Source organism: Sphaeramia orbicularis, chromosome 17, assembly GCF_902148855.1.
Source record: "Sphaeramia orbicularis chromosome 17, fSphaOr1.1, whole genome shotgun sequence".
Taxonomy (NCBI): domain Eukaryota; kingdom Metazoa; phylum Chordata; class Actinopteri; order Kurtiformes; family Apogonidae; genus Sphaeramia; species Sphaeramia orbicularis.
The window spans coordinates 35,022,199-35,073,370 of NC_043973.1; the positions used below are offsets into that span (position 1 = coordinate 35,022,199).

The following is a 51,172-nucleotide window of genomic DNA, read 5'->3' on the forward strand; positions in this document are numbered from 1 at the left end:
ATTCTTTATACCACGAAATGTTGATGCAGCGTCACAATAAATATCACACTTTTACGTCATTTGTTGCATTATTTTTCTTAAATATTATGTATTGATGATGGAGAGTCAGACCATGGTGTAAAGTTTTCACCAGTACATCTGAAAGTTTCTCAGTGGGGTTCCGGTCCGGACAGTTCATGTGTGAAAAATAAGTCTCATGTTACCTGAATCTGATGATCCTGGTAAAAAAAAAAAAAAAAAAAAAAAAAAATCCACTGACGTTCAATTCTGGTCATTCAATATCCTCCTGAGACCCGGGAAAGTAAAAATTTGGGCTTTTTTTTTATATTAAATAATTATCTTGATTGGAAATAGCATAATGCAACAGTTACATTTTTTAATGGAATGTCCTGACAGCATGTTTTTAAAGTAAAGCGGTGAAGCCCTCGTCCCCTACAGAGGACAAAAATGCATAGCTGGGTCTGGTCCGCTGACCTCATTTTATGGACACACAATGTTGTTGAACCTTGACCTGCTGAACTGAATCAACCCCAAATCATAACACTGCCCCCACAGTAGGGTGGTCCAACAATCCTGGTAAAAAATACAGTTTCAGATAACCTCCATTAGAACCCTGCATTAGGTTTTGACATTCAAAAGATGATTTAGGAAAAAAAATCTGGAAGAAAAAGGAGATGTTTTAGAGGTTGCAAAAGTTGCTGGAAGTTTCCTGGAAATGGACTAATTGTTCATTTTCAGCATAGACGAGCTGACCTGTAAGAGAAGAGCAGTACTATCAAAACCAAGGTTTGAGGGATTCAGCGAGAAATATATGGATGAAGTGAGACCGCCCACATCTGTGGTACTGGAGTGAAGAACTGGTTGTGGACCATTCTGTGACTCCAGTATGACACCAGAGCAGAAGGAGCTGATGGTTGACAACATGATGTTAAATTTAGGTTCTTTGGGTTCCACTAAAGCGTTGGGATGTCCTTAATCCATCAGATTGTGAAGGGAAGCAGATCAGGGCTTTTGTCCCCACCAGCACCATGCGTTTGTTTGAAACTTTGGATCTGCCACAAACATTCTGAACAGTTCCTCCAGTAGACTGGGCTGATGATGCAGACTTTCAGAAGGAGGAGAAAACTGGGCATTCCACTAAAGTTGTCAATGATGTCACTGACAGAGGGGCGGAGTTTATTCCAGACTTCAACTGTAGCCGAACAACAAATGCAGATCACAAACAGTACTGGCAACAAGTTGTCAAAGAACACAGGAACATTTTTGGCCATTTCAATAAACCAGCAGTGGTTGCTGGACTTTCTAAGGAACATTTTTATGTGAGTTGCAGTTTGATTTTGAGAATAAAATTACAAATTACAGTCTACTCTCGTTATACCGCCAACTTCCGCTCACGGCCAAATTGGCGGTATAGCGAAAATGGCGTTACAATGGGTTGCGTCCATAATGTGCATGTCTTTACTATATGATGTCTATGCTGCCTCCGTTAACCCGTTCTAATTGCGTTTCTAAATAAATCTTGATTCTGTTATGTTGTAAGGGATCATTTAAAGTGGGGAAACATTTTAAGCATTATTATACCGTGTTCTGCGATAAATGAACGGTGGCTGTTCCGTAGACCTACTCGTAGCTTGTCGCGATCAGCGTCTGGCGCGTTTGTTTCAGTGCATTGTTAAAATTTATGTGTACTCGATGGCAATCACGCTGGCGGTATAACGGTCGGGAAATCAATGGTATAAGTGTTGTTTGTGCATGGAACTGGGCTGGCGGATGGCGATAGGTGGAAATGGCGGTAGCTAATGGAATAATGCATTGGGGATTTTTGTGCAATGGTTTTGGTCGGTGGTGAGCGAAAATGGCGGTATAACGGCGGGCAGTTTAACAAGAGTAGACTGTATTCTAATCTGCCTTATTCATTTGGCTAGTTCTGTTAGAGTATATAGAGCCATCTGCGCCTGTCTGTGCAACCTCTAAATATTAATTAATTTGCATAAAATTTGGACCGAAGTAATTTGGCCAGATATGGAACCAAAGGCAGGGTTCGAATCCAGAGAATCTGAAAAAAAAATGTTTTGGACTACCCGACCCCACAGGCTTGTACTGAAGGTACTAGGCATGATGGGTAATCACTTCCTCCATCAGTCCAACAGGGTCAGTCTGGACTCATCATATTTTTTCCACTGAAACAGTCCAGTCTTTATGCTCTCTATCAAAACTGATGGTTGTTTAAGAAATGAGAAGATACTCTGCATCAATTAAAGGGTTAAAAAACTGAAACAGTTGCGGAAAAAAATATTACACCATCAAAAGTCATCAAAAATAATGGTTCTGCAATCCAGTCCTAACTCCTGTGTGTGTCATGTGGCTAAAACAGACAGAAAAGAAAACATTGAATGAATAAAAGCACTGTTTTTGTCAGTACAATGACACAGATACTGATGGAAGAACTGAAGGGATTCTGGTTATTATCAAGAAAACTATAGAAAATGGTTAGATATCAGCTCTGAAATTAAACTCTTTAGAGCTATTTTTGTTATCATTTTATTTGTCCAAACAAATGTACCTCTAGTTGGACCAGGCATTAAAATGAACAAGAAATTGAAGAAAACAAGGGGTGATCTGATGATTTTTTCCGCACCTGTATTAATCACAGCAGAAATAATCCAATGGAGGCTCTTATCTACTAGTTGAGTTAAATCTAGGTATATGAAAACAAATACATAAATACTGCTGCATGTACTGACACTAATGACATTTACTCCCTAAAGCGGAAACTTTTTTGATACTTGACAGGAAGCAATTTAATCAGAGTAGTTGGCACCTAGCGCAGGAAATGGAAGGAAAGAGCAAACACGTTGATATTATCAAAATAGATTTTATTCTAGACCTTAAGATCTGAGTGATATTACAACAGTCAGATCAGGAGGCTGCAGACTGCAACCATGTGAGTGAGAGAGAAAGAGTACAACATAGGTGAGGGCAAAGACAACACAAAAAAATCTGCAAATTGGTATTTACATGTTCTGTTAGAATACATCAACAATTAAATCCAGATTTCATAATTTTTTTTGTTCATTTTGAGTACATAGCTACAAATAAACCAGAATTACAAAAGTTTTGAGAAGTACAAAACCTTTAAGGGCTCTCCAACATAGCAAAGATAGAATTAACGTTAGTACTTTCGGTAGGAACAAAAGATAGCAAACACACTTGAATGCAGTGTAAAAAGCTTATCGTCTAAAAACAAACCATTATAAAATACCATTCCACTGTCATAGACATCATCTGAAATAGTGTCTTTGTGGTACAGTCCAATCACTGTATTAAAGCAAACGTCAAATAGTCTTTAGCATCAGTAAAAAAAAAAAAAAAAGTTTTAAAAACAAGTAACATTCTGAGCAAAACCTCTGAAACCTCGTGTATCACGCCTGGAGATGTTATCTGTGGCTGCGGCATGAGACCTGGAATGCCATGAAGTAGGCTCGGTTGGACCTCGACGGACCCCGAGGAGTCAGACAAGACACTGCTGCACTCTTTTCTGTCTCAATTCTGATTCATCTTAAGAGCATTTTAACATTAGATGCGTCTATGATGGCTTGAATAAACACACCTCCCTGTTTCTCCATTTTTAAAGTGCAGAAAAAAACCCTTCTGAGGGCGGCTCTTTTTATTCGCTATGACCGTTTAATGGTATTTTATAAAAAAAAAACAAAAAACAAAAAAACAAAACAGAAAAAAACAAAAAAAAAAAAACAAAAACATTCCTTGTGGTCGCGACCCCTGGTGATGCACAAGAACATCGCATTCTGAATTTCAAGCGTCTTCAAAAAGTTACAAAGAACTTTAAAGTCCACCCTTAGCATACGAGTGGCATACAGAAGAATCCCCTGTGATAGCACAGATATATTTTATATATATATTTATATATATTATATGCAGATAACCATGTTACATCAAGTCATACGCCGCAAGTCAGCATTTTCACCCTGCCTAACAACAAGCACAGACTTGCCTTAAAAACACCAACTCCAAAAACTACAAACAAAAGCGCTGTCTATCCGTGCATAGGCCTAAACAAAGCCTGTCTCCATAGAGTGTGTTAACGCTGGACAACAACTGCAAACCAAAGCAGGGGCTGTAGTGTGGAGCTGGAGGTGAATAGGAAGGCCACACACACACACGCACGCACGCACACACACACACACACGCACACACACACACACAACACGTGGACGATAGAAGCCCACTGAATGTTTTCAACATTGTGTTGTGATGCGAGCCGGCGTTACTGTCTGAGTGTTGTTCAGCTCTTAGACTGAACACACGAGGGGGGGGGGGGGGCTGGAAAGTTCATAGTCTGACTAAGAAGGAGTTCTTCCACAGTAATGAAACTGTGCATATGTTAAATTCAGCCTTTCCTGATACTAACTGTATGGTTTCCTTCCAGATAAACCCATAGTGGATATAAATAATGTAGGACTGTGAACAGTAGGACTACAGACATTTGGTGAACCATCCATGGCACCGTGGTCTGATCTAATGTGTGCACAAAAAGGGCTGAGCCCCCCCCCCAGGACATTCATGCTGACATGGATGCTATAGGTCACAGGTGTCAAACATATGTCCCGGGGGCCAAATCCGGTCCACCAAAAGGGTTCAGTCCGGCCCTGGAGATGAATTTGTGAAATGCAAAAATTACACTAAAATATGACCAATCCTTTTAGTTCAGGTTCCACATTCAGACCAATTCAATCTGCAGTGGGCAGGACCAGTCAAATACTATCAGAATAACAGAGAAATAATGACAACTGCAAATGTTTCTCTTTGTAAATGTAAATATTTTCATGTATTTACACTAAAACAAAGTATAATTTTGCACAAAAAAAAAAAAGTGAAAAACCTGAACAAATATGAACAACCTGAAATGTCTTAAGAGAAGTCAGTACAATTTTAACAAGATTCTGTTATTAAATGTGTGTGTTTGTAGATCCACTGTGATCTGTCATTTATAATGTACATGTGGAAATGATAAACTGAGGCAGAATATTGTTCAAATTACACTGATTTTTTCAGTTTGTTCATGTTATTTACATGTTTTGAAAGCATAGTTTGTAAAGCTTTTCATAATGTAAATTTACTTTTTTCGCTCTAAAACATACAGAAAAGTTTGGAGTTGACATTATTTATATATTATTCTGTTCTTATTTGACTGGTTGGGCCCACTGCAGATCAGATTGAGCTGAATGTGGAACTGAACTAACATGAGTTTGACACCTGTGCGATAGGGGCTGATGCTCCAGTTTTATCAACTGTGCAAAACTGGGAAGAGGAATTCAAGAGGGGGAGGGAGAATGAGGGAGGGGTGAAAAGCAAGCATTTTTATGACATGTCTGTAGTCCTACTGTTCACAGTCCTACATTATTTCTCCACTGTGGGTTTATCTGGAAGGAAACCATGCAGTTAGTGTCAGGAGAGGCTGAATTTAACGTATGCCCAGTTTCATTGCTGTGGAAGAACTCCTACTTAGTCAGGCTATGAACGTTTCAGCCCCCCCCCCCCCCATAAAGATGGACACTGTGACAGCTCCCTAAAGTCAAAATAAAAGGCCTCCGTCTCCCCCTAGTGGCTGGCTGTGGTACACATCATTAATCCCACTAATGCTGACTATTAATAAACTCAAGTCAAACAAAAAGATTGTTTTTTCTTCCGTTTTTGAAACAGAATTCCTCGTCATCTTTCTATTTAGTTATTTAATGATATAAAAATAGTTGACTGACAGCCGTAAAGACCAATTGCTGTCAAATATATGTTAGACATATAGGAAAAAAACAAAGAGGTGACAGATGAAGCGTCACAGTGTCCATCTTTATACAGTCTACGGCTCAGCTTTAACAGACAACTCCAGAAATTCTGTTCATATAGAAATAAACTGCAAATTCACTTGTGTTTGTTTATAAAAGTAATATCGCCCGCATTACATTTACCTGCTATTTTCATTCAGGAGGCGGTGTTTGGGGTAGTGGCAGTGTTGTTTGGTTAGGGTTTGGCTTCAGTTTTATTAAATAAATTGTCCTTTTGTCTTTTCATTCCATCTCCTACTTTGGGTATTAAAATAATCCTTAGTATTTTTCCCAACTCTAAACCAAACCATAAATAATAAATGTAATAACCTTTGCCTTTGCTTTGGTATGGATTAATTCTAGTCATAGCATTTTACAAATTATTCAAATCATTTAATCAACATTTTTGACATTTATTCCATGTAATAAGTCTAATTATGTGCAGTGATTCATTACTGTAAAATAAACTCTGGCAGGAACTGGATGTAAAGCCACAGATTATCCTTTAAATATTTTCTTGATATAAAATGTAATGCAGGTGGCATTAGAATTATAATAAAACACATTTATAGCTGCAATTTACTCCCATATGAACATACTTTCTAAAACACAAGTCTTAACAGCTGATGGTGTGTTTAGGATGGCAGACCCTGTGTCTGCACAGAAACTAATTATTTGTGATGTTTAATGACCAAGCAAGGAAACAGGACACAATTAGAGCAGCTTAGTCTGATTATCATTCAGCATTGGTTAACAACCAGCCATTAATTGAGGAAATAAACAAAATTATGACTATTAATGTTTATGTCAAATAGATGCAAGCAGTTATGGGCCTGTTTCCAATATGGCGCCTACTGACGCCCATTTGCTCTTTGACTGCAGATCCCGAAGATGCACCGATGCCGAAAAGCAAGCAACGTCTCCGCCGCGAAAAACCTCGGTAATGACAAAAGCATAGTCGTCTATTTGAGTTTGAGACGAAGGTCCAGACGAGCTGACGAGCAGGGGCGGGAACCTGAAGCTTACTGCACATTAGCGTCGCTGTCTTTCTGCCTCTTCTGAACCCTGAGCCCAGCACACCACCTGGTCAGAACAGGAGACTGACACGGTGTTTAACAGCTACAGAGATTACCTCTCAGTCTAAAGGTTTTGAATTCTTTAGAGCTCTATGTTAACCTGATGAGTTGTGAACACCTGAAAACCATTTGAGGTTGGAGAAGATAAAAAGTTGCACAGATAGGACAAGTTTAACCTTTGATTAACTGCTTTATACTTTGTTAAAAAATGGCAAAAATGGAGAGAACCAACTGGATAAAAATAGATTTGTCAAAATTAAAAACCATTTCATCCTCTGAGCTATTCTGTACATCTGCATTTTTTTTTATTCCTTTAAGGACGTGAATGTATGGATCTCCCAATGAACAGCCAATGGAAAAGACAGACATCTCTCACCCCCTCCCCTCTGCTCTTCTCTCCCAGCCCACATGTAAATATAAAACCTACAGAGATCAGAAAAATCCAAATTTAAAACAACAATGTCCACAGGACACCAAATGCTGACATATGCAATATGCACACAGCAACAGAGAACAAAAATCATTATAATTCTGGTACAAAGGATAAAAAGAGGAGAGCGAGATGAATCCTGGGGTTTTGGTTTGAATGTGGTGGGTCCGATGGGTACGAGGAAATGCTTTCTTCTTCTTGCAGGTCTGTGACAGAAAACGTAAAGTCTGGACAGACCTGTTTTTCTGACGCATGTGCATTCCAAGTGTGGGTGGAGGTGGTCCTTTCTTTAGTGTACACAAGGGGGGAGCGCTCCATTTGGCTAAAATGGCAGGCCATGGCATCTGATGGGACTACAGCAGTGTGGCGGACAGGCAGGGGCAGTCAGTCATTTTGGCTATGTACACATTCGTAGTCGGTCCATGGCTCCCCCAGACGAGTGTCATTTCCTCAGGTCTAATACACAAACCTGCAAAACAAGAAGAGGCAGGGGGGTTTTAGGAGGCACAGGTAGGAAAGAGAATTTATTTTCATCAGGATTTGAAGATTTTAGTTTGTTTCACCACAGAAACAGATTGGAATGCATGTGGACTCCTTAAATATACAGTTCAACTCATACTCACATATTGTGTTTTTTATCTGCAATTTGTACATCAACAACATTAGAGTGCATCATGAAGGCAGTAGAGTCATGCAGCCAAAACATGTCAATGTACAGGTGATTAACAGACTAACCCTATTCAAACACCTAACCTAGAATCACTGTTTGTGTGAGAGGAAGTAGCCTCGCAGGTGAAGCTGAAATTACTTCCTATATGTTATGAATGTAATGTGGTTTGTAAAATGTATTATGGAAGAATGGGAGAAAAACTACCTTTTTGTTTTGTTAAACCACAGTCTACAGTTTTCATTATGGACTGAAGTCTTCCCTCAGAAATACAAGCTAACAATTACAACAACATTAATTTTGTGACAAATATTAGGCTAATTAGGTTTCAGTTCATGTATTTTGGTATTAAAGTTTAACCTCAGTGTCTGCTGTGAAGATTTCTGTCCCATCTTGAACAAATCCACTGTAGTTTTAACTCATGTAATGAACTAATGGCCTCATCTAGTGTTGGCTACAGGCACTGCAGGAGCAGCTGTTCCACTAAGTCCCTGTTTAGGATTCCACAGTGACTGCAGCTCCTATGAGAACATAGGTTACTGTAGACCACTGAACTGTTTTTAGAGCCAAGTCGTACAAAATTTAGAAACTGAAACCTTTGATGAGCTGTTCACAATGATGAGTGACTATCCTGATCATGTGATCCAGACCTTCGACTGGCTCGAGGAAAGTACGCCAGGACTTTGAATAAAAATATAACTGAAGGAAATAATTGTCTTTTTTTTAATTTTGTTTTTATTGGAAAAGGAACAAGATATCTCAGCACTGACATTCATACATATGATATCTATTAGAGTCCTTTTTGTATTTCTTACTTTATACATACAACAGTGTCAAACAAAACAAAACAAAAAACATATGAACTGAGTGCGCACAGTTTTGGTATTTCTCACTTAAAAAAAGACAATCACAGCTTTCAATACCTCTGGGTTCTTTAAACATTCCACCTGTTTCTGCAAAAGTAAAACATTCACAAAGAATAAAGACAGGGAGATTAGAAAGAAGAAATTCTTAGAGGAGTGAGACCAATTCTGGGTGGCTAGAGGATACAAACTTAAACCATTTGTCCCAAATATGGTAAAAGTTATCCCTCTGGATTCTGATAGAGTAAGTCCATTTTTCCATTCTGAACATTTGCAGATGGTCTGGTACCAGTCTGCTAATGTTGGTGGAGTTGGCTTTAGCCACCTTCTTGTGATAGATTTCTTGCTGGCAGCTAAATGGGTTAGGGTTAACCCTGTAATAATTTTGTATCCTCCCTCCGTTCTAGTACTGAGACATCACCAAGATATAGATTTACAAAGTTATAAGTAACATGAACCATGAAGACCGATATTAAAGTCCCATGAATATCCCTCCAATATTGGTGCATGTTGGTTCAGTCCCAGAACACATGCTAATGACTGGCCTCCTGTGATCCACACTGTCTCCAACACTCAGAACAACCATCTCTGTATTTACCCTGATGGGCTGTCTTCTAAAATCTAACCACATTTTTCCGGCAATGAAGAAAATAATTATCATGTCAAAGGGGGATGATACTAACTACTGTATATACTTTGTTATATGAGAAAAGTGTATCTAGCAAAAGTTAGACAAACCTGTTTGCAGGTTTCCAGATACTTTTTAGATAGACTGCATCATATATTGGAGGTCTTGGCAAAACTATAATCAGTATAGTGAACCATTCTGTTATCCTCCTACAAGACACTATAAAAGCCCATAGCGGTAAAGTCATATTTCTTTTTAGTCAACAGAAGTAGTTGGCAGCCCTTTCCCTGTGAACTGTGATGATTACAATACAGCTCCACCACTTCAGTTACAAATCATAGAATTCATAAGTGCAGCAACGGTTAGAAAATTGTATGTTGAAGAGTTTTGTCAGGAGCTGGAGGAGGCAGCCTGCCAAGTCAGGGCAACCGGAAAAACCCTGTTGCAGTGAAAAGGTTGGTAAACTAAACTTATTGTTTCTGGATTAGCTGGTTCACACAAACATCCCTGGTTTTAGGCTTGTGTGTGAGCGCTGACAGAGGCTTCAGGGCATGTGAGGAGGAACCTACGCTCAGCAGTGTATAGGAAGAGTGCGACGGAGAGGAAAACTCACAGATCCGTCTGACGCACTGGCTCCTACTTTGTCCCCCGTGGCGTTCCAGCACACCTCAAAGATCCCTCCTGTCCCCCGGTAGCTGTGGACTAAAGCCCCCGTCTAAAACACAATAAAAAACAAGAGGGTCCATTAGTGATTGCATTCATAATAGAGAGGGCGCTTAATATCAAATACCACATTAGCCCTGATTTTCTGATGCAACAAGATGTTCTAAACACTCCTGTGTAATTTTTTTGAAATTTTCGTCCAAAACCACCCCCCTAACCGAAAATTACTTTTTTAACTCTGAAAATCACAACTTTCCCAGCTTCTCCACTCTTTTGTCCAGTGCAATGTATAAATATGTTCATGATGGGCCATTTAATGATCTTGTAAGTACAGATATTGTATTGTAAGAGTACTTTGTACTATGAAAAGTCTAATGTCAAGGTCATGATGTTACACCACTGTGTCGCCCGCAACAGGACATATTCATGTAAATGTCAAAGTCATGTGAAACTACCATTTGTTCTTTTTGACACGTCTATATGGAGAATACATTGTGTAAATAGTTGTGTTTAATGTGTTTTATTGAATGGAAGTTGTTTGTGGTCAATAGATGTGTTATGAGGAGTGAACCTGAGCCCAACATTTGAAAGAACCCACATGAACAGCTGAATTCCATAAAATATGCATTTGGACCATTTGGGTGACCTTTGACCGAGAATTGGACCTTGACACAACACCTTTCGTAGTGCAAAGCACTCTGAAGACACGACATGTCTCACACAAAAACAGTTAAGGGCCCGGCATGAGCAGATTGACACACTGTACTTTATCAAAAGTGAAGAAGGTTTGAAAGTTGCCAAAACCCCCACATTTTCAGGGTTGAAAAAGTAATTTTTGGGGTGGGGGCGTTGAGCTTGATTTGAAATTTTTTCACATTTTTGTATTCCCAAGACATGGGAGCATTAGAAAATCTGGGCTAAAGTTGAATCTGAAAATTTTCCTGAAATAAGCCCCCCCCCAATTCATAACACTTCTTTCATTTTAGCCACATAAGTGTTTAGTTGCATTTAAATTGCTTGTTCTTACTGTTGCATCTGATTACTGATCATTGTAAACCCTTTTTAATTAGGTTCATCATAATGCCAGACCTGAGTGTTCCAGATGTGGACACACTTGTCGAAGGAGCCGCTGGCCAGGTGTCTGCCGTCAGGGCTGAAGGCCACGCTGTAGACTGGCTCCTGGTGGCGGGTCAGCGTGTGAATGCAAACCCCTCGCTCCACATCCCACAGACGTACTGTAGAGTCAAATGATGCACTGCAGAGTGGGATGAGAAAAGGGGCCACGAGTGAGTTAAATCAGCACAAGTATATTAGAAGTCAGACCTGCTCGGGTGGTAAACCTGGTCTCTGTTAACGCGGACGGTTTTGGATGTACATCTCAAATTACTCAGGATGGTCATGAGGGGACTCATAAACAGTGAGTATAAGTTAATAATTACAGCAGTTTTCATATCTACTGGGGAAACTGTTGGCTTTGGTCCAAATTAGTTTAGAACATTTTCACTTTGGCTCAGTTTTTAATGCATTGTTGCCAACTTGCCTCAACTTCAGGACCAGCACACTGCGTTTCCACAACAGGTATGGTGTACTCTAAGTCATCATCATATCAAGAGTTCACTATTTTGATCTGATCGTCAGTGCAATTGCAGGTATGAGTGAGGCAAGAATGGAGGAAAAAACATAAAACTGTAAATTATAATCTACAAATAAAACATTATAACATTTTTTCAGGTAAGAATACAGTTCTTAAAGCCTACGTGAAAATCTGCTCTGACTTTCTAATAGATTCTCCTCTAACTTCACTTAGTGTCCCATATTGCGATATGATGTCACACATACATATTGATGTAGTGACAATTCCAAATAATTCTACGCCATGTTTAGTATCACTTTGACTCGCCTGGAACCTTGATAAAGATGGTACTAGAAATAGTACCTGACAGCAACTGGTAATACCTGCTCTCACTCAGTGAAAAAGTGGCATAAAAACATAAATGAATGAATGAATAAAGGAAGGAAAGACTAGTGCAAATCTCTACAAAATAATAAATTCACATGAAATGCCAAGCTGCTGCTAATAAGCTACAGACTACATGTGGTAGTTGGGTTGTATTAAGGTCAGCTCACACTCTCACCACAAATGAAACACTCTGGTTTGGGAAAGAAATTGACTAAAAAGTTTTTAAGGCCAAAGTGTCAGTGTGCTGGTTTGTACCCAAGTCTGTTAACAGTGTTCACACCTGCCTAAATGAATCACATTAAGTGGGAAAATAAACCATAATCTGAATTAAGAAGAGTAAAGACTAAAAAAAGCTCCACAGCTTCAGAATTAGGTTTATTTATTACGCTGTGGCAAATAAATGTGAAGTGGTTTAAATCAGTGCAAGAAAGACAAGGCATGTAAGGATAAATAGAATTATTTTCTAAAAGCACAAATCTTTATTCAGTGAAGAGGTCATTACAGTACAGAATAAGAGTACAATCAATGTAGTAACAGAAGACTGGTAAACACAGGCCATGGGCTGCTTTAAGGTGTCTGTACTGAGTTGCCCAACAGCGCAAGAAGTAAAATGACAGAATGGGACACAAAGATGATTTTACTGTGGTCTTACCTGGCCAGCATGAGGTTGGCGCTGGGGTTGTTGGTCCCGGAGCCTGTGGGGCTCCACTTGATTGTGTAGATTTCTTTACTGTGGGCTTGGAGATCATGGACGCACGAATCCTGCTTCATATTCCAGATCTAGGTCAAAAAAACAAAAGCTGTCAGTTTTGATACAGATGTGATGGAGATTAATGGTTGTGACTGTTATGTTTACTGACCTTCAGTGTCATGTCGTCCGAGCAGGACGCCAGTAGGCTGCCAGTGGGGTCCCACTTGATGGCATTCACCTCATTCTATAGAGGGTTAAAAACAAGAGAAAAATGTGACCAATAGGAGAAATGTGTACACATGAGTAAAGACACCAATAAATTTGAAGTTGTTAGGAGCCTTAAATCACACCCAAAACAAGGTTATATTAGTTGTTAGAGTGGGATAACTGTAGCACATATTTTCTAAAAAAGATAATTTCATTCTATTCTTGTCCACAGGACCTTCACTTTAAAAAAATATTTCTAGTGTACTTACTAGAACCCATTGGAACTATAAAGCAGTAAAAATGCTCAGGCATACCATTGTCAGCTGATGAGGGCGCTTCAGTCTGTCATGAAGTTGAGCATTACTGACAAGTTAAGCTACAAACTGCAGAAGTGTAGGTTTGTGTTGCTGAAGTGTATTTTTTATATTATCTAGCTCTCTCCACAACAGCGGTACATATGTCCAGGCTGATCATCACTGCTGGAAATACATTGACTAATGCACCTATATGACCTTTATTTAATGTCTGAGGTGCAGATTAACTACACAAAGCAGCAACAGGCATGTGTGAACTGGGGTGTGACACCACTCTTCTCTAAACTCTTTATTTTCCACACAGATACACACGAACTGGAGTAGATCTAAGTAACACAGATAGACATCTGTAAGGTATTTTCTAAAATCAATTTAGCTTTTAAAAAACACACAAGACATTTTTAACCGTCTTTGGAAAGTCTCATTTCTATTATTTCAGTTGATGAAATGATTTGTTGCCCCCTAGTGTGCATTACTGACAATAACCTTGGCCAACAGTGCAGCGGTGTCAGCTTACATATGAACCATCCTAAATGCTTTCAGCACAGTGGCCCATTTGGCTGAGGTATGACTCCTCAGGACTCTGCTGGACTCGTGTCTTACCGTATGTCCCTGGAAGGTCTTGACAGGTCTGTCCTGACCCAGTTTACACACGTGGATGCACATGTCTGTGCTACAGGAGGCAAACGTGTTGTTGCTCTGCCAGTCGACGTCCAGGGCAGGTGCTGTGAAGAAACACATGGGACAGACACAGAATTTAGAGCTGCTGGAGCAGAAAAAAAACAGAAACTGAAGCCATCTACATTTGCTACATCACATTTGACTTGTGTCTTCAAATGCAACTGATATGCATAATGTTACAACTATTATAACTGACAGTGTTAGATAGGAGTTACTCTTCTGTGCAAGTGGCAGATGTGAGTCATTCTATGTAAAGATGGTCTATAACAATACAGCATTAGGATTCCCTTCATCTTCCATTTTAAATGTCTTCTACACCCTCTCTGAAAACCCAGCCATATCAAAATCAGAGCTATTGTGTCAAACACAAAGAGATATGCGAGGCTCAATGTGGTAGAAAGACATCAGCCAAAAAGCAAAAAAAGAACTTGATGACAGAAAAAGTGGGCATTTGTTATCACTATGGTGTCATGGTCTCACTGCTGTTCAGCTGTAGGAAACATCTGTCTAAAAACAGAAAGACTCTTGTATGAAACGTCATGTGGAACAATGCAGCTGACTTCTGTCACTCACCTGAGTGGAAGGGAAACTGCTGCTTTGCCTCTCCCGTGTGTGCGTCCCAAATAATTGTTGTCTGTTGAAATAGAAAATTATTATTATTTATATGTGGAAACAAACACTTACATGAGGTCATCAAAACATCAAATACAAAATAGAGAACATTTTTTTTCATCTAAAATATTACACTCGGCTGACCTGAATAGTGTCCATGCACATGTGTGGAGAGACACATAAGGAAACTAACATATCAACATAGACATAAAAGGCTCTTTTTATACACCTGAGGCATTAATATTTATAAAGATTATCGCACTGCACATGTAATTCTACTTCTGTACACTAGATGGCAATAGTGAACAATGTCTGTTAAAGTATTACTATTATGAATTGAGAGGAAGTGAACTTATCTGGCTGATGTGGGATGAAGATGTACCTATCTTCCTTGTTTTTCCATGACATGTGTATCCACTGACATGTATGTACACACTAAGGCCAGTTTGTAATCTCTGCACAAACATGTCTAACTGCAGGCCCATGTATTACTAATCGTGTTTTTAGGTGAACTCAAATATTATCAAATAAGTCATAGACAAAAGCCTTTTAATGCACATTAGCACATACTTATATAATCACCATGAGGTCCTCTGGAGTATAGCCTAACATCAATAAGTAAGAACTTTTATGATGAACAGACAATCTATTGTTGTAAACTGATAAGAGTGATCATGTACTGCTGAAGTGGCTATCTGAAAAAATAGAACATAGTTATATTTTCAACAAACCAAACTTCTATAAATCCATTCAATTCTAAACTCTAATCTCAAATCATAGGCCACTGGGTTACAGCACAGCCTTTTTGGTACAATTAAAAATCAAACTGGTAATTAATTGCAATATATTCTACGTTATCTAACAGCAATAACAGATGAGCAGTAATTCATGACTCAATTTATCAGCCTGGCACCACTGCTGCAAAGATGTTTGACATTCAATTCACTTGGCAAGTCACTTCTAATAATTTGGCAAGTCCACTTCCACCCTGAGCACAGTGTATCGTGTGTGGCTGTGACGCGGCTGTCTCAATTCACTTGATGTGACCCATCATGTGGCCGTGTGTAAATTTGCCTGGGACAGAAGTGGATAACTCTGAGGTCGCTGATCAAACTGCACACCGCCCTATTCTAGTCGCTAGACAATCAATGGATGCATCTGTGGAAAATAAAGCTAAAATCAGACGGGCTTTACCTTGTCTACACCAGCACTGAGAATGAAGTTTCCTTTCTTATTCCACTTGAGTGCAAATATAGGTCCTTTGTGCTGCCCTAAAGTACTGGCCAGGTTTCCTGAAAACAAAAAAACAAAACAGTTTACAAAGAGAGAAAACTCTTATCAGCATCTATTCAACTCTGCAAAGCCATGATATAGCACAAGAGAAGAGGCTTACCGTCTTTTGTCCATATTCTAGCAAAGCCATCATATGAGCCTGTTGCTAGTAACGTGCCCTCGCTCTGAAAAATAAAGAAAACACTCATCAGATTATAAGGAATTTTGCACTTTCTTAATTAAGCTTGACAGTGGATTCTGAATGGATTCTTCATGTCTGAAAAAAATGTGTCGAATTGCTGTTGTGAATCCATTCATACAACATTAAAAGATAGCTTTCAGCTGAGCAGCATTAAAGGCTCCCCCTCGGGAGAGACTCTGCCCCTTGTATCTGGTTAGAAGGAATGCCTTCAGCAGACGCAGACTTAGCAGGCATGCACACATACACACATTGCTAGATTAGATTACTAAAAACTGCACTCAGTGGAACAGACGCACAACATTACACTATTTAAGTACACGCAGACTCACATTCCAGTCTAGTGAGGTGACGTCTTTGTTGCTGGGTACGTCCTGGCCCCCTTCCCGTATGCAGTGCCTCAGAACCAGCTGAGTGGACCCGCCTGTGCTGTTCTCACTCAGGTTCCAGATCCGTGCTGTCGAATCCCCAGACCTGCCAGAGTCAGCACACACACACATACACACATACTATCTCAAACTGAGCAGAACATCATTGTTGACTCATAGAACGAGTACTGAATACAGTGTGAAAATGGCTGCTGGTAGCATTAAATAACTTCTCATTAGTCACTCAGGCGTAAATAAAATTTTAAAAAATGAAATGGATTGAAACAGAACTATGATTAATATGTACTAATAACAACTCAATGAGGAGGCCTAACACTGAAAGCACAAAACGGAATAACTTATAATAAGTGCAAGAAATTCAGTGATTTCAGTGTAAGAGAATACTATAGTCCCAGGCATCTGGTGGTGTTTAATCCAACTTAAAGTAAGCTTTCAGAGAAGGCTGGTGCAATCACATGCATTCTGAGTTATGCTGACAAACATGCTAAGACGTATGACTGGAGGCGTAAACATACTGCACCAACTGAGGGGGAGAGCTGACTCAGTGACCTGATTTGTTGGACATGGGGAATAACAAAGTTGTGTATTTAGGTTATTTTATCCCGAAAATTCTAAGAGAGTAATAATAATACTAATATTAATAGCACTAACCCTATTCTAGAGGCCATTTATGTGGTTCACTAAAGCCAAAACAGACAGTTCTTAAAGATCAAGAAAATAGATCCACAAAAGAATCTGATGTGAAATCATCAAACTAACATAAAAGATTTATTTTAAACTGCAGTGAACAGCAGCCATCGCCTCATGCTGCCCTGATGAAGGCAACTGACCCACATGAACAGGGTTAACTCTATCTGTTCTGTTCTAGTCTACTATGCAATACGGCATTAGTCACGAGTTGTTACTGGAAAAATCAACCACATCTCTGGCTCCACATTAGTAATATGAAGAAAGCTTTTTTCTTTAGTATACACCGACTACACTGCACAAAGAAAAATGAAGACTGTGACAAAGATTTAATAACTGTCATTTAGAAACAGGATTTTTCCATGTTGTTAAAAGACTTAAGAGCATAGTTTGTCTGTTTCTATAGCTGGGCGCTGCACAAAAATGCTTATGATATTTATCTAACTCTGTGGAGGGAAGAGATACCAGAGTAAACTGATTTAAGGAAGTGTTTTTGTTCCTAGAAACAGGTTTATGATTCGCAAAATAGGGACTGGGTCACATTTTACAAATATGAATTCTGATTAGGCAGAGCACCAAAATAGATATTTAATTCTACAGATAGCACTGCATCATGGGTCGGCTGTTTACTGACGTCACTGTGTACAGTTAAGAAAATGTAAACAATCCTTTCAGGACATAGTGTTTACTTCTTCAGGGAGCGCATTTGCTGTTTTATTTCTATCCAGCATCGAAGTACTGCAATGATAACAGTCAAAAACTACCCTGCACATAAGCCCTACAAACTTACTCGTGTCACATTCCAAAATTGTACAAAACAAGACCAATTTATATCTTAAAAGAGAAATATTCAATTAATGTCCCAGGTGACCAATTGTAAACAAAGATCTGGTGTTCCATAAGCAACGAAAGTCACTTTATCCTGAACAACTCATGGCCAACGACAAAGCCGGGGAGACTTAAAATAAATCCTGCTATGTCATGAAAACTGTGGGAACAAATAAGCAGTGAAGATACTGACCCGGAGGCGAGTAGGTCGTTCACTGGGTTCCAGGCACAGATGAAAACTTCTGATTCGTGGCCCCGCAGGACCATGGCTTTACTCTGGGGAATCTCTACATCTCTGTCCACCTCCATCATCTCTGAGTGGTGATCTGCAGGAGGAAGCAAAAAGCAGAATTTATGAAGCCCTGTCCCACTGTTTCTGAGGATTAGGAGGCACAGGTTTTGGCCACAAGGAACAATAAAGTAGTTTTTCTACTTTTAATCTACAGATTCTTTTAAACATTTTTTCACTTGGACGGATCTGCAAAGCCAAGCCGAGCACAATGAAAAACCATTTCGACAACTGAGAGGTGCTATGAAATCCTATCTGCTATTTTTTTTTAGAGAAGTGTGATAAAAGCACGAATTCAAAACACTGTTACCTCTGGATTCATTCAGCAGTGGTGCATGGCCGCAGGAAGGAAATTACCACTGCTGCAAACATGTTATCACTGGAATTCAGTTTTAATGCTTTAATTTCTAACTAAACTAAGGTTAGTTCAGATGATTTAGAATAGAAAGCATAAGTTAAGAACATTTATTAACATATGAACATAAAATCTTCATTAAACATTAAGCAGATATGAGACAAAACTAGAATTACTGCCTAAAGCACCACAGCTGTATTTAAATTACAGAGGAAACACCACTAAATACCAGTTTACTACAAGAAAAAAAAAAAAAAAAAACAAGAATAACATCCTGCAAAAGACCTTTAAACATTTCCACATGTTGCCAACCTTTTTTCTACATGTAAACACAGCTGGTTGTAAAGGAGCGGACTCCAATGTTGTGCTTGAACGTTGTAACCACTGGTGTGCTTACTGGCTAAGGTGTGTGATCCATTCTCTTCACCGTTGGCGGTGCCCTCTCCGTTCTTGGTGCCGCCCTGGGGCCCGGTGCCACTGCCACTGCCTGCTGCCGCCTGCTGCTGTTGGGCCAGCTTGTCCCTGTAAGCTTGCTGCCTGGTCTGGACAACATCTGGCATCACAGCATCAATCAGAGACAACGACTCGATGGGCCGCCCGTCAAACAAGGTCCCGTCCTGCACACAGACAATGCAGAACAGAAAGTTGCTTCAGTAAATGGAAACTACATATTGTTAATAATAACTGCTGTTATTGTATTGTTGGATTGATGCTCAACACTGGAGTAAGCACTAACTTTTTGGAATTGTTGTGCTATAATTACAAAGAAACTTTCAGCGTATTGTAATGGTCTGAAACTAGACCCCCACATTTCATCTCTGTTTGTTTTCAGGTTTTAGAAAATCTAGCCCCGAACAGAAGACTTCACACAGACACATGCCTTTTCAATCAGCAGTGATCCACACATAACATTAAGAACAACGTTTTAGGCCCTGTCCATACGAAGACGGTTTCAGTCGTATCTGCAAAAGTTCTGCATCAGATAGGCCTTTCATCAACATGAAACCACCATTTTCAGTCACTGAAACCACAACTTTTTGAAACCGGGTCCCAAGGTGGACACATTTGAAAATGCTGGTTTTGTGTATTCGTCTGTGCGACCAAACCACAACTTTTCTGAAACGATAATGTCATGGCCCCATCTCTCTCACCTTTTACCCTGGAAGCAAGACGCCACTTCACAACAACAACAACAATGGTGGACTACAGAGTAGTGCTCGTGCTAAAACAGCTATTGAGCTTATTGGAAATACTGAACCAAAATCTTCAGCTATTCTTTCATTACAATGAGCAACAAACAACCATAGATAACGATATTCACTACATGCTCTTGGATCTACCACAGAGTGGGGCAACCAGGAGGAAGTACTGGATCAGACTCGACAGAACCAAGCAAGCTCTAAACGTGCCCTCCACGTCTTCTCCATTTTTTTGTGAGAGCATTACAACACCACATACGGGCCTGGCATTTGTACTACATCGTTTTCAGTGGTTTCGTGTGGACACAGACATTTCCTGAAACTACTCTGAGTATACGGAGCACTTTTATGAAAACGACAAAGAAGAAGATCGGATAGGACAAGATGTGATTTCATGTGGACATGACGTTAATCACTATCATTATTTGATCTCTTCTGAATTTTGACATGCAGTGTAGAAAGCATACAGAGTAGAAACAACTCACAGATTCCCCTGTTAAAGATGTTACTAGATCCAATACAGATAATTTCATATTAAAATAATGATTAATCCCTGACTTAACTGATAAGACTGATAAAGTATGTGGTAAAAACTCTAGTGCTCTATGACAAAAGGACATCTAAGAACGGCACCCTAGTGTATAAGTTTTACATTCTTGATTAAATACTCTAGAGGGAAGTGACTCTGGGCGTTATTTGTCCAATTAGCAGAGAAAGTCATCATGTGAGATTTCAAAAACATAGTAATAAGACAACACAAAATGACAGAATCCCCACAATTCACCAAAATGAAAGATCATAGGATGGGGTTAGAGGTTATTGCCAATGTTAAGCTCAATAATAGACACTGCTTATTTTGCCTTTTCCGGATTTCTGCTTAGGACAGCTTTAAATAGCAGCCAAATTCATTATGACACATGAGCCGGAGTAAACAAAATACAAAGCTGACATTGCACCTCTATTCCCTGGTACATTGTAAAGGTTATACTTATTAGTAAGTGACGCTGTAGAGGTGACTGACCTCGTTGATGCTGACTTCAGCCTCGACATACTGCAGGCCCTTCTGGATGATGGAGATGAGGGCAGCAGGGGGCACCAGGGCTCCATTGATGTTGGACTGGCTGATGTGGCTCTCTATGCCAAAGGTGAATGCTGAGTGGGAGAAGCCTGGAGCAGGTATGGGTAATGTGGAGCATAAAATCATGGTTACATTACAGACAGACAAATTAACTTACAGTAAAAGGACTAACAATCATATTTAAAGGCAATAAAGACCAACGTAATGATAACAAGTAGCTTAGAAAATTAGATTCTTTGTTGAACTTACCTGACTCTTGCAGGTATCTGTAAACCAGGAAATTAACCTCATCACTGCTTATGCTCATTTTTAGTCCTGGCGATTAAACCATTGGGTCAGCACAGGATAGGAGCCTGTAAAAGAAAGTCCGAGTCTCAGAGCTGCTGATATTACATACCGTGCTGAACCAGTCGTATGAAAATGGCATGTCATACTCACGCATTAACATTCCATAGTAACATAAATAGATAGTAAAAAGAAAGATGACATGGGAAGGCGTGAAGCCAGGTGTAAACAAGAGCTCACAGCGAGGATAACGTTACACTACGAGCTAACTACACAGCTCACTACCAAACTGGCACACAAGAGGAAACCAGAGAAGAGGAAGAGGTTAAAAAAAAAAAAAGTCACCACACCACACTTGACCTAAATCTAGCAACTTCAAAAAAGTGAAGAGGGCAATCACAAGCTGCAATCTGCCATTTGGTGAACTACGTTTTGTTTCCACCTACATTTACTGGCTGCAGGAGTCTACTGGTTCTAGACAGGGCACTGGTTTCCATTCATTAACCTACAACTGGAAATAATTACCAGCCATCTTCAGGCTGGGTGTTTTGGACTAAAGCGTCTGGAATAGAGGGCTTTAAACCCCAGCAATAACAGAGTCAACAGTGCTTGCATTTGCCCTGTGTATTTATTCATGCAGAACCCGTACTGTTTAAATGGGACTGTGGAAATAAACAAGAGGTCTGGACAAGGCACAGGGCTTCTGTTTCCATCATGCCAGCCCTCTGAAAAAGTCAACATGACTCCTGCCGCATCCCAGAGGCTGAGATCCAAGACCAACTTAACCAAGAGGCCTGGAATCTAGTATAAGCCCTCCAGCAATCCCTAACAAGGCGGTCAGAGCTGTCCCCATGGATAGTGTTCCCTGTATTGAAGCTTGGTCACTACAGCTCAGTAAATGGCTTGAAAACATCAGATATGGTCCAACACACAGCATGAATTCAGCAAAACATACTTGCATTCTCCAATGCACAAGTGCACCATTCTGTGCAGGCGGTTAAATTATGGCTGGACAATAAAACAATGCTGACAGTTATTGTGCAATAAATTTATGTCATGTTGCGATTCCATTTTACGCGCAAATTTTCCTTGAGATTATTCAGATTAAATAAAAAGTAAAGAACGTCAAAGACATAATCATCAATCACAAAACTAGACTGCAGGTGGTTTCTTGTTTTGTTACATCTTGTTAACTTCTTACATCTTCTGTTCACAACATTTTGTCTTTTTTTATTTTCCCCTTTTGAGTAATTGTCTTACATCATCTACTCCATGTTTTTATCTCGATGTCTTTCTATGTAATTTCTGTTGTGTCTTTTACATAATTTTTTTTTCTGTCTTTCAGTTGTTTACATTTCATCTAATTGCATCTTTAAGGTCATTTTCATTTTGTTATGTCCCATAATTTAAAACCAAAAATCACCTTTACGTTTCTTCAAGTTTCATTCAGCACCAAAAAAATCACCTTCAAAACATAATACTGACATTTAATTATTGATATTGACTGGTGTGGTGTGGTTTTTATTTTGATAATACGGCAGATGATATTGCCCAGATTTATGTTGAACTGAACTGTAGCATTAAGGTGCAGAAGCAGCGTGTTGATAAACCACTAGTGCAAATTTGACACTAACCTAGTTTCAACTTTGCTGAAAAATTTCATCACTGACTAAACAAGTCAAGTCAGTGAACTGGGTCAGAGTTCAGCTGCAAGAATGTGCTGACTAATTTATCATCAAATATTTGGCTGTTTTATATGACAGATCACTAAGTACATTATAAGCACCAGCATCTACAGTTTTGATCATTTAAAAAAGACAAAGAAGTAGCTTTTCCTTATGAAAATCATCACCACATTATCATGTCTGCAAAGCTACTGCAGTCTCTCACTGATGACTAAATGAGGAGGACATTTGGTACGATCTGGTTTTAACAGCAAAGTGGTTTATTTTTTTTTTTCATTTTGATTTAACAATGATGAGAAAATGTACTTACATCAGTGAAATTAAAGGTCAAGCGCACTTATTCACCACTTGTGATGACAAGCATTAAATGCATTAAATTTGTGTTTAAAAGAGAATCAAGGGCATGTTTTGAAACTCAGTGTGGTTTTGACTTCATCTAATAAGGATGTGAACGAGTTCTCTAATTAAAAAGTTTATAAGAATAAACATTTCACAGCAGAAGTCAGAGGTTTCACTGATAAATGCATAAATAGTAGATATCAATACATCAGCCAAAGACATACAGTTCAGTGCTGTATACAAGCTGTCTTTGGACCACTGATTTGGTAATAAATATGTACTTTCTTGTGTATAACTCACAACCACAGTTTTTGACAGTTAAATATTGTAAGCAAAAGAAAAAACACCTAAAATGTAATGAATTAGCATCACAGTCTGCTGAATCCTGCACAAACCCACATGTGCAAGTGTTCAATCAAACCACAAACCAAATTAACACAGACATGGAAATTGTGTGTCCATATTCAGAGGATCAGTCAGACAGATTAAGACCAAAGAAGCCCTTTTTAGTCAAAAATCATATAGTTAAAACAGGAAAAATTATAATGTCCCTTTACTGAAACCACTGTAAATATTCCTACACCATTACAACAAGACCAGCGAGGTCAACACTTACATGCATGGCAACATGATGAAAACAACATCCTAGATTATTAGTATGTGAATGATAATACCTGCCATACATTTTGGTTAACTGGTAAACCTTGCCGAATTCTTGCTCAAAGTTATTAGAGCCAAATAAGATCTATTATCTTTTCCTCTATACAAGTCCTGACACCTCTTTCAGACTGCAATAGTGAGAAGCACAAAAATACATCTGAGGGGAAAAAAGAAAGGTGTGATATTACACAGGAGACAAGGTAAGATACACTACCCATGTGATCAAGATGTTTTCAAACGCCTATCATAGCTCCGGTGTCCTCAGCAAGAACTCTCGGCCCCTGAGAGAGAAGGAAAAAGGGAATAACTGCATTTCTTCAAGTGCAAGGAAGTGCAAAAATAATGTGTATTTCTACTCTAACTTTACCTGAATTGTACTGGCTCTGACTACTTATGTTAGATAAAGTTGTGGTGAATTTTTAAACAAGAAAATAACACTCTCAGTGAAAGAACTGTGTCCTCCACAATGCAAGTGCTGCAGCATGTATTTAAGGAGGTTAGTGTTTATCTAGCAGTCCTACAACAAAAATGACCTTAATTACACTAAACATTTAGCAGCAGTGTGTCAGAGAGTAGGTGTAAAACCAGCTGGAAGAAAGTGTCATGTACAATAAGGGTGTGTCCCCTTTGAATGAAAGAAACTGGGTCAGCAATATAAAAGCCAAAATAGCCCTTGGATAACAGTGGAATGCACAGTATAGATAATAATTAAAAGTCTAAATACGACATATATTAGAAATAAAACAGAAAGCACAGATTTGCTACTGGTAACTTACTTTAATGGAAACTTATTTTAGGTGGAATATTAAACGGTCACTGGTCAGTTTCTAGTTGAGTCACCCAAACTCTTTCAGTCTCTTCTTACAGTCATGTATCTTTACTGTTGTACAACACAGGGTTGCATAATATGATGACAGAGAAAATGACCGCCTTCAACTATCCTTTCCTATCATGTGGCAAACTGTATTCTTTTGCTCTTCACGCAATTTTTGTCATTTCAGTGCCTATTATTCTTGCGAGGCAGCACTGATACAGGCCAGAAATGTGTATGAAGGCAATGCAAATAAACATGAATTGAACGAGTACGACACAGACGTAGGGTGATTCAGAACGAGAGGAGGACTTCGACCAGCCGAGACAAAACGAGGACGTCAGACTTAAAAGAGGTATTACTGTCAAATTGAAACCAAATGACAAGGGTATGAAAAGTCTGGAACGAACAACAAAACAGTACTTTTGTGAAGGGGCCTATATTTACATATTTATTTGCAACTAGAGCAGCACAATTAATGAATACTGATTGAAATTCAATCATTTAATTACAAAAAGTTGTAGTTTAAAGGTTCAGTGTCCGTACGTTGATACTTTGGATTCAATGATACTGAGCAGAGAGGTTATTTTTTTAAACATTTCTTTTAGTTTATATTAATTGTTGGACAAAACATATATTTCAAAAGTGCCCGCAAACTTTCATTTTTCATGATAACCAAACAAATATGGTCCAGTTACAATCCCAGTGTAGATCAAAATAATAGCATTATATTGTCTATATAATTTTGCTGTACATACCATTTAGTCTGCGTTTGATATATTTTCATATTTTATTCATTTCTATGTACATTTATTCACCTTATTTTTACTTACCTCCTCTATTTCATTTTGTATATTACTGCCATGGAGGATGCCAAACTGTGTTTCACTGTTTTAGTTCTGTTTTTTCAACAATGTTTTTATAGTGACAATAAAGACCTACTCTACTCTACTTTATATGACTTTGTCAGCAAGTCATGCAGCCCAAACCAGATAGCTGTAATTGCAAGTGCTTTCTATTTAGCTATTAATGTTTTATAATAAAAATGATTTGCTTAATAAGAGGACAAATTAATCAGAGATGTGTATTTACCTTTTTTGGTAAGTGTATTTATTCAGTAGGTAATTTTAAACAAAATAATAGATAAGCCTTTCCGCATGGTGTTTTTTTTTAAACATTGAATTTACAGAGAAAGTGCTAGATTTTAAAGTTTACATAGCTTAGTATGAAGTTATCTTTACAGGGTCATGAGATGTCTTCCTGACAAGATGAACATAAATGATATGGAAGACACTGAAATACCACAGATAATTTGATTTAGTGGACACATATTCAGTTGTCTCACAATGGTAAATTAGCCAGCAGCTGATCTCACCCAAACAATCTATTTTATCTGTACACTCAACTGCGTCATGTAATATTTTATTGCTTCACCATTTAGGGCAAACCTATCATTATCTAACAGCATAAGAGTCTCGCCTGTTTGAGTAACCTCCTCCAGGACAGACCGATTTCGTGCAAATTAAATGCTGGCAAATTATGTCATCATGCTAATCTGCCGGTAGCTAAATTAGCAAACTAGCATCGCATGCTACTCGCGGAAATACAATGCCCATCCCCCATAAACGGCGGCGAGTGAATGGGCTGAATAAACTACAGTGTGTACGTTAGACTGTGGTTCGAGGCAGCGCCAATGAATGACTGCAGTCCAGACCATGGAGTATGTTAATAATAAAGTGAATGGTTAGCATATACCGATAGCAAGCTAACAACTTATTTAAACGTGCAACAACTGTATAACTCTCAACTATTGTAACTTAAAGGTGGCATGACAATTGTCCACATGTCACCTGTCACTAAGTGGATATGTGCAATTTCTAATTTAGGACAAGGCTTTATCTGAGCTGGGAGGATGAGGTGAACACGCAGCACCAGTGCCTCGTTAAATACTTTGGTAAATTGTTGTAATTACCTATTTATTACTTGCCAAAAAAGCACGGTCTTCAGTCCACAATGCTGTGAGCTAGCTGCACAATGTTAGCTTGCTGACTAGCATGCAAGTTAACAGTTTACCGTGGCGGTGGCCGTACCCTTCACCTCACATGCTAGTTGGGCATGGCCGTCTAAAATGTGGTTATTTTCTGCAACTCAGTAGCAGTTAACTACCATACGAATGAAGCTCCTAGTTGTTGAGAGATTGCTGATTTCCACTGGTACAACTTTTGAGCTACCGTTAATCTATTTAAGAAAACATTACACAGTAAAATCGCGGCTCGGTATGAATCTAAACCTGCTAACAAGCTAGGGAGCTAGCTAATACTAGCATGCTATGCTATGCTAATGACAGTGTTGTTACATTCTCCTACCTACTTGGATAGATCCGCTAAAGAGACGATATCTTCCGTTTCTCCGGTGTTCAGATCATACCATGTTATCGCTATAATCGACTGCCTTATCTTTTTCACACTTATATTAAGTATCGGCAGGTTATAAAATTAATGCTAAAGCCAGGCGGTAAGAAGCCAGCAACGGCTTCAGACATTCGACACACTGAAGTGACCCGCCATGCATAAAAGAGCTGCCTTTAACTACTGTTATTTCAAACAGACACTTTCTAGAGCTCAATTAAACACTAAACTCGTGGTTATTACAACACATAAAGCGATCGCAGTCTTTTAGTTGCAATATTTACACAAGTATACCGGTGAACACATCTTTGTTTCTTAAATTACACATAGAAAGCGTATATGAGTAGATGTGTCGGCTACTAACCTATATTCCAAACAGTCTCTGTTTTGTGAAAGATGGAAAACGTCCTTCAGTGGTGGTTAAACGATAGATCCAGGTCCGTTTGAGATAATTTTAGTAAAATGGGGGAGCATTTCCTTTGCTGTACATGACAAATGAGACGGAGAAGAAAAAAATACCGAGACCTGTGAAAGTTTGTCCCGCAGCCAAAGCAGCACTAGTCATAACAAACAGCGTCCTGCCCATCCCCCACTACTACTCATTTCTGCTTGGAGGGTCATCACTAACTATGGCTTAATGACGCCCCGCCCCCTCTCCTCTGCTCAGTCATTCAGACTGGGAAAGTCAACAACAAGCTTACATCATCATTGCAATCTGTGTTTTACATAGATAATTTTTTTTATCTGTAAACATGATCTACAATCTCACTATTTGTATCGGTGTTCCATACACATATTTCATGCCAAAACTATTCAGTGTGTAACCTGATAATATCTGAAATGGAAACAAAACACTGACATCAACAATTCAGAATAAACTGTGGTTTATCTCATTATGGTCAAACATAATGTAACTAATATGATAAATTGCTGCCCACATGTAAACATTCTCACAAACATATTGTTGTTCACGTATTGAGTGTGTTCTTGGTATTACATAACACACAGATAATTTGTCGTTGCAGAACAGGGGTAATTTGTGCCAAATGCAGTGAGTATAGTGAACATGCAGCTGTGAAATCAACACGTAGCATCTCTTACGTGGATTGTATGTGTGTGTTAATTGTTTGTGAAGCTGTGATAATTGTTGTCTCTGCTGATGAGTGAAATACTGCTAAATTTCCCACTGAAGGTGTCAGCTTTATTTGTAAATACAATCAACAGATTTGTGTAATATATTTCTGGATTTGCATGCTGTGTGTGTTTACGTTAGGCAACTCAGTATTCTAGTTTATCCTATTCTTGCATCATTTATAGCCAAGGCCCTGATAATGAAGCTAAATTATTTGTATGCAGTCAAATAGCACACTCTGAAAGGTTATCTTTATTTGTATGCGTGAATATTTGTGTTCTGGATTTGACTAAAGTGGCAGATACAGTCGCCTGCCACTGATTTCTTTGCCTTTGCAACCTCCCTGTTTCTGAGCTGTTATAATCTCCCGCTCAGAGCTCATGGCAATGCATCTACTAACTTGAGTATTTTCTTTTTCTTATCTTTTTTTTTTTTTTTTTTACTTGTGCAGAAGGGAGGATTGTATAATATGTGTCTTAATAGCCACCTATTCTTTGGACAGTAACATAACACAATGTGCACAAAATGCTGCAAAAGACATTTGCCTCTTTTGGTTCAGTTCTGGGTGATTTCCTACATTCTTCCTTTTGTGTGTTGCTCCACAAGCCAAGAGAAAGTAAATTATGTGCTCAATCACTCCCACTGTCTGAGGGTGTTTTGGCTGCTTGTGAAGAAAATTCCTCATTTCCAATGCCAGGCTTTACGCAATACGGGGCAAATATTGTGAATTGACTTGCTTCTTCCCCGTGGCTGCAAATTCTACACTACACATGCATACTGTACGTACATGCATGCGCTGTACAATTAAAACACATGTCAGTAATTTCGGTGACAATCCCTTAATCATGAGTATGTGTTGGCAGAGTAACACCTTTAACCACAAACAGATTAACATGCTTCTGGTAAAAATAGATTGTATAGTACAGCAGTATGGTATCTCTGTGTGGGCAGGGAACTAATCTGCAGGACAATAGCACAAGGTTGCTAGGGATGTGAGCACAGCAGCAATACTGATAAATATGTGCTGGACCTGTTGGCATTGTGTAATTGCCTGGATACAGCCACACAAGTGACAGAAAGCTTTATCAGCTGCCTTAGCAACAGCAGTATTGCCTATTCATTTGTGTGTGTGTGTGTGTGTGTGTGTGTGTGTGTGTGTGTGTGTGTGTGTGTGTGCGTGCGTGTGTGTGTGTGCATGTTTGTGACGAAGGAGGAGAGAAAATGAAGAGATCAGTGGTCTTTATATGTTTCAGGAAGATGATGCACAGTATCACTAGTGACACTCTGCTCAATTATCACACAGTTATTAATTTCACACTACACACAATGCATTAAATAGGAGCAGTTTATTAATATTGCAAGCAAATTGACTGAATAATTGTAACATGTTTTAATTAACGTCACCTTGCATGCACCACATCATTTATTTTATCTGCAAGAGACTGAGTGACAGAAAAAGAGGGAAAAGGAGCAAGAGAAGGGACTGCAGCTTAGCTCCACTGCCTGCTCAGCAAGAGCTATTTTTAGATTCAGAAAAAACAAAGAAGCAGAATCGCCTTTCATCGCCCCTTTAACTATGATGTTTCACCTCCAAATGTAATTCTTGAAGACTGTTCTTTGTAGCTATGTTTAGGCTTAAATCCAAAAAAAAACTATGAACGCTTTTCCATCTGCCCTTTTTTAATTTTTTTTTTTTCCGATCCTTCCATATTTGTTTCTCTGCTGTCTTACTGTATGCAAGGGGGTTGTTATATTTTCAAGGCTGAATTTAAGGCAGGGGTATAATTAAAGGGAAAAGCATCTGAACTGAGATGCAGAGAGGAGCTCTGGAGTTCTTCAGGGAAATCGTCTTGTGATGTACAGAGCTCTGCGCACCAACTGGCAGGGGATGGAACGAGGCAGAGGAAAACGATAAGTGGTTCCACAAAATTAGATAACGCAGCCGCTACAGGGGGATAGTTTTTAAAAACACACAAGGGCTGTGAGCAATGATTGCATCTGAGACGGCTCATCAGCTGGGGTCTGTGAGGGAAAAGCCCTCCCATCTGGTACTGGTGCAAAAACAGGGCAACAAAGATAGCACAGCACCACAAAGAACTGATTAAACATGCTGAATAAATACACAGTGCTATGGGTTATTCTATGTGTTTGTTTTGATTTAATAAATATGAAAAATCCACATGCAAATTTAACATGGAACAATGGAATGCAAGCTTAGGCCAATTTTATCATGTGTTACTTATTATTTTCTTTATCTAAAAAGGACAATCTACATTGCTGAGCATCAGTCAAAGAGTAATATAAGATGTAAACATGCCAGATTATTGCAAAAAGAAAAAAAAAAACAACATAGCTAATTTACATGCATGGTTCGCAGGTCGCAGGATAGAAGTCACACATGAATGACTAACAAGAAAGTCTCAAGTCTTAACCCTTAAGTCTCAAGTGATTCCTTCGTTTCTGTAGTAAACAAATCAAGCAAGTTAAGCCAAGCAACACAAGACAAGTCACTGTTCAGGTCAAACAAGTGACAAATCAAGTGGAGTGAAGTCAAGTTCAACCGCCTCTGCTAGATCTGTCACAAAAACAATATATTACAAACAGAAAAGGACAATATGTCTAATAAGAGGTTAAAAGGGATAACAAAACTGTTATACCTCAAAGTATTGTCTGAGATGGGTCTTATGGCATATGAAGGATGGCATTGTATGGTCAATAGGCTATTCTAGTATTTACTTGTACACAGAGAGTCTAAACTTTGTCCAGTATGCATCTTCGTGTCAATAATCACCTATATTTCATTAACATTTCAGCAACTTCCTCAAATGAAATTTGTAAAAATAGATATTTGTAACATTTACACAGCTTTAATTGAGTGAAATTTGCAAGGACAGATAAATATGTCACAATTTCAGCATGTTTTTTTTTTTTTTTTTTTTTTAATAATTAACCCCTTGTTGCATGAATTATGAGAACCTTAGTCAAGATTTTTTTTCCCTAAGTGTTTTTATTCCTCTTTAGGCATGAAAAAAATGTGATTGAAATTTTTTTAATGAACCTATTTTTTATGGAGTTACAAAAATGTTCACTCAACTGGACACCATATGTTTAATTTCTGAAGCACAGAAACATGTATATAAAATGCAATAACAGAAAGTGATAAACTGTGTGAAAACTATGAAATAAAAACATTTTTTATGCAGCTAATCTGATGTTTTTTCACATTTTAACCCTTTCATGCATACTGGTCACAACAGTGGACAGCTGTTCTATAGCTGTTCTCTTGTATATTCATGGATTTTGTTGTTCTTTTTATTGTTTTTTATTTTTATTTTTTTTTTATTTTTTTTACACAAATCTTTATTAAAGTTTTAAGACACTACATATCTTTCCTGACATGAATTGGTAACATTATGTAGATCTCTACTGACCATAAACCCCCAGAATCACAAGCCTTCCCCATAGTTTTCATACAATTTATCACTAAATTCATGTTTCTGTGCATCGAAAATTAAACGTGTGGTGTCCAGCTGAGTGGACATTTTTGCAACTTAATGAAAAATAGGTTCATAAGAAATTTTTTTTTTTTCATTATTATTTTTTTAATGTATTTTTAAAATTTTTAAAAATTATTTTTATTTTATTTTATTTTATTTTAATTTGTTTTTCAGAAGAATTTTTTCAATCGCATTGTTTTTTTCATGCCTAAAGAGGAATAAAAACACTCAGGAAAAAATTTTGATTAAGGTTCTCATAATTCGTGCATAAAAGGGTTAACATACTCTAATACTAGTTATTACCCACTTTATGGAAATGATATGCAAAAAAAAAAACCTTTTTGTGTAAGAAAACTGTTAATTACAATCTAATAACAACTAGTAATTGATTTACTCTCAAACATGTTAGTGCAGATCAGGTTTATCAAGAGCAGCACAGTTACAGTAATGGTATGAATATCAGTTTATGGGATGGTGCATTAGTGTCCACTGTGTTGGCGGATATGGAACTGAAACAACAAAACCCATGAATATACAAGAGAACAGCTGGAGAATACATGTCCACTGGAGTGACCAGTATGCATGAAAGGGTTAAAATATCCTTAAAAATCTGTTGTGTTTTTTTATGTCATACCTGGAGGGTTGCGAAAGATGATTCACATATTATCTCCAGCAGCAGCTCTAAACATGTCTCATCTTGGATCCTATATTCTACTGCGGTCATGAAGATGTGACCCATCCTTTATAGCATTTAACAAACAACAACAAAGTGCTATAAACAGTGCTTCATTGTCTTGATGTCACTGACTACATAAACAAAGGCTTTTATGCTGTTTTCAACTACATCTCTCACGAACATCTGTCAAAATAAATGTCTGATATGGATATGAGATACTTACATCCTTTTTTCCACACTCTCCCATTTGGGTCACAACCAACAAGTTGAGAAAACTGGAACAATGTGGTTTATGTGACAATTCATGTAGAGACAAAGCAAAACAGATGAATTGACAACACAACTGATAAACTGTTGAAAATATTACAAATAGTTTGACTGCATTCCAAGATATTGCACACCATTAGTACATCTACACTGGGTGTTTACTCTGCAGCAACTGAATGAATGAGCAGACTGACTGTATCCCATATTTTTCTTAGCATTTTTGACAAACAAAAACGTTCATAAATAATAGAATATTTTACAATTGAAAATACATTGAGTAATCTCGGTGTAATATTAGTAATTTATGTATACCTTTGTGTTTTTCTACACTTACATGATACATTTTGCTTGGGTCACCACTGATGCATTTCTTCAGTTACTTTTACAAAGACATTTTATGTCTGATTTCAGTCATTTTTCTTTTTACATGGATGAACAGATAAATAACCTGAAATTCTTTGCACTGACCATTAAATAATAAGACATTTACAGGGTGGGGAAGCAAAATTTACAATGAACATTTAGTTGTTTTTTCTCAGCAGGCACTACATCAATTGTTTTGAAGCCAAACATATGATGATGTCATAATCATGCCTAACACTATTATCCATACCTTTTCAGAAACTTTTGCCCATATGAGTAATCAGGAAAGCAAATGTCAAAGAGTGTGTGATTTGCTGAATGCACTCGTCACACCAAAGGAGATTTCAAAAATAGTTGGAGTGTCCATAAAGACTGTTTAGAATGGAAAGAAGAGAATGACTATGAGCAAAACTATTACGAGAAAGTCTGGAAGATACTATTAAAGAAGAATGGGAGAAGTTGTCACCCGAATATTTGAGGAACACTTGCGCAAGTTTCAGGAAGCGTGTGAAGGCAGTTATTGAGAAAGAAGGAGGACACATAGAATAAAAACATTTTCTATCATGTAAATTTTCTTGTGACAAATAAATTCTCATGACTTTCAATAAACTAATTGGTCATACACTGTCTTTCAATCCCTGCCTCAAAATTTTGTAAATTTTGCTTCCCCACCCTGTATTTACTTGATCATTTGGAAAAGAGGACATAATAACAGTTCCTGTGCACATTTGTGATTTTCTGTATATTTTTATCATTAATATTTTCTCACATATCTTTGTCTTCATCAATATTTCCAAACTGAGTATTACTCAGACACATCAGAAGTGTCCTATGTGAACTGTAGCTGTTAAGACAAGGTTGAAACTTTGAGTATCATTATTGTGAAAAAAATATTGAGGAATAAATGTAGACCTTTCATGCAGTGTCTTGTGTTGGATTTATTGGGAAAAAATTGTGTAGGGCTACAATTAGTTTATATTATTTAGGCCCATTTACTTCTAAAGTAAGATCAAGTTTTTTTTTTTTTTTTTTTACAGCCAAATTTTCATATTGGTTTTTGAAACTGCCCACCAATGTGTTCAATTTGGACTGGCGCTGTCAATGATGAAGCCAATGTAAGCAGCCAGAATCACTGTAGGAAGGCTTCTATAGATCAATTTAGAGTTCAACTAATAAAACAACTCTTCCACGTTATGGAAGAATGCCTACTTGATATATTTATATTTTTAAATTTCAGACCAAAGCCATCCAGGAGTGGAGGAAGGAAGGCCTACTGGGGAGGATTCAAAGCTCACACATGAACAGAAGAAAGCATGTTAGGTTGGATTTATGACACAAATTAAATGGTTCAATCCAGTCGTGCATCGGCCAAATTTCTTTTTTTTTTTTTTTGTTTCAATCTTGTGTCAATAAAGGCTCAGTGATTTGAAAACCACAAACGATTTTGCATAAATGATTTCAGATTCAGATTCCTGAGAAAATTGGACCCTAAACTGATATATTTTCAGTCCAGAACCAAGAACTGGAATTAACCCTTAACCCTTTCATGCATGAATTATGAGAACCTTAGTCAATATTTTTTTCCTGAATGATTTTATTCCTTTTTAAGCATCTGAAAAACAAACAAACAAACAAAAAAAAAACAAAAAAACAAACAATGCAAATGAGGTTTTTTTTATGAATCTATTTTTCATGGAGTTACAAAAATGTCCACTCAGCTGGACACAATATGTTTAATTTTTGAAGCAAAGAAACACATTTTTAAAACCCAGCATCAGAAAGTGACATACTGTGTGAAATCTTTGCAATAAAAACCTTTTTAATGCCGCTTATCTGATGTTTTCTCACATTTAAACATACTCTAATACTAGTTATTACTCACTTCATGGAGATAATATGCAAAAAAAAAAAAAAAACCTTTGTGTGTAAGAAAACTGTTAATTACAGTCTAATAACAATTAGTAATTGATTTACTCTTAAACATGTTAGTGTAGATCAGATTTATCAAGATTAGAAAAGTTACAATAATGGTCTGAATTATAATGTTTTTGGGACGATGTATAAGTGTCCACTGTGTTGGCTGATATGGAACTAAAACAACAAAACCCATGAATAAACAAGAGAACAGCTGGAGAAGAACTGACCACTGGAGTGACCACTGTGCATGAAAGGGTTAATGTCACTAAAATGCAACTCAAACCTTGAACCTTGTCTTAATTAAAAGGAATCCCTCACATCAGTTTTTGAGGTTACAGAGACACCTTGTGGTCAAACGCAGTAAAGTATTTCATTTCTGTGATGAAAACATTGGCCTTTACACATACTGTACATTGGTCATATATAAAGGCTGAAGCGTTTTAAATACATGCTCTTAAATTCCTCTGTGTATGTACACCCACGTCTACAACAAACATAGCAACAGGCCGACAGCAGAGCCAGTCAGAGCCAGTTACTGTATTTGGAGGTACAGTTGAGAGTCATTGTGCTGGACCAACTCATTTTAAGCATGACGGCATTGTGCAGGGAACTCATATTACTTCCACAGGTATGGCAGGCATCCTGTTCACTTGGGGTAAGAGTTTAAATAAGAGGTAGCCAGCTGCTACCCCGGGGAGCCCAGAGCATGTTGGAGAGCCACTGCTGACAACTGCAGCCCAAAGTCTGGATTATCATAACAACCCAGGGACAAGAGGTAGGAGCTCACAGATTGGACATATTACCACTGCTATTTCAACTTAGTCACACTCAAAAGCTGCCGGGGCTTATCGTAATTTGGACGTACAAGAAGGGAGATTACTGTAGGCACCAGAGACAAACATTGAGACTTTGAACTCAGATAGTCCAGACTGTATGTGCTTAAAATTACAAAGAAGACAATAGAGGGTCAGTGCACCACACACACCGCTGGGAATATGGAGGATTTGGAGATCTTTACAGGTCTCATAGACGATGAAATGATTTATAAAGGAGTCAGCTGCTGTAGAAGATAAAGCTGAAAATTCATGCCACGTGAGGAGAACTATGAATGCTGATCGAATAGGTTTAGAAACATGTTGTTTTCCTACTTGTTTTAGGAGCAGTGAGGTACTAAACAACTGCCACACTGTAAAAAATGACTGTAGAATTAACACCAAAAAGTTGTAAAATTGCAACATAAAAAAACTGTAAGTGACAATACAATGCAAAGTTGTTTATTTGAAAAGATTTTTGTGTTAACGATTAAATCAAATATAGCTGTAGTTTTTACAGGAAGAGTATGTGAACAAAACCAGATTTGGATGTAGAAATGATGGATTTCTATTGTTTTTAGAAAATAAAACTGTACATTGAAAAACAACGTGGTGCCGTTCAAACTGCAAAGACCATAATGTTGAAATAACGGCATATTTGCTTTTTTTTTTCCTTTTTTTTTTTTTTTAAATAAAAACGTTGTAAAAAAGCATTTAACAATGTACCATTTTAAATTAGTAAATGAATGGGTTGGTAGAGTTGGTAGAGCGGCTCGTCCAATAACCAAAGGGTTGGTGGTTCCAATCCTGGCTCTGACTGTCCATATGTCCAAGTGTCCATGGAAGACACTGAACCCTAAACTGGTCCCAGTTGGACCTGGTGGATTTGGAAAGAGCTGTGGACACCATGAAGGAGGAGAAAATGTGCTAAAGAAGTGCAGAACATTTACCATTTAAATCCAATGTTAAATCTACATGTTTAAACTGTTAAATCTACATGTTTAAACTGTTAAATCTACATGTTTAAAATGTTAAATCTACATGTTTAAACTGTTAAATCTACATGTTTAAACTGTTAAATCTACATGTTTAAAATGTTAAATCTACATGTTTAAAATGTTAAATCTACATGTTTAAACTGTTAAATCTACATGTTTAAAATGTTAAATCTACACGTTTAAACTGTTAAATCTACATGTTTAAAATGTTCAATCTACATGTTTAAACTGTTCAATCTACATGTTTAAACTGTTCAATCTATATGTTTAAACTGTTAAATCTACATGTTTAAACTGTTAAATCTACATGTTTAAACTGTTAAATCTACATGTTTAAAATGTTAAATCTACATGTTTAAACATGTTAAATCTACATGTTACTCTGTAAATATGTTTGCAGTTGGATGTGTTTTTTACAGTGTTGTTCTGGAAACCACAGCTGCCAGTTTTTTTCTGTAAAAACAACAGTTTTTTTTTTTTTTTTTTTTTTTTTTTTACAGTGCATGTAACTTCACTTCAGTCATGAATTGGTGATTTTGTTCTAACACTGTATTTTCTGAAAACATAACAGCATGTTGTACATAAAATACTGTACACCTTTATGCCTTTATTCATTCCAGGTGCCTGTTTATTCACCTCTGGGTAGCCTGAGCGTTTCCTTCTTTGTTATACTGTACCTGTGTTGAGTGCTGTGCAGTGGAGTGTAACATTTTTAAAGGCACCAAAACACTGCAGCACCTGACAGGAAAGCAATAATCACTGGAAGGACAAGGCAAAAATACATCCTGAGACATTTTTCATCAAAGAGCGTGTTGATAGCAGGTCAGGCTTTGAGGGCCACGGCGAGCTAAGAGTAAACACCTACTAAAGCAAAATTTATAGGGTCAAAACATGGGGAGAAAATCACACTTTCAGGTACCCAGGGCTTTATGCTGCATGCACGTATTTCACTTCAATAAAGTCAAAAGGAATAAATAACACAGGGTGAATCTGCTCTGCAATTATACGGTTCGCCACAGGTCATTTTGGTTAATCACTCATTCACTCTTTCACTGCTTTAAGTCTCACAAGATGAGAGAGAGAGGCAGCTGGAAGAAATCTAAACCATGGACACACCCATAAAGAATATACAGAGAGGTGGGCTGATCCCGTCTGCCTGAGGACATGTGCTTCATTAAAGTGATCATCTGAACATATACACTCCTGTGGAGATTCTCCTGTGGATATTTCTTACAGAGGTGAATGTTCAAGCAGCTTCTCACTGCATCAAATGCTCAAACTCTGCCTCCTGGGTGATCATTCACGTACCTCCAGTCTAGACGTTTTCACAAATGAACACTGATATACACACATATATACTGTAAAACTGGTGACTGCCACCCTGGGTCTATGACACTATCTCCTGTGAAATCCATTTTCCTGCTGCATTTGTCAGTATTTCCACATTTTCATGAAATATGTTTCTCATTTGCAATTGCCAGATTTTTTTTTTGTATACGTTGTTTTTATTTGTTTTTTTCAACAAACAGACAATACAACACACAAAACACACAAACCTGGGGTCACTGGTTGAACAGAAAATATTTAAATCCCAGACAGCAGAAATTGAGCATTGTTTTGTTTGTAGTCCAGCGCTTCATGAACATATGTTCTTTGAGTCGTAGGGCTTAAGTCAGTCTTTCCATGGAGTAGATTTCCTCTATTAAAGCCGCTGATCCTCATGGGGTGCGTCCGTTTTGAGCCAGTTCCTTGTAACAGCATTTTTGGAAGCGATTATAAGAATTTTACAGAGGTATTTGTCTTCTTTCTCTCATACATTTCCAGGTAGCACTCCCAGCAAAAGGAATTTGGGGTCCTTAGGAATTGTGAAGGTCATAATATCCTCAATTATTTCAAAAAGCCTTTCCCAGAAAGATTTCAATTTTTTACAAGTCCAGAAAATGTGAGTGTGATTAGCAATTGTGTGCCCACGTTGTCTCCAACAACATTGTTGATGCCCCTTTACTTTAGTAGTGACATGTGGTGGAATATAGAATCTGATCAGGCTTTTCCACCCAAATTCCCTTGTAACTGCCAGATCTTAATATATAGAATGTTTCACACACAAAAATAATACAGTGTGCTTTACAAAAATAAAAATACCATTAAAAACAAAGTGCAAGCAACAAAATTTGCACGGTAATAAAACAGAGTAATATGATTTTTTTGCTTGATACAGTCGCAGAAAAATTATTAGACCATCAAAAGCCATTAAAAACAATGGTTATGCAATCAAGTACTAACTCCTGTGTGTATCATGTGACTAAAACAGACAGAAAAGAAAACATGAAATGTCTAAAAGCATTGATTTTGTCAGTACAGTGCCATAGATATTGATGTAAAAACTTAAGTGATATTGGTTTTTATCAAGAAAACATGGAAAATGCCTAGATATTAGCTCTTACATTAAACTACTATGAGCTATTTTTGTTGTTCTCTTTATATTTGTCCAAACAAATGGACCTTTAGTTGGACCAGGCATTAAAATGAACAGGAAACTGAAGAAAACAAGGGTGGTCTAATAATTTTTTCCGCAACTGTATAATCAAATACATGACAGTATCAGAAGCACAGAAGAGGGAGAAAGATTTAGAGTTTGAGCACAGTCCCGTGAATGGAGAATGGAGAATAGGTTTTCTATACCTGGATTTAGAAATGTCTGGGTTTGGAGCAAAGCTAAGCTCTATTTGAGGCTTGTTGCTTGAAGAATAACAGCACAATACAAATATATACACATCAGAAATGTATTCTGGGCTTAAACCATATAGTGATTTATAGACTGGCAGCACTAAAAATATATTCTATGACTAACGGGAGGTCAGTGTAAAAAGTCTGGAACAGTCTTAAATCTGCAACATGAAACCCCATATTTCACTTTTTGAAATTCTGGGTTATTCCCCCAAATGTTTTCAGTTTGCTTCCCTCATTTGGAGCTGACTTGGACAGCCCTGCAAGGTCAGGCCGTCTGAGAGCGCTGCCTCATATATCATTAAACGCTGCGTCACTGGTCATTCCTTATAAGTTATTGGGTAGGAAGTCACCTGCCATGAGAGTCCAGCCTCCACAGAGTGTGACATACAGCCCTCAGCAAATGAACTGCCCTCAAAAGCCTTCAAACTTTGTCTAACTGTAAAGCTGCTGTGAGAAGTAAGGCGCTCATCCTCAAAGTGCGCGTCCACGTTTAGCTGAAATCAGTACAGTCATGTGTGGAACTTGAAGCACTCGGGAGTCAATGGTCAGTGTGCTGTGACGGAGGAGAAAAGTTGGGAAATTATAAGACAGCGTAGAATTTATGTAAGTGCGGTTTGGAGTCGCTGGCATGCATGCAAACTTGTGTGGAATGTTTTGAAGACGACGTAACAGTAGATTACATTTATGGTTTCCTTTCTGATGTCTTGCTTTGCTCTGGGGGTGTTTCACAGCAACATTTCCCCTAAGCAGCTGGGAATGTAATACAATGAGGAAATTACTCATCTTTAAAGAACTTGTTTTTGAATTATTCTCTTCCCAGCGCTTGGGTGAGGCTATTATCCCCCGCAAAAGTGACAACAGCTTTTTTTTTTTTTTTTTTCTGTCTGTATGTTTGACTGAATGGAACAGAACCATAAAAACTGTAATCCAGGTTTATGAATTATTTTACATCTAAATGGGGCTCAATAAACTTTGATTTGATTGTTGATTGATTGACAGTTTGCAGTTTAACCCTTTCATGCATAGTGGTCACTACACTAGACAGCTATTTTACTGCTGTTCTCTTGTATATTCATGGGTTTGGTTGTTTTAGTTCCATATCAGCCAACACAGTGAACACTTATGCACCATCCCATAATAATACACTGACATTCAGACCATTACTGTAACTTTGCTGTTCTTGATAAACCTGATCTGCACTAACATGTTTGAGTGGAAATTAATTACTAGTTGTTATTAGGCTGTAATTAACAGTTGTCTTAAACAAAAAGGCTTTTTTTTGGATATCATTTCCATAAAGTGGGTAATAACTAGTATTAGAGTATGTTAAAATGTGAGAAAACATCAGATTAGCAGCATTAAAAAAGTTTTTATTTCATAGTTTTCACACAGAATATCATTTTCTGATATTGCATTTTAAATACATGTAAAAGTTTTTTTGTTTTTTGCATATCATCTCCATGAAGTGAGTAATGACTAATATTAGTTTATGTTAAAATGTGAGAAAACATCAGATTAGCAGCATTAAAAATGTTTTTATTTCATAGATTTCACACAGTTTATCAGTAAATGCATGTTTCTTTGCTTCAAAAATGAAACACATGGTGGACATTTTTGCAACACCATGAAAAGTAAAATATAAAAAACTTAAATTAAGAATAAGGACAAGAAAAAGAAATAAGAAAAATAAAAATAATAATAATATAAAAAAAAAAAAAATCAATTGCATAGTTTTTTTCATGCCTAAAGAGGAATAAATACACATGAGGAAAAAAAAAAAAAAAAAAAATCTCAGTTAAGGTGCTCATAATTCATGCATGAAAGGGTTAACCTGCATGGATGCATGAGAGTGATGTTACTGCTTTAATGTAACACACATAATTAATATCATGTCAGTGCATTTGGTCTAAATCAGGGCTGTCAAACTCATTTTAGTTCAGTTCCACATTCAGCCCAAATTGATCTCCAGTGGGCTGGACCAGTAAAACAATAGCATAATAACCTGTAAATAATGACAACTCCAAATGTTTCGCTTTGTTTAAGTACAATCAAAATTAAATTATAAAAATATGTACATTTGCAAACTATCCAAACAAAAATGATGTGAATAACCTGAAAAATACTGAAATTTCTTGAGAAAAATAGGTGCCATTTTAACAATATTACACCTCAACTTATCATTTATACGTGCATATTACAGATTGGATCTACAAAGGCACAAAATATTTAATAACAGGAAGAATAATGTTAATATTTCACTTTCAAAATTTCAGGTTTTTTCACATTTGATTGTTAAAGGATAGTTTGTAAATGTTAATATTTCCATCATTTAATGTAAGTTTTTCCACTAAAACAAAGAGAAAAATTTGGAGTTGTCCTTACTTATTTATAGATGTAATGTAATACTATGTTTTCACATTAAACTGAGAACATTTGGAGTCATTATTTATAGGTTATTATGCTATTATTTTAGTTGAGATCACATTAATCTGTTTGTGGAACCTGAACTAAAACGACTTCGACATCCTTAATTGTTAATATCTTAAGTGTCATTTTTGCACTTTGCAAATTCATCCCGCGGGCCAGATTGGAACCTTTGGCGGGCCGGTTTTGGCCCCTGGGCCTCATGTTTGACACCTGTGATCTAAATTATGTTTTTAAATAAATATCTGGTAATCTTGAGAGTGGTTTTACATTGATCCTCACCTTAATGCGAACCCTTGAGTGACCTAGAACCAATAACTCATCTTGTCTCCGTGACTCCTTCATCTGCATCCAAATCGAGGCTAACGTTATTTGTGAGGCCAAGGCTGCATGTGTTGCATTGAATGTGATGTTTTCTGCAAACGATAGGAGCTGGAAAGAGACGAGGGATGTGGAAACGTGTTGTTGTTGTGCCAGGAGAGGACCCAATGACTTTGTGTTGACAGCAGAAGTGTTCGCAATACGGCAGGTAGGTTTTCATTTGCACCTCATAAGCATTAACACCTTTCATCTGTGGCTATCTACAGTGTTGTTTACCCTTTGTGCTATTTCTTTGTGTTTAAAATGGCATGTTTACTTGGTGGCTGTGACCACGGAGTCCACTATAACAAGGCTGTTTCCAACCCCAACACACCATAGTATAAGATAATGAGCAACTGCTGCTGGAGGGATTATTAAGAGAAACATGCACGCATAAATTCTGCATTCTTTTTTTAATAAAATTGGGCATAGTTATCCAAAAATTTAACAACCAATATGCATCAAAGGTATGGTATTACTTATTGTTTTTTTACTCAGAAAAAGACTGAAATTTGCTTTGTAACTAGTGCTTATTTTTCATGTTTTAAGCTTATTTCTAACAAAGCTAAAAAAAAAAAAAAAAGAAGCTGAACATAAATCTGACTGTGATGCTCTCCAGGTCTTTTCAGCGCTCTTCTCATTCTGGAAATCGAGGATCATCAGGAAAGATGTTCTTTGTAGCAGGGGCCAAAAGCTCAGGAGGAGGAGGCAGAGGAAATGAAAGGAGGTAATATATTCATGCTCTAACAGGCAGATAAAGCAAGACTTAGACACGACTTTTGAAAAAGATGTGATTTATGTTGCATTAGAAGTTAGTAAATAGTAAGCTGTGCCCTTTTGTTGTTGTTCTATCATCAGATCAATCTATCAAAAATTTCGTGAAGTAGATTTATTGGACAAGAAGAAGACAGTGACAGCTCTAAAGCCCGGTGAAGATCGAGCTATTCTTCTGGGTCTTGGAATGATCCTCTCCTCAGTCATGATGTATTTTGTTCTGGGGATCACCATATTACGCTCCTATGCAGACAGGTACAGGCCTGTTGTGATAATACCCTTATTTTTTTTTCTTTTTACACCATTTACTTCAATATTTCTGTCTGTTTTATCATTCAGACTCACTTGTTATTTGTTGAAAAACGGCTCCGGTTCTCTCTCTCAGGAAAATTGCCTAATAAATGTTCCATAAAACCACATATTCAGGAACGAATTACACCCCAGGCCCAGATGATTTTACACTGTCAGATCACTTAAGTGTTGCGTGTGTATGCGCGCTCTAAAAAATGATTCATGGGGTTAGTAAGTTAAGCTTAAAATCAAGAGCTTTTTCTGCTTAAAAAATTCAGTTTGTTACTTGTACACATTTAAATCAGTTGATCATTTATTTTATTAAGTTGGTCTAAATGAAAAACAAGGGAAACAGTCTTAATAACATATTGATTTTGAACAGACATTTCTGCCTTTAACTTAGCATAGAAATAGAATAAGTTAGTACTGCTTAAAACTCTTGTAAACTTCCTCTAAAAGCTGAGTTCAAAGCTGACGTACCTGCACGTTTAACTGACAGACCACACCCACCACAAGAAATGGAGAAAAGAAAGGAGAAACACGATTTTACACAGAACTGAACTAAACTTTAAGGCTTAATAAGTATAATTTAGCTTTGTTTCTGCAACAGTAGTTTGAATTATTCAAGAACTGAATAACACATATTTTGCTCCTTTCTCATTTAAAATTGTAGTTTATATTGTGGCGTGTTTGCCGCATTGCATTGTGGGTATTGGGTCTATTGTTGTAAATGTGTTCTTTTCTGTGCAGGGCTTCAGCAGGGTTGTGGCGTTGGTGTTCATTTGGAGTTAATGTGGGCTAATGTTCATTGGCCTTTTTGTGTTTATTTGTGTATTTTTATAGAACTGCATCATGAGTCAGAGCCACAGGACAAACCAGGACTTTACTGTTTATTTATAACCATAGTTTTAATGTTCAATGTAACTCCTCACTGTGCGATAAATTTCATTTACAATATGCAGTAGCATGTGGACAACAGCATCATGCATATTTGAGATCTAGTAAATAACATGCACAGGGAAATAATAAGCAGATTGATCATATAATTGGATAATGATGGGACTTTTGTGTCTTTGAAGGGGGCCGTTCAATCAGGAGTCGTTCACTGAAAAAAGTCGTTCAAAAGACTGGCTCTTTTATGTTTTTGGCATTATTTTGAAACACCAATGTCTGAATGACTAAATAGGCTACATGTGATGATTGACATTACATTTTAAAGGTGTTTAATTGGCGCGACAGTAAATATTACACTGGTCAACAACAAATTTATTGTTTAAGTTTTTTGAGCTAATTTAGGATAATTTTGGTGTGCTGAATCCAAAAATCACATTAATTTTGCTCAATCAGGTCAACTTTCTGAACTATGCTACATATTGGCTTTTAACATTTTTGCTTACATTTATGGGCATTTTCACATCATATGATACAAAATTCTTTCATATTTCTTGCAATAAACGAGTTCTGAAGATTTTACTTTTGCCAATTTATGATTAATGGCTTTTTTTAATATTACAGGTGAATGAAATGGCTTCGACTAGAAGATCTTGCAAAAATAAGCCTGATGTATTCTGCTACATCTGCGGTGAATACACCATTGTACCTAACAGGAATCCTGTTAGAAAATGATTTTTTTTCTCTTAAAACCTATTTTGGGTGAGAACTATATAAAAAATCAACTGATAAAGTCACAAAAATGTAATCAGTTTTGTGAGAAGATCAAATTTTTCAAAATCAGATTAGCAAAAAAACCTGACCTGATTAAGAAAAACAGATGCCATTTTTGGATTTAGCGGTGCAAAATGATCCTAATTCAGTTGAAAAAATCTAGACAACTTGCAAAAAACATTTTTTTGTAACCCAGTGTTATCTTACTGTAAAAAAGAATCATTAGTTCAAATGTGTGGAATAAATCCATGACATGAGAGGTGACATTAGACAAATGATGGAACTGGACCAAAAACATCACAGTACATTATGTGGACTAGTCTGAAGGCTAAAAATGAAGAAGAAAATAAAACATTTTCTGATGAAATAACATTTTATTCTCCTCAAAACAAGAAAAATAAATGTGTGTAAACATACGGAAAAATTTTAACAAAACACAACAGTGATTAATCACGGCAATTACTGAAATACCTGAACTGTAGTGACATTCTCAGAACAAGAACAGTATGTTGGTAAATTGACAGGCAATCGGACACTCCCTCCTTAAAAAAAAAAAAAAAAGTGAACGGCTCTTTACAAAGACTCGGTTCCCATCGTTCATTTCAAAGAGCCATTCAAAAGATTCGATTCGTTCGTGAATGTCACATCACTAATTGAGAAATAATAAGCAGTTTGATCATATAATTGGAATTTCTATGTTGAATTTGTTCTGATATTCAGAAATAAGTTAGGCCAACTCAAAAAATGAAGGTAACTGCTTGTATGGACATTTATGAGTAGAATAGAAGTAAAACAATAAGTCAGTATAACTAAATGGAGTAGTTTTTACACAATTAAAATTCAGTTGGTTCGACTTCATTAAGCTTGTAGAGTAAAAAGCAAATCCTGTTGTTTGTACTGAAGTAATAGAGTTTACTGAACTACAGAAGTCTGGAGGCATTGAAGCAATTATGGCCAAGTGGAAATAACTGAAAAAGATTCATGGAAATTGTTACATCAATTTTTTACGTTGAGCCAACTTATCATTTTTTAGAGTGTGTGTGTGTGTTTTGTGTTTTTTTTTGCTTTAAATTGGATCTTTATTTAAATGTCAAAACAGTGTGTGGACAGAGGAAGGTGTGTGTGTTGTTCTCAACTCCACGGTCACAGCAGACATGAACTGTTCCTACAACTGTGGGTCAGACTGCTGGAGAGTCTCCAAATACCCCTGTCTACAGGTTTATGTGAGCGTCAATAACACGGGCCGTGTCAGCCGTTTATCTCACAATGAAGAGACCCAGGACGCCAGCTCTGAAGTGAGTACAGTGCCAGAGGGAAAATACTGGGAATTACTGAACCGTTTCAAATGTTGACAACCGCTGTCAGATGTTGGCCTGGTTACAGATTTACTCTGCTCTGATTCAGAATATGTTAGCCGATAGGATTTGGAATATTTCCTGGTCAAGCTGAAAGATAAAACGGGATGGGTGTTGTGAAATAATGGAGATTTAGCTGCATTCACCAAAACAAAAAGAACACGAGTAAGTGACTCTCCTCTTGACATTATTAGGAGGGTTGGTTTTGATAGATTATAAAACACATGGCCTTATTTGGAGCATATTCTGTTTATTCAGTGACTGACATATTAGAAGTGAGTTAGACTGCTTCAACAGCATCCTGCATTACTATTTAATGGACAGTGCCGATGATGTTCACACAGTACTGTGTTCTAAAGTGGACTGAATCACTCATACGAACCTGTAATGGAAGTAATAGAATAATAGTAATGTAAACTCTAAGTATATCCATCTCTCCATCCATTTTCTGAATCACTTAGTCCTTGTGAGGGTCGTAGTGAGGTCTAAGTATATGAAAAAAAACACAAAAGCAAAGTGATGCTTTCCCTACAAAAAGGATGAAGAGTCAATTTTCCCTTTAACCTGCTATTTTCCACAGCATCAACCAGTAAACAAAGCATTAACAATTCCATAATAGAGCATTTGGTTTTCACAGAGCTTCCAAAGTGCATTTTGTTTTGTTGCCTTGAAGCTAATCCTCTTAAAATAAAAGTGGCACAAGAAAGGCTTTTTTTTTCTTAATTAATTTGGCATTGTGGCTCCCTGAAGATTTCATTTGCGAAAAAACTTTTTGGTTCAAAAGTTAAACTTTCTTTTAGTTAATCCTTCGTCTGTGTTTCATGTAACTCATTCTGGTTTTGCAGTTAGACCATCGGATCTTTTCTGGTTTGTGACACATAAAATGACTGAAAAAAGACATAAATAACAATAATAATGACCTGACATTTCTGTTCAACATGCAACTTGCTGTTTATAATTCCATCTTCTGTGCTGTGAGTGCAGAGGTTAGCCAGAAAATGTGCACAGAATATTATGCAGATGCACTTTTGCACTTCATTTTAAATCTGGGACTTATGGGAAATTAGTGATGATGCAGAACAAATAAGACTCCCTTTAAGTGCTCTGTTAGTTTTAAGTGTATTCAGATTCAGATCACTTTTTTTGTCATTCAGGCAAATTACATCAGGGATGCACTGCAGAACAAAATGACGATACAGGGTCAGCAATAAAAACACACATAGTTAAAAACACCTGAGATAAAATAAGTTATAAAATACTGGTGTGGTCGTGCAGTGAATGAAATAAATATGTGTAAGATGAGAGAATAAATAAATAGTTATTGCACAAATAAAAAGTTATTGCTCAATTTTCAGAGATAATTGCACTTGTAAGAGCAGTAGAGTATGTGCCATCTTTACAGTAATAAAAAACTTTATACTCATTACTACTTATTTAACTCATAAAGGCCCAAACATCCACTGGTGACAAAAATCCTCTACTGATCTAAAATGTTTAATACCCTTTGATCAACTAATTCTATCCACACATGTAAATAATTCAGGTAAAATGCAGTTTGTCGTCTTTTCATGGTCATCAGATTTGACCCAGTTGGACGTTCAGAGGCTCCGTAGCAAACATGGAAACACTGACATCTTCTACAACATTGACTCACCAGTAAAACCCATGGAGTTTGACAAATGACAGTGGATGGAGACACCTGTTTTTATGTTCAGTTAATGATTTGTTTTGCTGAAAAGTTACTTTTTCCCCTTTTTTTTTTTTCTGTTCTGAGAAAATATCCTTTGAATTTACGCTGAGATTCAATGAACATCTATATGATCAGTGAATTAAATGTAGGAAAATACATGATTTACAATGAAAAATGAAAAGAATGTGGGGGATAATATTATAATAAATGGTAATAAATCACTTTAAAAAGGTCAGATTTAGAGAAAAATGTATATGGAATTCAAGACAAAAGTATTTCGGGGTCTTTAAGGGTCCAACTGTGCCTTTTATACTCTAAATAAATGTATTCTACCATTCCACATCAGTGTCTCCAGGTAACTTCAGTGTCCTCCGTCCTATCCCTGCAGTGCTTCTATGTGCCCAGATGCCAGAAGGACAGCGTTGCTATGCACACCGTGATCATGAACATCTCTGATCGTCTGAAGGTGAACCAGCAGGTCCCTTGTTACTACGACCCAAATGAGCAGCAGGAGACCGTCCTCCTGACCCGTTTGTACGACCACAGCGTCGTCTTCCACTCCTTGCTCTGGCCCTCCTGCATGCTCACAGGAGGCGCCCTCATCATTTTGATGGTAAAACTCACGCAGTATCTCTCCAGACTGTGTGAAGAGATCGGGAAGATCAAGAGGTGAAATACGTGCAGCAGCTGTAAAAGCCAAGCATATGGTTTGGGGATGGCATGAGAAGGATTTTTTTTTAACCAAATCCCTGGCTGTGACCTCTCACAAACTTTCCTCTTCAGCTGAGATATTTCAGACAGCTGACTTTGACAACAGACCAAGGATGTGACTGTTTAGATAAGTGAACTGAATGTTCCAAGGCGGAAACTGTAGTATTTCAAGACACTGTCATGGGAAAACTATGACTGGATGGCGTTAAAGCTGTAGAAATCGCTCTGATGATACCTGTTTACAAGGATGTTTATATATCTGTTCTCTTAAATATAGTGTATTCTAGACACGTGTGTTCTTTACCACTTGACACTACCAAGCTATAATTATACTTCAGGAGTGAGCACTGCTGTCTTTCCATTTTTAATATTGTATTCATTTTATTTTAAGTACTATGCATGATTTATTTTTGGACACACAAACCTGTCTGTGTTATATAGCCAGTATCTCAGTGACCAAATGATTTGCAACTTTTTCCCATCATTTATAAAATACAGGGTTTTAGGATCAAATGTAAGAGATGCACATTATATTCTTATTTTTTGATGACAATTAATTAATTATTCTGAATTTCATTTACCAGTGTACAAAGAATATTATTTGAATGTGTTCAGATTTGCCTAAAACCCAGAGCATACTCGCATAGTTATGCAGAAAAAAGATTAAAAAAAAAAAAAAAACTGAGAAAAATAATAACTAATGCATTTACCTCTAGGTTATCCCATAAATAAACACAGGAAATTAATGAGTAAGAGCCACAATATTAATTGATTTATTGAAACTGGAAGAAAGAAAAAGCACTTAATTTGGTCTTAAAAATATATACAGTACATATATATTATAAATATTTTAATTATACACGGTCAATGGTAGAGGATATTTTACACAAGCAATGTTTTTTTTTTTTTTTTGGGTTCTCTTTTTATAAGGATCTTCCATGGTTCACATGTTTATTCACATAACAATTCACCATTCTCATCCATTCATCTGAAAATTACAACTGAATCACACAGCGATACGTCTGTGACTCCACAGACAATACAGATAAGGATGACTGGTCCTTCCTCAGCGATACAAAAAATGTAATTTATACAACACAAAATTAAGAACTAAACTCCCTCGAACAGGAATGCTGGGGTGCACATTTGTGATATTAAAAATTTAAAGAAATAAACATCGATACAAAAGGGTTAAAAAGGAAAAAGGGGTGAAATGGACATCAGACATGGCCTTAGATAAACAATAGTGGGACATACCTAATCCATCTTTCCCATACACAAGCAATGTTTGAACTATAAATATGAGTCTTGTAGTTACTTGTATTTCCATGTTATGCAGCTTTGTGTTTCTACTCCTCTACATCTCACAGGAAAACACTGCGCTTTTTACTCCACAACATTTTTCTGCTCTACTTTTCAAATGTGTTGATTTTGAATGTTTGCGACGAACTGAAGACGAAGTGCTCTCCTCCTTTTTAAGCTAAATAAACTCTTTACAACCCCTCTTGGATTACATGAAAAATGCATTGTCACAAGCTGAAACCAGGCTTGTTTTCTGAGCTCATTGCTTTTTAGAGACACGTGGATCTCACAGGACGACAACGCTACAAATGTTTTATGATCTTTTAGAATACGAGATGCATTATACTGTGATTTCTCTGGAAGCGTTTTGTCCTTCTGATGCTCAGAAAAGACTGTTAGGAAAACGGTCCCAACAGGCAGTAAACAGTTAGTGATTACTTTACCAGCTATGAAATGACTCTACAGGGATAGAGTGACAAATAACGCAAATACCATTGATGGTGACGAGAGGCACCCGCTTGCCTCTTTGTTTGAATTGCTGCCATCTGGGCAACGACATTGCCCTCCTCTATTCACCACCACATCCCAATTTTCATTTGCTCCACAAGCCAATAAGTGTTTGTAATGTAATGCATGTGGCATATCCAGCTGGTCTGGTTTGTTTAATCTGCTGTGTATGAATATGTTTACTGTGACTCAGTGATGTTGTGATAAATTGCCTTGCAAGTACGAGGGTGTATGAATATGTCCTGATGTATGTATTGATTAGTCTGTGGTGTTCAGATGAAATGCCTTGTGAATGTGTGCGGCAAACCGATTTCCCCATAGGGACAAATAAAGTGTCTGTTTACCTATCTATAATGCATTGTAGTACACAGAGTGGTTAAAATGAGCTGTTTGGCAGTAAAATGGAATATACACATTGTATTTAATAGTAAAATAATAATCAGGACACAATGAGTGTTGACTTCAACAAATAACTACAGTAAAAACACAAGTATTTTGTTATAGTGGGGCAGAAAATGTAAGATTATTCTTCTTTCAGCTCCTTTTCATTCATAATGTGGTCATTTTGCTGATATGTAAAAGCAG

General features: G+C 37.3%; 2 protein-coding genes across 6 annotated transcripts; one reads left to right on the top strand and one right to left on the bottom strand.

Annotated features, from left to right (window-relative positions):
• Nucleotides 1-6,080: 6,080 nt before the first annotated feature.
• tbl1xr1b (TBL1X/Y related 1b) lies at nt 6,081-27,695 on the bottom strand. Of its 5 annotated transcripts, none has more exons than XM_030160048.1 (16): nt 27,481-27,695; nt 24,112-24,178; nt 21,178-21,281; nt 20,872-21,017; nt 19,049-19,268; nt 18,201-18,333; nt 16,436-16,577; nt 16,026-16,089; nt 15,827-15,924; nt 14,594-14,654; nt 13,943-14,064; nt 12,988-13,062; nt 12,780-12,907; nt 11,257-11,422; nt 10,118-10,219; nt 6,081-7,815 (listed from the first exon to the last, which is right to left on the bottom strand). In XM_030160048.1, the coding sequence occupies exons 3-16, from the start codon at nt 21,233-21,235 to the stop codon at nt 7,789-7,791; spliced, it is 1,542 nt and encodes a 513-aa protein (XP_030015908.1). In that variant the 5' UTR covers nt 21,236-21,281; nt 24,112-24,178; nt 27,481-27,695; the 3' UTR covers nt 6,081-7,788. The 5 variants fall into 5 exon arrangements, with proteins under 5 accessions (XP_030015908.1, XP_030015906.1, XP_030015907.1 ...); XM_030160046.1 differs by lacking the exon at nt 27,481-27,695 and adding an exon at nt 27,079-27,274; XM_030160047.1 differs by lacking the exon at nt 27,481-27,695 and adding an exon at nt 27,075-27,274.
• Nucleotides 21,416-48,835, top strand: kcnmb2a (potassium large conductance calcium-activated channel, subfamily M, beta member 2a). Its single transcript, XM_030160627.1, has 7 exons — nt 21,416-21,537; nt 42,362-42,461; nt 42,725-42,759; nt 42,912-43,019; nt 43,151-43,321; nt 46,122-46,317; nt 48,456-48,835. Exons 1-7 carry the CDS (start codon nt 21,416-21,418, stop codon nt 48,738-48,740), a joined length of 1,017 nt encoding a protein of 338 aa, XP_030016487.1. The 3' UTR covers nt 48,741-48,835.
• The last annotated feature ends 2,337 nt before the right edge of the window (nt 48,836-51,172 follow it).

What these genes read in the sequence shown, in the direction of transcription:
- tbl1xr1b (XM_030160048.1), bottom strand. Translation starts at nt 21,235, where the DNA reads ATGAGCATAAGCAGTGATGAGGTTAATTTCCTGGTTTACAGATACCTG. An exon ending in TAGAATATGGACAAAAGACG is followed by an intron (nt 15,925 to 16,025) that starts GTAAGCCTCTTC and finishes TTTTGTTTTCAG; the next exon opens with GAAACCTGGCCAGTACTTTA. An exon ending in TCCACATCTGGAACACTCAG is followed by an intron (nt 10,220 to 11,256) that starts GTCTGGCATTAT and finishes ATTGTGTTTTAG; the next exon opens with ACGGGGGCTTTAGTCCACAG.
- kcnmb2a (XM_030160627.1), top strand. Translation starts at nt 21,416, where the DNA reads ATGGGAAGGCGTGAAGCCAGGTGTAAACAAGAGCTCACAGCGAGGATA. An exon ending in AAACCAGAGAAGAGGAAGAG is followed by an intron (nt 21,538 to 42,361) that starts GTTAAAAAAAAA and finishes TGCAAACGATAG; the next exon opens with GAGCTGGAAAGAGACGAGGG. An exon ending in GGCAGAGGAAATGAAAGGAG is followed by an intron (nt 43,020 to 43,150) that starts GTAATATATTCA and finishes TTCTATCATCAG; the next exon opens with ATCAATCTATCAAAAATTTC.